This window comes from Lathyrus oleraceus, chromosome 4, assembly GCF_024323335.1.
Source record: "Lathyrus oleraceus cultivar Zhongwan6 chromosome 4, CAAS_Psat_ZW6_1.0, whole genome shotgun sequence".
Taxonomy (NCBI): domain Eukaryota; kingdom Viridiplantae; phylum Streptophyta; class Magnoliopsida; order Fabales; family Fabaceae; genus Lathyrus; species Lathyrus oleraceus.
In genome coordinates, this window is record NC_066582.1 from 448774575 (window position 1) to 448846663 (window position 72089).

The 72089-nt window shown below is 38.3% G+C and overlaps 2 protein-coding genes across 3 annotated transcripts; both read right to left on the bottom strand.

The window, feature by feature from the left end:
* Window positions 1–1755: 1755 nt before the first annotated feature.
* LOC127076024 (F-box/LRR-repeat protein 12) lies at window positions 1756–3218 on the bottom strand. Its single transcript, XM_051017576.1, has one exon. The coding sequence runs from the start codon at window positions 3201–3203 to the stop codon at window positions 2037–2039; it is 1167 nt and encodes a 388-aa protein (XP_050873533.1). The 5' UTR covers window positions 3204–3218; the 3' UTR covers window positions 1756–2036.
* A 19631-nt stretch (window positions 3219–22849) lies between these two features.
* LOC127076025 (common plant regulatory factor 1) lies at window positions 22850–28884 on the bottom strand. Of its 2 annotated transcripts, none has more exons than XM_051017578.1 (13): window positions 28727–28884; window positions 27393–27505; window positions 27235–27297; window positions 26280–26375; window positions 26068–26148; window positions 25712–25753; window positions 25444–25604; window positions 25279–25327; window positions 25112–25160; window positions 24437–24657; window positions 24225–24302; window positions 23707–23832; window positions 22850–23450 (listed from the first exon to the last, which is right to left on the bottom strand). In XM_051017578.1, exons 2-13 carry the CDS (start codon window positions 27453–27455, stop codon window positions 23214–23216), a joined length of 1266 nt encoding a protein of 421 aa, XP_050873535.1. In that variant the 5' UTR covers window positions 27456–27505; window positions 28727–28884; the 3' UTR covers window positions 22850–23213. The 2 variants fall into 2 exon arrangements, with proteins under 2 accessions (XP_050873535.1, XP_050873534.1); XM_051017577.1 differs by having other exon boundaries at window positions 25444–25616.
* Window positions 28885–72089: the final 43205 nt, after the last annotated feature.

Consider the following 72089-nt stretch of genomic DNA (forward strand, 5'->3'; position numbering starts at 1 on the left):
TCAAGTCAGATAAGGACAAAGTAGCCTGAAACCATTCCTCATTCGATTGGGGCAAACTAGTAATCTCCCGCCCGTGGTTAATAAACTTCAGAGGATCACGGTCCTGAAAAAAAATCAATGTCACAAACTTGTCCATTAAAATAAACGTAAATTAAAAAGAATGAATCTAACTAATGCTACCTCCCATTCCCAGATATGGCTGACAATATGGTCTAGGTAGAAAGGCAGTAGTGACAAATCTACAGAGCATCATCCAAATGCCTTTAACTCCGCATCCGCAAGATGGCATATGCTCAGCAACATCAATAGTAGGAGGTAGCAGTGGTGCCTCCAGTATCACTGGTGACTCGGGTGCCTCAAACGCTTGAATATGTGAAATCTGGCACCTACGAGAGGATGAAGGGAGTGATGTGTCGGTAGGTGAACCCCGTCTCCTACGGGAAGAAGAAGATGGAGAAGCATGAGGAGAAATATGAGCCCCAGAAGTAGATGATTCTGCATGGCCCGAGGGACCAGGAGCATCTGAAACTTGTTGACTCTTCTCCCACCGCACTGATGTGTGTTGTGCAACCCTCTCGTACCTCAGTCTATCGTGTATAGCAACCATAATGCATATAAGTTAAAGTAAAGCAGACAATTAGTGCAAACACACAACTCCACAAGCAAGAAAAAAATCACAGAAAATTCTAGAGATGTATCTCCGGTTGCTGGGAAAATAAAACGTTGAAAAATTTCGGAGATGCATCTTAAGAATTTTCTGCAACTCAGCAGTTGCGTCAATGGCGGCAATGCAAACATGGTAACCAAAAAAATATTACATTGATAATCATTTTCAGCTAACTATCACGTTTTACACTATGTCTAAACTATCAATCATTCAATTTCTACTCATTTTCTAACTTATTCATCAATTTCTACTCATTTATACAAAACCTCAAAAATTATTCAAAACATCCAAAAAAAACTTACAATTTTTCACTTTGCTTTAGTGTTTGATGATGTTTCTGATGTTGATTGAAGTTACTTTGACCTTGGTTGCTTGATTTTGGATTTGGTGATAAAAAAATTGAGAGTTTAAAGAGGTTTTGAGAAATATAAAAAAAATGAAGAAAAAGAAGGATTTTGGGACAATTTAAACTCCAAATCATTTCGGAGATTCATCTCCGACATTATTCCGTAGATACATCTCCGGAATATTTAACGTTAAGACTTGAGTACATTCGAAGATATATCTCCGAAATCCAGAGACATTTAAGTATTTTCACGTGGAGACTAAAAATCATATAGGATGATTAAGAAATCCCCTATTATAATGATGATATCATAGGTAAGGGTGACGAAGTGGATATGTCCGTTCCGTTTAGACCCGTTCCGCTAAAACTTGTCAACAGAGCCTTTTGCTACCCTACATATATCCAAGTTACTTTATTTAATATCATTTTATAGATGTTGGATTTTAGCTTTTCCACATTTTCCAAAACTTGCCTTACATATATAATGAATTGTACATGGTCCCTATTTGACAAGTTTAGCTCTAATGATTGCAACAAAATAAAACGTGAACTTTTTTATGCTTTAATATTTATAGAAAATTTTAGCACAAGCTAGTGCGAAGCATGTTTAGTGTCCAGACACAACACTTCAGCTAGCTATTAGATTAAACCAATCAAGAACTACATAGTTAACAATCTTTTTTGTAATATTTGTTCCAATATTAGCTTGACAATGATTTGAATATCTTTGGAAAATGCATACTTGTCCTCAAAGGGACATTATGTATTGAGATCATCAGGGATACAAACCACAAATCACAATACTAATGTACCTCCATCCAATTCAATACCAGAATTATATGTGTAAATATTCATGACATGTGAAAATCTATACCAGGTAGCATCTAAGTAATGTATAACTAGAAGCAAAAAACAAGTTTTAAAATATATTTATACAAATAAAGACCTTTTGAAACAACTGGTAAATACTCAGCTGAATGCAGACCTTCCTCTACAGATGTGACAATTCTGTATCAGTCAGTATCATCTGAATGGGGAGTAAGGATTGATGCACATTATCTCTTCTTCCTTTATACAAACATTTGCTCTGTGAGACTTGAATAACTCTAATGCAAAAGGAGTCACTTGAACACAACCATTCAAGTACAAAACCGAGAGACTTCTGCAACCGTCTCGTAACGCCTGCAAGCCATTATCATTGAGATTGCGGCATCGATTAACATGCAGTCTCTTCAAATTCTGGCAATATAACCCCACTGCTTGCCATCCAGATATCCTCACCTCATGACATAATGCTAGGTTCCATTCTTCAAGTAGTGTACATCCCATGGCTATTGCAACGATAGAAGTATCGGAAACAGATCTGCACATTCGAAAGTTAAGGACTTTGAGGTTTGAGGAAAATCTTATTCCAAGCAAGGGATCTCCTAAAGGAGACCAACTTAAACAAGATACGTCTAGATACTCTATACCACCGCCGCTAATTATTCCCATCACTCCTTCTGGGTTGAGCTTACAAGACCAAGCCTCTACATGTGCGAGAGATTTTGAACACCCTTTGAAGCCGACACCTCTTATACTCTCACAGTGTGATATGTTAACTGCCTGAAGCTGACGACACCTCTGAGTAAGAGCTTTCAACCCTTTGTCGGATATTTGTGAGCAGTACGAGAGGTTTATGCATTTCAAAGATAAGCAAGCAGTGGCTAGAGTCTCTAATCCGTCATCAGTAACGTTGAGACACCGATAGAGACTAATTGACGTCAATGAGGGACAACCAGAAGCAACCAGGGATAGCCCGTAGTCAGTAACTTTCAAACAACAATCTAGATTAAGTTTTTGTAAATTCGAACCATAGCTTAGCAAACGGGTTAATCCTGAATCATTGAGCTCCGTGCACCCACATAAGGATAAAGACTCTAAATGTTGAAAGCGCCTCAGCAACCTATGGAGATGGACAGTGTGAACATCAAGACCCTTTCTCGACAAAGAGGAGGGATTTAATATACTGAATGAACACTCAAATTGCAGTGATCGACGGTTGAAGTTCTGAATATGGAGCCATCGTCGGCAAGTCAAGCCAAACGATTCACGATCAGCACGACAATCTAAAGCATGGAAAATAATAGTAAGGCAGTCATCCGGTAGATGAACGATGGAGGTAGCACCAATTTTGGAAAGATCTTCCATGTCAACCTTTTCAAGACTCATCTGAAGAAGGCTGTAATGATCGAATCTTTACGGAGAATTTCGTCAGAGAGCTCGACGAAATAGAAGGCTCGCATCCACAAAGAGCAGGTGACTGTCCACTATAACCATAACCAATATGAACTCCACACTTACGGCAAAGCAGTTTAGTCTTTGAAGGACACAACCATGAGACTGGAAGACAATTTATTTCATCAACCTGTGTAAAGCGGCTGAGATCAACTGATGAAAAGGAGATTGATCCTTTCTTAACAGACTTTTTGTATTCAGATGCAATGTTAGATGTGATTCGATTTGATGATGTCAAATTCAGAGGGTATCCACATGAGCCACAGCTGCAGTGGATGCCAAAATCTCAAAACACAATTAGTGAAAAGATATAGAATAAAACCTAAAAATATGCCATGGATTTTTCAATAATAAGATTGAAAGATAAGAACAACATCCCATGTCATGTCAGAAAAATTCAGCATGCTGAGGGATGCTCTACACAAAATAGATTGACAACTGAGTTTTCTGACTGACGCTCTACGCAAAAGCGTCTTTCATTAGATACTATAACTACTTTGAGTTGTGTCAGTTCTTAAGAAAATGAATAACTGAATTGATTTCAACAGAAAAATTACCATCATTTACTAAAACGCCTTTAAAAAGTGAAAAGAGTACATTTTTTATGAGAGAGAGAGAGGGAGTAATTTCTTCATGCCTCCCCTAATAAGTTTATAACATCCATAAAAGAACTAGAGTCTCCATTTCTACAATTCTGACCATCCTTTCTTACCCTTCTTAAGTAAAAAAATTTAAACCACAAATCAACTCTTGAATTGAACCCATAAATTGCAAGATTTTGATTTCCAAATCTATGAAAAAGGGACTAAAAAAGACATACACAAGGGTCAAAAACAAAAAAGTAAAAGATAACCAAATAATCTTCTAACATGAGCAAAGCACCAACCAATTAAGTGTATGTTTGGTTTAGTTTTGCAAGAACCAAAAGCAATTCTAGAGGTGCAGAATTTATTTTGGAATGATTTTGAGGTGTTCGATTCTTCTAAAATAGAATTGATTCTACTTGAAACTAGAATTTGCAGTTTTGAGTTTAAACTAATTTTTGTTCAACTCAATTTTGTAGATTTCACTCAAAATCAATTTTTTTGGCCGAAGAACCAAACATACACTAAAACCAACCATAGAAACCACAAGTCAATAGAATCTAACATTAGAACTAAACTGATATCCACATGAAAATTTCTAAACTCTATTGTCACAACAGCAAAAGCATACAAAATCACATAATCAAACAAGAAACAAGTAGAAAATATACATAATAATCAGCAAGGAACAACAAAATCGATAAAAGAAAACCTAACAATCACTGAAACCACCGCACCGAAAGATGAAGAAAGAATTACCAGTAAGAAACGTCAGCTTGTGACATCCTCAGTTTGATGATGAGTAATTGAAATTGCAATCGCCATGTTCGTCCATAATCGATTATTACTCTGATTTTGATGAAGAGAATGAGATTGGGAAAATCGCTTTTCAATTCAATTTTGGTATCTCTTTGTCGATTGTTTCTTTTCTTCTTTCCTAACTCTACCTAAATTCCATAAATGTCAATCGGTTTTAACATTACGAGACACGTATGCAAAAATTAAAATTTAATAAAATAACAGTTGGTGGTGTTTAGAGGGTGTTAGACTTTTCTTTTATGGAGATATAAAATTATCGAGGAGAATTGGGAAATTGAATTTTAATTAATTGTTATTATATATGGGATCAAATATGTTTTTTTTTAATTTAATTTTTATATAGGAGTGTTAAATCTTTTGAGGGAGAGTTTTGTCACCTATTATGTTTAATGTTAAATCTTTTGTTTTTATGTTTATGGAATAGATCATTGAGATCATATACACATAAGTGTGATATATTATTGTAATTTAATGACGAGATAATTCGTGTTTGAATATCTAATTTGAATTGGTTTATTAATGTCTCTACTAAAGACACATCAGCACATCCATGACCTTTATTTGTTTATGTGGTTATATCCTGAGATGACGGAGTTATTCCCGTCCCTTATGCTGAGGTGGAAAATTAGATTGTCTTCTTGTTGAGCTTGATGATTAGATATGTATGTTCCTTTCAACGTGGACTTCTTCCGTGCTTGATCCAAATCATATTTGGATCGAGACTCTTAGATCAATATCATTACACAAATCTCGTAAACTCTTAGCTATATTATTTGTTAATGGGTCTAAGAATCCTAAAATCTATAAGAAAAATATCTATATGAATTTTTGTTTGTAGATGGCGTACCAATATGACACCTTTTTCTCTAGACTTGTAGCCATGAATGAGTTGAAAGTCTATGAGTTTTTGTGAGTTGCTTAATCATTGTTGTGATCCATGATATGATATGTGCCTCTATCGCTTAATGTTCATGACGTAATGATTTGGCAACTCCATTTTTGAATTTCACCAAGATCGTTGATTAACTTATTATATGTTATATCGTTGAATTTTAATAATGTTAGTCTACACGTCATCAACCATTGATCTTTCATTTTCTTTTCTTTCAAAATGATAGTTATTTTCGTTCTTTTCATTTTTTGCATTTGCCTTTTATACTCACGTTGATATTCAAGTCATTATTGCTTCTCATGGTATATGTTTTTCCTCCACATTATTCACCATTTTGAAAGTTATTCTTTTCTTCTAAAATGTCTTATCATAAGAGCGCTAAAATGTCTTATCATAAGAGCGCATGTGTGTGTATGATGATTAAGTATGCATGAGTATGTTAAGTAATGTGCATGACCATGCTAGGCTAGTTAGTTACATGAATAACTAACTTTTGAGTTATTTACAACCACTTTAAGTGTTCATGGTGTATATAAAAATTATGACTACTAATATCCATAGGCCATGCAAAATTCACAAGTTTCAATGAAACAACTCACATTTTCAAGTACCACGAACATCTTTGCACCAAAATTGTCCATTAAGCTTCAAGAAAACAATATATTGCTTTGGAATCAAAAAGTTTAGGGAGTAATTTTCTCACACAAGCTCCATAAAGTGGTTTTTAATTTATAAATTCCACCTATTTTTAAAATTGAACATGATCAAGATGCCAATATCATTTCTGAAAGCTATGAAGTATGGATTGTGCAAGATCAAGCCTTATTCACCTGGTTGCTCTCAATAATATCTGAAATTGTTCTATTATGTCTCTTATCTTGTAAACATGCATATAAGATCTGGTATAAGGTGCATAAACACATTCTCATATGAAAGCTCGAGTTCATCAACTTCACTTAGAACTGAAAACTAGCAAGAAAGGTAATAAGACCATTTCTGAATATGTTATGCGTATTCGTGTTATTGTAGACTCTCTCTTTGCCATTGGTGATCCAATCTTAGAAAGGGATCAAATTGATGCAATATCACAAGGTTTACCATAGGAGTACAATCCCTTCATTATGATGATCTATAGAAAAGGGGAGCCAACATATATCTATGATGTGGAAGCACTCTTATATGTCCACTAAGATCAGTTGGATAAGTATAATGTCATTGCAAAAGTAGAACAAGGCCCACTTAACTCATAAGCTACCAAAAATGTTGCATCCAATGCTAATGGTCATCATTATTTTCATGGAAGAGGAAGAAACACACATGGCAGAGGTCAGGGCAGGCAAACTTATACCACAGGAATAAGCCCATATGTCAGTTGTGCAACAAGTATGACCATTATGTACTCGATTCTTGGCATATGTTTGATGAGAACTTTGAATCTGCTCATCACAAGGCTTAGTCCCAAGGATTTGCTGGCAATAACTCAACTGGTGCTTAAAGCTCCAAGGCTCAAGAATCTTTTGTTCCACAAGCAATTATTACTTAGCACATCATAACACAACGGTAATTCCTCAGGATATAGAGTCACATGCCTGGTTTGCAGACTCAGATTCTTTTTATCATATTAGATCTACAATTAAGAATTTATAACATGTACATTCTTGTGCAAGACCTAACAATGTTGTAATTGGTAATGGACATGGTCTAGAGGTCAAGACAATTGGTCCCTTTCATGTTTCCTATAATCTTGTGTCAAATTATGTGTTGAACTTAACTAATATACTACATGTGTCATCCATCACTAGAAATTTAATATTTGTTTCTAAGATTTCTAGGGATAACCATGTGTATTTTGAGTTTCATTCTAACAAGTGTTTCATTAAATCTCAAGCATCTAATGCGATGATACTTGAAGGATTCATAGATGAAAGTGGTGTATATTGCTTCACCATCCTTGCTTTAAAACCTTCAAGTAATTACTTGAGTTACAAGTTACAAAGTCTATGCCCAACTATTAATTATACTTTAGCTTCTTATGTTCATAATAAAATTCAATATGTAAATACAGTTGTAAGAGCATTTCTCAATTGTGTAATATCCCTATAAGGAATAAAAATGTCACTGATTTTTGCAATTCCCGTGTGTTGGAAAATCTCACAAGTTAGTTTATCTTCTTTTTAATACCAATTACACACATTTGTTTATGCTTGTACACACTTATCTATGGGGATCCTTGCAATCACCCTCAAGTGGTGGTTACAAATACTACATTGCATTTGTGGATGCATTTTCCAGCTACACTTGGATATACATGCTCAAGCAGAAAAGTGATGCAATCACCGCCTTCAAGTTATTTCAAAGTTATGTTTAGACATAATTTCAAGCCAAGATCAAGGCTATTCAGTTTGATTTTGGAGGTGAATTCAAATCATTCACTAAAATACTTTAGGAATAAGGCATCACGCACGGGTTAGCATGACCTGGTATCCATCAAAATGGACCAATTGAGAGGAAGCATAGACATATAGTTGAAATGATACTCAATTTATATGATCATGCTTCCTTGCCTCTCACCTTTTGGGATCATAGTTTCACCATTGCAATTTACTTGCTCGACAAGCTACCTACAAGTGGCATCCCTGATTATGTATCTCTCTTCTTAGTAGTCCACCACAAGCAACCAGACTATTAATCACTAAGAATCTTTGAGTGTGAATGTTTTCCGCACTTGAGGCATTATAACATACATAAACTATAATTCATTGGCACTACATGTGTTTATTTGGGAGCCTCTCCTACATACAAGGGCCACAAATGTATAAATATGGAGGGAATAATATTCATTTCTAAACATGTAGTGTTCGATGAAAATTAATTTCCATTCAAGAATGACTTCCAAATTAGGGATCATTTGGGTTCCACCTCAAATGTTCATCAAGCTCAATTTCCCAATATTCTTCTCCAAACCACATATGCACTTAACACGAGTGCACATACTTCTCTTAATATCCCTATATCATATACATATGACATATAACTAAACACTATAACTTATACACCTAGCATAGAACCAAATACTTTAACATCACCACCTCACTCAACAAGTGGCACTTCCTATGTACCAGAAACTGACGTACCATCATTCAATTTCCCTTTACCACATGAAAATGAAGTTGAAGTTCACCATCTGCCATATTTCCCATTGACTTAGATAACAAATTACCAACACTTAAGTCCACTGAGCCAAACTTACCCTCTTTCATCATGTCAGGTTCAACAAGCTTTGTGTCCCCTTCATAGTCAAGCCACCCAAGCACCTCTTATGCGAAATGATCATCTAATGCTCACTCATTCAAAAATAGGAAAATCTAAACTTAAGATTTTCTTAGCTCACACTAAACTAAGCATAATTAAGCAAATGTTGTCTTAATCTCATTAGTTTGAGGTCGCGAAGGTTGAATATGATTCACTTATGAACAATGACACATGGGAGCTCACCAATTTACCTCCACATCAAAAAACAATTGGGTGCACATGGGTTTTCATGGTCAAAGAAAATCCCGATGGTAGTGTAAATAAGTATAAGGTAGGATTGGTTGCCAAAGGATTTCATCAACATCATGGGTTTGACTTTCATGAGACGTTTTCACCAGTTGTTAAGTCCACAACAATTCAGGTTATTTTAACTTTAGCTTTTACTCACAAGTGGGAAACCCGACGAGTTGACATTAATAATGCATTCCTCGATGCAGATTTGCAAAAGGAGGCATACATGCAACAACCTTTTGGTTTTGTTGAATCAAATCCATACCTAGTTTGCAAGCTCAGGAAAGCAATTTATGGACTCAAGCAAGCTCCACGTGCATTGTACGAAAAATTACATAAGGCATTAATTCACTTTGGATTTGTGTCTAGCAAGTGAAATCACCCTCCTTTTGTCTATAATCATCATAATGTTACTTTATAGTCACTAGTATATGTGGACGACATTCTCATAATTGGATCATACTCAAAAATAATTCATAAGCTCATTAACAAACTCCACTCCAAGCTTGCCCTAAAAAAGCTAGGAGTTCCTCAACATTTTCTAGGTATTGAAGTTCATCATTAGGCCAATGGTACATTACTTCTTACACTGACCAAATACATAAAATACTTACTCTCTAAGGTAAATATGACTGAAAAAAGGGCGTGGCTACTCTTATGTTCAGTCAATGTGAATTGAGTAAACATGGCACTGGTGTCATTCCAGATCCTCTTGTGTATCGTTCTACAGTTGGTGCCTTACAATATTTGACACTCACACGACCTGACATAGCATCTCAGTTAACAAAGCCTGTCAGTTCATATCCATGTCGCTTGAATCACCCTGGGATGCAGTTAAACATATTCTCTATTACTTGAGTGACACGGTAACTCATGGCTTGCGACGTGCTTGATCGGGAAAATAGCAAGTGTACTATTTTTACCGATGTAGTAATGAAACGGAATTATCCTGAGTATCGATCTCGAGGACTGCGTAGGAACTATCGGTGTTGATAACAATTCAATTAAACAAAAGAACCTTTGGTTGGTTGAGTTAAGAATAGATTGCTCTGTAAAATATAAAGGAAAAGTAGAGAATTTGTAACACAGTACAGGTAAGCATGCTAGGTCCGGGGTGTATGAATTGCTTTGAAATAAACTTAATCCTTATTTTATAACATCTATGTTAGAATGATTCAATACAATTCTCACGAGTAGTTTCCCCTAATTCCTTAGCCAGAAACCATTAACATTCAATTTTAAATCCTAATTCCTTAGCCATTCAAAAGAATATTAATCACATGTATGTGTAACACCTCAAAATTTGCCCTCCTCTCTTGGGACTAGCTTAACATATTGCATATCATTTGTAGGTCTTTAGGCATTGCATATTGCATATCATGTGGTTACATTGTGCAAGTCATCCTCCCAAGTCTTGATCAGAAGATGAAGAGGTTATGTGTAAGCTAGGGTTTCATTGGACTGGATCACTGACTGTCTGATGGTGGTTCAAATTAGGGTTTTTGATTCTCAAAGGGATTGATCTTCATCTTGGTTGAAAGGATACATCACCATCATCATGGTCTTGATATCATCCAGGAGATTCAGAAGATTGATCAGATTCTTTGAGATTAGGGTTTTGACCACTGGTCAACCCTAATCAATTGCATTGGGCCAATCAGGGCATGGCTAGGAGATGGGGTCTATGATGGAGATAGGGATCATTTCATGGTTATATGGAGCTTATGGAGGCTAGGGTTTCATCATTGAGCCATTTCATCAGAAGATTGGGGCTCAGATTGATCAATGCATTGCCAAATTCATCTATCAGTTGAAAAAGTCGACTGTGGTCAACTGTGCTTGATTTTATGGATTTGGAGGTGGGATTGAGTTGGATACACTTCATTCATGTTGGAACAAGTGTTATTTGACATGTCAAAGCTTAAGAATGGAGAAAATAAAGTCAGAACAAAAATTGCCAAAAATAGAAAGTGACTTGTAATGGAAGTTTCCAAAAATGGAAAGTTTTTGACCTCAAAATTACATGTCCAAGGAAGCTTAAAATGAAAATTTGTTCAACATGAAAGTTGTAGACCTTGGTCTCACCTTTCCAAAAAGTCCAAGAACTTGAAATTCCCATGTATGGTTGGCAAGTTATGGTCCATTCAATTTCAAAAATGACCCATAATCAAAGTGGCATAACTTCCACATGGAGTGTCCAAATTGAGTGGTCTTTTTATGTGCAAACTCCATTTGACATGTACTTTCATGGTGCATAATTGGAATTCATCAAAAATGGTCAATGCAAAAGGTCAATTTTCAAGTGTACAGTTAAAAAGTCAAGGGCAAAATGGTCCAAGTTGAGAAATAATTGGAATTTTGGCATGGGAGTTTTTGCAACACCTCACATTTGCCAATTAGAGATGGTTTGAACTGTCATAAGCTTGCAAAGTCCAATATTTGGTTAAGTCATTTTGGAATTGCACTTGAAATTGCATATTTTGGCATAGCATGTTGAAAATGAAAATTACAAAGCCAATTGCCATGAGACAAGTGCCAACACATCACAACTGGTATTTGGAAGATGTCTGAGCTGTCATACAGCTGTCATGAGCCCTTATGTGAAATGCCAATTTTGCCCTTGCATTGAAAAATGACATTATGCTAATTATTTCATTTTTGGTTAATTGGTGATTAGAAGGTGATTAAGCTGAAGTATTTAATCCTAATTGTAACTGAATTGCACACAATCACAATTCTCAAGGTGTAACCACTTTTCCCTCCATTTTTCTCCAAATTCATCAAGAACCTTCATCAACCAAATTCATCAAAACTCCACGAATTCTTCATCATTTGGCTTGGTTTTTGTTGCTTCATCTTCCATAGATCATAATCTCCATCTGTTTTGGTGAATTGAAGCGAGAACCATCAAGATTCGCAACTGTTCACACCATGCTCAACAATGGAGTTTGAAGATTTCTCACATCTGGATCGTGCTTGAGCTGAAATACAAGTTCCAATCAACTTCCTAAAGCTTCATCTTCATCTGTTTCTGGTAATCGCGCGCAAGAACTCCAAGAACAACCACTGCCATCACTTTAAGGTGCAAATTCGAATCTCATGATTTCTTGAATTGTTATATGCGTTAGGAAGTGTGTTCAACGTAGATCAACGTGATGCCTTTAGTTTTCGATTTAGTTGACTGATGAGTGAGATATTTAGATTTTAAGTTTTGATGTCATTTCTATTTTCACTCGATCCGTGAGATGCAGTAGGAATTAGGCAAAATCATTAGCATATTTTGAATGTACATTGAGAGACGGAGAGATCGGTGTATCATTTGCTTGATTTGGTGAAGAAAAGTTCATGACCATGAGGAACAGTGGAGGCGCGAAGAACAGCGAGGAAGAACTTCAAAATTCTGGAAAATATGTTGTTTTGATCCGTGCCATGCGTTTCTGTTTTGAATTTTTTGTTTCCCTCCAAGCACAGCCAATAAGGACGTGACACCGCATTAATGAGTTTGGACTGGCCTGGGATTATTACGAGAATGCCATTGAGACTTATTTATTTCATAATACATTTAAATAATTATTCCATAATATTTAACAAACTTAAAAAATCATAAAAAATTCATTATTAATCCAAAAATAGTGAGACTTTTTTTGATAGATCCCAAATTTTGTCTAGAATTTTATAGGCATGGTACCATAAGTTGTGCATGGAGAAATTTTGACCTTGCCTATTGATCTTTGACTTGTGTGCATATTTTGTATGTTTTGCCATATCTATCATGAAATGCTCATACTTGTAAAGAAATGGATGAAATTTTTTGTGCTCATTCTGGACATGTTGATGGTGATTTTCATGTAGAGTTTGCAATTTTTGGATACTTGGTTGATTAGATATAATTTTTTGAAGTAAGGTGTGACAATTTGTGTCACACCAAGCTAGGTCAACTTTCTGATTTTATTTGCATGACCTAGGATTGTTTGATTGAGCCAATTTTTTGCATGAATGATCAGTGATGTGTCAAGATAACGTGTGATTTTTGCTGGAATTTTTGATGGAGTTTTCAATTTGATTGATAATTTTCTTCACTGTATGCTCATTTGGTGACATTGTGTGATACATGTTGGCATATCTTCTGTGAAATTCTCATATGGTTTTGGATGAATGTGAAATTTGGTATGCTGGTTATAGACACATTGTAGGACATCATGCTTTTGGTCCCATTCATTTCTTAATTGTTTTCACTGTTTTATGAATTTTTGAAGTGAATGCTTGTGTTGATGCTATGAATTGGCTTGAATAATTGTGTCTGGATTTCTTGATTTTCATTGACCTACTTTCTTTTGTCCAATTGAGCTGAAAATTGACATGCTACTTGTTGATTGTGTCCTGTTTAGGTGTGAATTATTTGAGGATTTTTGGAATTGTTTTGGTATGCTTTTGAGTGAAATAGTTCTGTTTGGTCTTTTGATGTTGCAAATTGCATGTTTGATGTTAAATTGTGCATGAAATGAATATGGTGAAGGACATGAGCATGGGACCAATTGCATTTACTTTTGAATTGTTTTAATTTGATTTTGGATTGGTTTTGCTTGCTGTTTAGATTTTTTTCTCCCTTTTGGACCCTAGGCTTGGCCTAGTGGTCTAGTTTCTCACATTTGGTTTGACTTTTCAGGTTAAAAGTGCAAAAGGCTTAAGAAGGAAATTGAAAAGTGAAAATTGAATTTGTTTGATGTTGTCCACTAATTTGACTTTGTTTTGTAGGTTGTGAAGCTTGAGCTTGGGCTTATAGCTTGCACTTACGTGCATTAACTTGTGTTGCTTTGTACAGATTAACTGATTAACATTTGTTGTTTACTGTTTGTTTGTCTGAGTACTGATGATACTTGATTGATTTCAGGTACATTTAGTCGCTTACAGTTCTTTAAGAACTTGCTTGCTGCTGCTTGGTTTTTAAACCACTTGAGGTAGGACTTCTATTCTTCATGTAGTCTGGAAGACCTGGCCTGTTACTTGGCCAGGCAACTGTCTGAAGTCCTCCTTAGGAGGCGATGATTGTGATTGTTTACATTTGTGCCCAAGCAGGTAAAGACCTCTATGAGGCAATTGGTGGATCAAAGGGATATGCAATCTATCCCCCACTATTCTGTGAGTCGTCCCTCTGCTCACACGGCTGTGTGTTGATGCATTGGGACACAAACCCAAGATCCTGTGCTGTTGCACAATCGAGTCAGAGTCCTTGAGCGTAGAAGGGTCCCTCCATTCTGGACCCACGCTCCTTTGTCTGAAGCTCTCCCTGGTCAGGGATAAGAGCTGTGAAGTCTAATCTTCACTTACCTTTCATCTGCTTCACCTTAGCCTCGCAATGGCAAGGTTAAGAGCGAATACTACCCATGTACAGATGACTTGCTTCGGCAGTCAAACCCATTGTTTGAGCCCACTTGACTGAATATAGTGTGTGCTTTGTGAATATTTGTTTGCTCTGTTTGCTTGTATGCTTGTATGCTTGCTTTCTTCCTGGATAGGATTAGCTTGCAGTTGTGCAAGTAGGTAGAAACCTCAACGTAGGGCAATGATGCATGACAACACTAGGCTCGAGTACAGCTCCCTGGTAGTGTGTCTTCCCTTGGTTTCTGGCTAAAATTTCTTTCCCTTTCAGGGGAACTACATCGCCCTGATCCTCGTTCCAGACGAGGTATGTAGGCAGGAGACCGCGCGAGGTCTCTCCGGGCACCCTTTTCTTTTTTGCGTGTGTTTTGTTTGGCAGCTATCAGGCTCGAGTTCCCGACTCCCTGTTAGTCTGTGTGTGCCGTTTCTTCTGACGTCTCAGCGTCTCTTCTGGCTTGCTTGATGACTTGTAGGCTCGAGTTCCCGACTCCCTACTAGTTTGCATGTTCTTCCTTTCCCTTTCAGGGGAACTACATCGCCCTGATCCTCGTTCCAGACGAGGTATGTAGGCAGGAGACCGTGCGAGGTCTCTCCGGGCACCTTTTTTTCTTTTTTGCGTGTGTTTGCTTGTTATCTTCTTGCGTGTGTTTTGGTTCGGATGCCGACGTAAGTCCAGTGATTGGCGGTCGGGCTCCCCATTTGCCTTCTGGTGTGTGTTTTGGTCCGGATGCTGATGTAAGTCCAGTGATTGGCATTCAGGCTCCATGTTTGCCTGTGTTTATGTTTGTTTGTTTGGCGTGCGTGAGCCGAACTACGGCAGCTCTGATTCTCGTTCCAGACGAGATACGTAGGCATAGGATGCGACGTCCTATCGAGCTCCCTTCCTCTTAACCCCACCTGTGTTGTCTTCGGTGTGTGTGTGTGATGTTTTAGCAACCTTTTCTTTTCTTAGAGCGTGGATCCCGTCGAGTACGACGGACGTGAGGGGTGCTAATACCTTCCCCTTGCGTAACCGACTCCCTTACCCTTTCTCTTTGGTCGCGAGACCATTTCCTTTCCAGGTTTCTCTGAGCGTTTCCTTTCCCTATCTTGGGATAAATAACGCGCAGTGGCGGCTCTGTGTTGTGTTTTTGTTTTAGCCCGCCGGTTGTTTTTCGCGGATGCGACAGTATGAATATCAAGAATTTCACATCATCACTATTAGATCCTCATTCCTAAAAGAAATTAGCGATGTTATTATACACATAGTGATAAAGGGATTTGTCCGACCTCCTTTACCTCCATATCAATACCTAATTTTCCAATACGACAAGCATTACACTCGTGTATAACAAATTGAATTCATAAAAACATAAATTTTCATAAAATTGTAGAAAGAAGGTTCATTACAAATGCAATTCAGGGACACCCCCCTAGCATTGGGGGGTTTAGCTCGTCATACTATTCAAAGAAGGTACAAATTTAAGATTTAACATTACAAGAGATTGGATAGCTTCGATCTTCAATTGCTTCCGCGCTTAATGATCTCCGTTCTCCAAAAGTCTTGATTCTCTTCTTCCCTTCGTAGCCTCCTTCTTTTCTTCTTTTCCTTAGGTCTAAATAGTGCAATACACATTACAGTCAAGCCAAAAAGTCAAAAATGCCATCCGGGATCACTTACATGAGTAAAAACAAGAAAACAGAAAATTCAGCGCACCTGCCAACACGGGTCGTGCCAAGCAACACGGCCAGCCGTGTTGGCTCTCTGGTTTTTGTATGGGATGAAGTTGAACTTGCAGCACGGGCCGTGTCAGGAGACACGGGCCGTGTTTGGCTCCAGAATTTTATTTTTTTCTTTAACTCGTCCATTGTTGCCTTGGCACTTCCGACTCTTCAACTACTTCTGAAACATGCACAATACCACGGAAACGACATCAAACGCATCTAAAAACTTAAATTAACACCAAAAGCAAAATAAGCATAAAAATACTCAAATATTAAATACTTAAAACTCATACACTAAAACTCAAAATAAAGTGTTACCACATTGATGAATTTGGACCGAACACATGATGAAAATCAAGTAAAATGGTGACCGATTAGTGCTCCAGCCATACATCTCCCAAAGTTCTCCATTATTTCATTTATTTTAACTATAATCAATCATTCTCATTTTATAGTATATTATAATTATATATTAGATCAAATATATTATTTATTATCATTTTTATAACCTTAATAAAATATATAATTTGTAATTTGGATATCCAAAAATCGGTCCAAGTTAAATCACATGAAATTGGATCAGATATTTTTAACTAATCATCCAAAACTGAACCGAACCGCGAGTAAACTTATGTTTGGGTCGGGTGAGTTTTTACCTCGAAGCTTATCCAAGCAACATTGCGAACATCCTAAGTAACACGGTTGAATTAGGATCTTGCATATTACATTGTTTTTAAAATTTTAATCTCGTGTGCATAAATATTTAAAAATACAACATGTTCTTATTAACATGAATCCTTCAATATAAATTCAAAGTTTCAAAACAAACAAAAAAATCTTAAAGATCTTAAAAATAGTAATCCCAATAGAAAAAACTAGAAAATATGATAACGATCCATGTGTTGAAGTATAATCCAAATTCAACATTTAAGCTAACATTTTATTTGAGTTTCATTTAGTGGTTCTGGTGGTATAAATATTGAACTCAAGTTTTAGTTTGTAACAAAATTCATTTTTAACAATTTTCAGTTGAGAGTAAAAGTTAATTAGAATTCTCTCTCTTCCATCGTCTTCTTATTCATTCTTGTGCACCTATAATTGGTATCTTGAGCTCTAGTTCAGATTCAGGAATGGGAAATACGAGTGTATGTGAGGCGTGTGTGATTGATTATGTTCATTCAATTCACAGTGAATTGAAGATTTGAATCGAAATAAAACCACATTTCTTGATTCTAAGGGTTTGAGAAACACGAGTGTTAGTGAGATCTTAGTGAATTTGCACAAGAACAAAGATGAATGGCGTAAACGGTAGCTTGAACATAAAGCTTCCAGTATTTGATTGAAATGATTGGAATTGGTAGATGATCATATGTGTGTGTTATTTGTCGCTCAAGATGTTCTTGATCTCGTCAATGATAGTTACGCGGCGGTTGCAATAGATGCAATAGACGCGCAGAGAAACACACATAGAGAAACGAGGAAGAAGGATAAGAAGATGTTGTTATATATCCATCAGAGTGTGGATATGAAAGTTTTTGAAAAGATCGTTGGTTCAACGACATTGAAGGTTGTGTGAGACACACCGGTACGGTTCTACGATGATGATGCATTAATGAAGAAGGTGAAACTTCAGTCTCTACGTAAGCAGTATGAGAATTTTAACAAGATGAACAATGATAAGGTGCCTGATTACATCTCCAGAGTGATTTTGATCACAAATGAGATAAAATCTTGTGGAGAAACTCTCTCTGAACAAGTAATCATTGAAAAGGTATTGAAATCACTTACTCCTCAATTTGATTACATTGTTGTAGCAATTGAACACTCTAAGGACCTCAACACCATGAGAATTAAAGAGTTGTAGAGTAGTCCAAAGGCACAAGAGTTACGTCTGACTGAGAGAAACTCTGAAAGAGAGGTAGAGCAGACTCTAGAAGCATCTTCCGGTAAGAAGAATCAGAAGCAATCTTCGTCAGAGGCTAAGAAGAGACATGGTGATGGTTATCAGAAGTCAGAAGCCTCCAACTCTGATAAGAAGAAATATCATAAGGGAAAAGAGAAGTTTAATAATAAGAAGGTTCAATTCTATTGTTATAAGAAGTTTGGCCACTTTGCAGCTAACTGTTGGTCAAACAAGGAAAGGAAATCAGAAGAAGCAAACATAGCCAGAGGAGATTCTGATGATGAACATGTGTTATTGATTGCTTCTAAATCTGATGGTGGATATTTGGTAGACTGGTGGTTTATGGATATTGGTTTCTCAAATCACCTAACTGAAAACAAATAATGACTGGTTGTTTTTTACTCTAGAAAGAGGATAAAGATCATATGTGTTGATGATAAGTACCTTAATGCTAAAGGAATGAGAAATGTTAAAGTCAAAGTGAAAATGGAAAAATTGTTCTGATCAAGGATGTTTGGTATGTTCCTGACATGAAGAGCAATCTGATGAGTGTAGGTAAGCTAATTGAGAAAGATTTCTCAATTAATATGAAGGACAATCTCTTGAAGTTGTATGATTCTGATCAGAAGCTAATTATGCAATTTGAACAGGTAAGCAATAAAACATTCAAAGTGAATGTGGAAACAACTAAAACTAAATTCCTTAGTGCAGAGGGTGTTGAAGGTGACAGTTAGTTATTGGGGCATCTGAACCTCGGAAGCTTAGGGCATATGAGTTCTAAGAATTTAGTACATGGCATTTCTAAGATCGTGAAGCCTGAGAAGTCAAGTGAGATATGCATGAAAGGCAGGCAACCTAGATTGCCATTTGCATTAAAAGTGGCTCCAAAAGGAAAAAAATGCTTTAGGAGTAGTGAATTATGGTGTATGTGGACCATTTGAAGTACCTTCATTTGGAGGAAACAAGTATTTTGTGTCATTTGTGGATGAGTTCACAAGAATGACATGGGTGTCACTCATCAAGTTAAAGCATGAGGTGTTTACTGAGTTTCAGAAGTTCAAGGTAAAGGCTGAAAAACATAGTGGTCAGAAGTTGAAATTTCTCGGAATTGATGGTGGAGGTGAGTACAACTCATTAGAGTTCAGAAGGTTCTATGAAAAGAATGGATTTGAACATGAGATGACTACTACATATACTCCACAATATAATGGTCTTATTGAAAGAAGAAACATGAATTTTCTTAATATGACAAGGAACATGCTGAAGGAGAGGAAGTTCCCTCACACCTTGTAGGGGGAAGCTGTTGCCACTGCAACATATGTGCTCAACAGGTGTCCAACCAAAAAGCTGAAGGAAACTGTTCCTTTTGAGAAGTGGACTAGAGATAAGCAAAGTGTGAGTCATTTTAGAGTATTTGATTTTGTTTGTTACAAACACATTCTAAGTGCTACTATAAATAAGTTGGATGATATAAGCAAAGTAATGTTACTGATTGGGTACCATATTACATGTGCTTATAAGATTTATTGACCGGTCACTAACAAGTTGGAAGTCAATAAAGATGTCATTGTGAAGGAAACATAAGCATGAAATTGAAGCAAGTCTCAATCCAACTTTGGTGTAGTGTTAACACCTGAGTTAACTTCTGAAGATATTTCAGAGTCTAAAGGAGATTCAGAAATTGAAGCATTTCTGAATGGTCATTTATAAGAGGAAGTTTATGTGTCAGAACCTCCTGGATTTGTGAAAAATAATCAGGAAAGGATGGTGTACAAGTTGCATAAAGCCTTGTATGGACTGAAACAAGCTCCTAGAGCTTGGAATCTGAAAATTGACTCATTTTTCAAGCTTCAAGGATTTAGAAAATGTGAGATGGAGTATGGTGTTTATGTTCAATGTACATCTGATAACAATATGATTTTGGCGTGTCTCTATGTTGATGGCATATTGTTAGCAGGGAGTTGTTCATATGAGATAGTCAAGTTTAAAAAGGTGTTGATGAATGAGTTTGAGATGACTGATCTAGGAAATATGGTATATTTTATAGGGATGGAGATTTTGTACTCTAATAAGGGTATAATTTTGCATTAGTTGAAGTATGAACTTGAACTTTTTAATAGATTTAAGCTAATGAATTACAAGTCTGCAATCACACATGCTGAAACAAATCACAAATTTGATTATGATGTTGAAGGTGGTGATGTAGATGCTACAACTTTTAAACAGTTGGTGGGCTTATTGAGATATCTCTATAACACCAGACCTGAGATTTGCTATACAGTTTGAATGGTGAGTAAGTTTATGAACAAACCAAAGTGGTCACATTACAGAGCTACTGTCAAGATACTGAGGTATATTAAAGGGACTCTGAGGTATGTAGTTTTGTTTCCTTATGGTGCTAAATTTGATTCAAAGTTGATATGTTATTCAAACTTTGATTGGTGTGGAGACAAAGTTGACAGAAGAAGTACTTCTGGATATTTCTTCAAGTATTTGGGAGATTCCATTTCTTGGTGCTTCAAGAAGCAACCAGTAGTTTGCTTTGTTAACCTGTGAAGTTGAGCACGTTGCATATGCTTTGTCTGTATGTCAAGCTATTTGGATTATGAACTTATTGCAAGATCTGAAGAATAAGGTGAGCAAGCTTGTGAGATTGATGATTGACAACAAATCGGCAATAAGTTTTGCCAAGAACCCAGTGTTGCATGGAAGGAGCAAGCACATTGACACGAAGTTTTATTTTCTGCGCAATCAGATTCAAAATGGAGTGCTTGAAGTTGTTCATTGTAGCACTCAGAAGCAACTTGCAAATATGATAACTAAAGACATCAAGACCGAACACTTTATCCATTTGAGGGATGGAATTTGTAATATTGATTTTAGTATTGAGAGTGAATTATGAGATGGTGTTGAAGTGTAATCCTAATTCGACATTTAAGCTAGCATTTCATTAGAGTTTCATTTAGTGATTATGGTGGTATAAATAATGAACTCAAGTTTTAATTTGTAATAGAATTCATTTTGTAACCGTTTTCAGTTGAGAGTAGAAGTTAGTTAGAATTCTCTCTCTTCCATCATCTTCTTCTTCTTCATTCTTGTGCACCAACAATTGGTATCTAGAGTTCCGGTTCAGATTCAAGAATGGGAAACACGAGTGTACGTGAGGCATGTGTGATTGATTTTGTTCATTCAATTCACAATGAATTGAAGATCTGAATCGAAACAGAATCATATTTTTTGATTTTGAGGGATTGGAAAACACGAGTGTTTGTGAGATCTGAGTGAATTTGCACAAGAACGAAGATGAACGGCGGAAATGGTAGCTTGAACATAAAGCTTCCAGTATTTGATGGAAAGAATTGGAATTGATGGATGATTTATATGTGTGTGTTGTTTGACGCTCAAGATGTTCTTGATCTCGTCAATGACAGTTACACAGTGGTTGCAGTAGATGCAACAAAAGCGCAGAGAAACACACATAAAGAAACGAGGAAGAAGGATCAAAAGACGTTGTTCTATATTCGTCAGTTTGTCGATACGAATGTGTTTGAGAAGATCGGTGATTCAACGACGATGAAGGTTGCGTGGAACAATACCTGATTACATCTTCATAGTGATTTTGATCACAAATGAGATGAATCTTGTGGAGAAACTCTCTCTGAACAGGTTATCATTGAAAAGATACTGAGAGTATTTACTCCTCAATTTAATTACATTGTTGTAACAATTGAACACTCTAAAGACCACAACACCATGAGAATTGAAGAGCTGCAGAGTAGTCTAGAAGCACAAGAGTTGTGTCTGACTGAGAAAAGAAAGAGAGGTAGGACAGACTCTGAAAGCATCTTAAGAAGAATCAAAAGTAGTCATGGTCAGAGATCAAGAAGAGACATAGTGGTGGTTATTAGAAGTCAGAAGCCTCCAACTATGATGAAAAAAAACATCAAAGGGGAAATGAGAAGTTTGACAAGAAGGTTCACTGACCGTTGGTCAAACAAGAAAAGAAAGCCAAAAGAAACAAACATATCCATAAGAGATTCTGATGATGAACTTGTGTTATTAATAACTTCTGAATTTAATGGTAGATATTTGATAAACCGATGGTATATGGACACTGATTGCTTAAATCACTTGATCGAAGACAAACAATAGTTAATTGATTTTGACTCTAGAAAGAGGACAAAGATCATATGTATTGATAATAAATATCTTAATGCCAAAGGAAAGAAAAATGTTAAAGTTAGAGTAAAAAATGAAAAAATTATTTTGATCAAAGATTATCTCTCTTCCATCATCTTCTTCACTAGACTCTTATAAAAATGGTCTGCCTATCTCGTGTAAAAGGAAATAGTAATGATGTAAAGAGATAGAGAAAAGTGAACGATTTATTAGACTTAGACGAACTCAATGTTCACAAAAAAATAATAATTACAATTATAATATATTCCTATATTTTTCACTTAAAATCATAAGACAACACAATATAAAAACTTTTGAAATATACTCCTTTTAATTATAATAAAGAGAAGATGAAAGCTAAATACAGAAAATACATTTCCAAAAACATTAAAAACAATGTATAAATTTTTTCAAAAGTATTCAATCTATTTTTAAAATCATTTTCAAATACTATGTGATCGAGCCTTATGTTCAAGTTTTGCCATCTGATAATAAAGATACGTATGTCATGAGCTACAAACATAAGGACTTACTTGCAAGAACATACAAATCAAAGTAACAAAAAGTGATAATATCATTACTCGGATACTATAAGGTTCACACCAATAGATAATGCACAACCAATCATATATAGATTCCAACCACAACCCTTTTCTAAAGTCTATCTATAAACTAAATACTCCTAATTCTCTTCAATTTACAAACTTTCAAAGCTGTTATCCATTCCTATCAAAAAAATCTAAACAGAAGACATAGTTTTGTCCTAAGAAACTGAAAAGTAATAAATTAGTTCTGGCATTGATGGATTTAGATCTTAAAATTCAACTGATCCATCCATTAGAAAACTGTTAGCAGTAATTTTGGACTTGTAATAATATGCCAAAACTACATAATCAACAAACCAGTGGAAATACTGGTTTTCAACTAGCTGCCACAGCATTAGCTCTAGGGTTTGCATCAAGTAGTTGATGCAGTTTTACACCAGAATTAGGTTTGTTCTCACAGAAACCATTCTCTTCCTCTGCAGTTCTATCACCAGAGTTTGAATTATTAACTCTTGATAGCAAGTTTTCTGTACTTACAGGTGTAGCTCTCTTGTCAATGCTATTCAAAATTGTCTCTTCTGTCTGTTCCAGTTGAGTGTTTTTCAGCTTTTCCTGAGTCAAAGTCGTCATTAGTCAGTATCACAAAGTACCTATGCACTATGGAGAACCTCGCTTCATACATACCATAGGTGTGTATTGTGTCTGACACCGACACAAAATTGATATATGTGGTACATTTATTTATTTCATTCTCTCAAATTATTACCAGTGTCAAATATCAATGTTGTACCTGGTGTGTTCGTGCATGTGTCAATGCTTGGTAGCCTATGACATGCCAAGGCATAAAGGAATTTTATGTGTGCATTACCTTTAATGTAGCATTTTCTATCTTCAGCTTCTCAGAGTTTTCAGTAAATTCATTTATTTCCGATTTCAGCGCCAAATTCTCAGCAGTCAATGCATCAACTCTTCGTGCCAATTCTTCAGCCTCAGCCTGAATAGAGAAAATAAGAACATTAGTCATGAACTTGGTTTTATAAAAACTTTTTCTGAGTACTACATGTATATGCATCAACAACTTAATCAAGTGTTTGTAGCATAAACTATAAATGTTTATGTATAAGCCATTTCTATATTTCTATAACATGTAAAATAAAGTCAAATTGTTTTTATATGCTATAAGTTGTTTTCATAAACTATCCCGAAAAGCTTATGGAATTCGGCTGAAAACAACCTATAGATATATCATAAGTTGTTTCTACAAGCTCTCCCGAACAGTCTCACATGTGTTTATACATCTATATAAGTTAAAATATGTCAATATAAACAAGCACCAATTAAGAAAACATGTGACAATAAAAATGTGAAACAAAAATTGCAACAGACCTGCTTCCTCAGCCTGGACCTTCTAGCAGATTCACGGTTTGATTGTTTCCTCCTCTCTCGTTTCAGCTCACGCTCATTCTAAGGAATCCAGATCAAAAATTAATTGTGTCAACAAAAGATGAGGATACTGCATTATTGTTATGTTCCAAAAGAATTTCTTATGTGCTAGATGTGAGAACTGAACCATTAGGAGGACTAAATTTTGACGGTACCTGCATCCAAGGTTCGGGAGGCAAAACTCCACAAGGTTGTGGAGCACCAGTGGGAACAGTTGAAGGGTTCCTCAGCTCCAGTGCTGTGGTCATACATGAAGAAAGTACAGGTCCAACAAACTTTTCTGCAACACTGGTTTGGGTAACTGGCACCATCATTTTGGAAGCTGCAATCTCTTTAGAAACTGGACTATTTTGCATCAAAGTTTTCCCTTTTCCATCTGCTCAGATGATTAATACCTTAAGATACTTGTGGATAACATCACAATTTGAATATATGTAGCATATCTTATCTATAAATGCATCCATAGGACAACAAACATTTTATTGTAATTGACTCTAAAACAGTGTTATCAAATAGCGGCGCCATGGCCATTATGGCTGATAATACATGGCAGTTTTTGGGCTCGCCGCAATGGTAAATACCGGCCGATATGGCGGGATTTTGGCTCTCCACCATGGACCGTCATCCACCATCAACAACACTGCTCTAAAAAAAAGTGCCAATCGTGGTCGCAAGTGATTCAAATTAATTAGAAAGTTAAAAGCATGGTAGTTTTACATTAACATGCTTTAACAGTTAGATAGTAATCTACTTATCAAGATCATACTCAAAGAACTGTTGAATTCAGAAGTATACTTGTGATCCAGAATAACTATTATTGTTTATCATACCAGTGGTTGTTGGTGTTTCGTCCCGGGTTCTTTTCCTTGTTCCGTTGATCTGCATAAAATTGGCAAATATTTTCATGCTTCGGTATTTTAAAATCATTTTAAATAGGAGACTATTACTATTAGTGTACACAATTAAGAAATAATTATAATAGTAAGAAATTTCTCACCCTTGTAGTGTTGCCATCACTTCCATCACTGGAACCCTCAGTATCCACACTGTTGATATCATAATAATGTAATTAGTTTACACGAACCTAATAGAATATCATACTCATAACCCAAGGAAAGATTGGAAGTGCAGTTAATTCTGGTAATCATTATATAGAACAAACCTCCGAGATAGCCGATTTTCCGCTCCATGCTCAGCACTCTCAACATTGCCATTGCCTATTGACATGGCAAGCCCGTCAAATCCTTTCAATTTTTTTATTAAACCCCGATCACTGTTTCCAGGTGATTTGGTTGGTGTCTCTATGCTTGCAGGAGTCCCAGCCTGCATAGTTCCCTAAGTCAAATCCAACATAATTTACAATACACGGGGAGTCGATTAATCGACAGATTAGGAACTTAAGAGCCACCTCAGAAAAAATCAAAACTTACAGCGGGTGAAGACGGAATTCCTTGGCCATGTGAACTTGTACCCTATATTTTACCAACAAAATTCATAAGTACATAGGGAAAACATTCAACAACAAAGGTTTGCTACATTAAGTACATCAAAGAATGAAGAAGTTAACTATTAGTAACAGTAAAAAGAAGCCAGTATAAAAATACCTAGATCCAAATAGGATCAAAAGAATCACATCTCAATCTATCACTAACCTTTTAAAGTTCTTTTAATTAAAAAAAAACTTTTATGGTCCATATTCATACATTAAAGTACAATTAAAATCAACTAACTCATGGTCCAAGCAATAGTACACAAAGATTTCAATATTGTGAGAATTTAGACTTACGATGGCAACCCCGGGGTGAGTATAAACCCCTCCATGTGAATAAAATGGTGCATACGGCGGCCCATATGGATGCATCATAGGCTGAAAGAAACAATAAGTTGGCAAATTATTCATCCCTGCCATCAAGGATATACACAAGGACAGCCGCACAAAAAAAAAGTAGACACGGAAATTCATGGTAAAACAAAGTAAATGAACCAATGTAGCACTACCTGTGGTGGTCCCCACATGTATGGGTGAGGAGGATGACCAGAAGCAACGGCTGAGTTGAAGTATGGTGGAATGTTGACTCTTTGCCCATAATATGCCTGAAGATATAACACACTTTAAATCACCAAAAGAAGTTTTTAATGGGCAATTCTTTTCAAAAGTGAAAGCAATCGGGGACCGATGTAAATCCCATCATAGATATCGTAGTTCGTTCTCCTACGGATTATCAAACCAGATGCAACACAATGCAGAATTTCAATATGATGATATCAATTATGGCAACTCAGAAAAATACTGGATGTGTAACATAAAAAAAAAAACACCACAGAAATGGTACTATCTGTGTTTACTCGATACTCTACAGTAAAAATAGTTGAAATTTGCGAAAGGGAACAGAATAAACAGCTTTCATCATATCTTTGGTTTGAGAGCAAATCAAAATAGGAAAAAATGGACATTAGTCTATATGAAAATATGTAGGTGCAGATTAATGACATTGAAGCATGGTATAAACGAAGCCGCTTATGAAGACAGCTCTGCAGTGATTGATAAATATCCATATGTAGATCATAAAACTCTTCAAAAGAGTAAAGTAGCTAGTAGGGAAATCAATAAAGTTGGTCACATCTTTGAACTAGAGATTAATTTTGATGGTCAAGACTTTTTACACTATCAATTAATAACAAACCATCAATTTTACAACTTTTAAGACAGATATAATTAAAGTCAAATATTTTTAACAATCCAATAGTTATGTTTGATTGACAGTACAAAAAATTCTTTGCATATCAATGAAATCTTACTTTTTATGGATTTATTTTACAACATACATACATCAATTACTAAAGTTTCAAAGCAAGTTATTACACTGAATGAAGATAGCTGAACAGATAACAATAATGATATTTCCAGTCATCGAGGTATATAAAAAGGAAATGAAAGAAAAAGGTTGGTAACCTGCATGGCAGCCCAATCAGGATAGACATGAATGTTAGGCTGGTTGATTTGATTGGTCTCATCCTGTTATTAACAATGAAACAACAATAATATTTAGTCACATGCATTATAAAATGTTTCCACACACATACATTATGTACACACTGTTCTCAACTTACAGTTGTTACTGGTGAAGAAGGCCTTTCAGTCTTAACGGATTTTCCATCCTCACTGTTTCCCATGAGGTAAGCAAGCACCAAGAGGAAAGCACTGAGACTGAGTCAAATACTTCCTGAAAAATTATTCAATTGCACTTCAGAAAAAGCTATATCAACTGTTATCAGCTATCAAAAGAGAAAGATAGCCAGAGTAAATAGTAAAAAAGAAGCATAAAGGAAGAGCAGTGGCACAAACATGGAGACAGAATATTGACACATAAACACTGATAAGAATTTAATAAAATAGTAATGATGGTACGTAATTACAAGTGTCTGTGTCGGACACCGACACATGTCAAACACACACCTTGAATCTCAAGTGTCAATGCTACATAGTTTAAAAACATTGGTTCAATAAGAAAACAATAAATCAGATAGAAACAACATACATAGGTGTGAAAATGGTTCTAGCCTTCTAGCTAGCATTCTTACTAATCAACAGACAACATATATTAGACAATTAACCTCTGCTAATTGACACTGACCCAGTAAGCTACTATAGAGAAAGATGCCATCATGTCATCCTACAAACATCATATTTTCTTTCTTAGGACCACAGATAAAATGAAAATCAAAGATAGTCAATCAATAACCGAATGGTAGAGAGAGTCAAAGATGTTTTTTTGTACCCCACGAGTCATATACAATTAGAAAACAATCACAAATTGACACAGCTTATCATAATTAACATTCCAAAAAACCCTTAATTTCAGCCAAGGCACGAGTTTGAACACGCGATATCTCAAAAGTGGAATTTCGGTCACTAGGCAACTAAACCAAAAAAAGAATTCCAAAAAACCCTTAAATTTTTTTGTACAAAAAAACTTGTTCACTTCAACACGGTGAGAGAGAACTATTTAAACTCCTGAATTTTTCTACCTAATTCTCCATAGTCTATAATTTATATATATACTTCAATCCCGATCCAACATATCTTTTTTTTCAGCTATTTCACATGGCAAAACTAAATTTACAAAAATTACAAAATTAACATAAAAAAAAATTGAATAAAAACAAATTTACCATACAAGTTCAAAGATTTTAAAACATACACAAAACAAGATCCATGGCAGAGAAAATTCACTCTAAGCTTCAATTTTCAGTGTTTCAACGGACAAAAACAAAATTCAAACTAAACCAGACAATTTCCCTCTTCGTTGCATATATTTCTTCCATAATTTCCCCTTAATAAACAAAACTTCAAATCTCATAAACTCAAAACAAAAATCAAAATTCCCTTATATTACCAAAATTGAAATTAAAACAACAAAACATTGATATTGAATTCAACGTACCTGAAGAAAAACGAAGAAACAAAATAAAAAAGCGAATCCTGAGAGGTAGAAAATAATCCTGAAATTAAGGTCGAAATTCGGAAGGAAAAAAACGAGGGAAAGGGATTTGGTATGAGAGAGAGAGAGAGAGAGAGAGAAGAAGATGAAAGGGTGGCGAGAGAAAAAGGAGGTGGAAGAAAAGAGAGAGAATGCGAATTCCACGTCATCTCGTACACGTGTCGTATGAGGAGCTGGCGTATTTGTAAACCGTATATACGGTTGGGTGGACATTGTTAGGATGAGCTGGCTGTTTGTTTATTTGAATTATTATTAACCGTACACGTGGTGGGTGATTAGAATGTCCAACCTAGCTATGGAAACCCACCACGGATCTCTCCGTCATGTGCGCTTACGTGTCTACTATCACATTTTACTTTTTTAATTTAAAGACAAGACTTATATTATTGTTTTTCATAATTAAAATATGAATTGTGTACTTTCATCTATTTTTGAGATGTGTACTTTCATAGATAAGCTATATATATATATATATATATATATATATATATATATATATATATATATATATATATATATATATATATATATATATTAAGAATTATGGTGAGTAAGACGGTTTGTGACTAGTTTCTTTTTTCTTGAGTGCACGATATATTAGTAGATCATGTGTGTCACACAATTAATTAGCTTTTCTCCTATAGTTGTTTTTCCCCACTTTTTAAGAAGTACTAGCTCTTTCCTATAGGTGTGCTATAGATTTATTGAAATGTATTTTAAAGGTAAAAATACTTAATGGATGGAAGTTCATGATGACAATGTGTTGGACTTTTTATATCCTTTTTTTCAAAATGTGTTGGACCTTGGTTAGTAGACAATGTGTTGGACTTTTTACTAAAAAAAATTCATAAAAGCTAGCGTGTTTTCACTTTGATAGATAAAAAAAAACATAACATACTTAGGCTAGTTTCTTTAAGATTTAAAAAGATATTCTTATACATTTCGGACCAGAATGATATATTCTTTTAACATTTTGTTCTTGTTTATGAAAAAATATTCATATTTGTGAATATTTAAGGATAAAATCTATCATGTATTCGAAATCGATAGTTTATTGAATATTCATTGATAAAATTGATAGATATTCATTATCTATTAGTTCACAGATAAGGATACATAATTGGTGATACTTGTACCTATCAATATTTGTATTTGTTAATGATTATCAAAATTACTCAAATATTAATTTGTTAAATCTAAAACTATTATTATTATTATTATTATTATTATTATTATTATTATTATTAGTTTTTGTACTTGTTAAAAAGTACATGTTTGTTCCTATTGCAATGGTAAGTATATTACGTTGTATGGTGGATAGAGCCTGCTCACGACGGTGAGAAACCTTGTATGATGATGTTTTACGGTGGTTTAGAGGACCTGTTCACGTGATGTGAGAGGTTTTGCATGTGAATGGTGTGCTTAGGTATAAGCGTACGTAGAGTATGATGTGTAGGGCTTAAAATCTGTCTCCTCTCCCTATGGAGAGAGGTATTTATAAAGGTCTTTTGGGCATAGGGTTTGGGTAACCCTCGGGGGCGGTAACCACTCCCTCGTGATCAAGGGAAGTTATTGACCGTTTAATCTTCAAGGAATAGTGGCGAACTTCTTCTCCTTTGACTAACGGTATTACATTTCACCAATTCTAAGGCAATTCTTAGGGATATCGCATAAATGGCATCGCTCTTGGGTGAGGGTGCCCTTATTTAGGACACTCATGAATATAACACTACATAGTCCCTTGGCATGAGGGCTTTGTTAAAGGCGAAGTGTTTTCAAAGCATGTTTTCACTTGTGGGGATCCATCAATTTTGATCGCCTATATGGCCGGCAAAGATCTCACTTAAGGATCCAATGGTTTTGATCGCCTCTATGGACGACAAGGATCCAACGATTTTGACCGCCTCTATGGGCGGCAAAGGCCCCACTTAAGGATCCAATTGTTTTAACCGTCTCTATGGGCGGCAAAGACCTCACTTAAGGATCCTGCAATTTTAATTGTCTCTATGGGCAGAAAGGACCCCACTTAAGGATCCAATAGTTTTGATCGCCTTTATGGGTGGGGTGGCAAGGACCCCATTAAGGATCCAACAATTTGATCGCCTATATGAAGGTAATGGAAACACAATAAAGGGAGGTGAATTGAGTTTCCATAACAAAAACTTTTTGCAATCCAAAGAAACAAACAGAAAGCTAAGAAAAAAAATAATGAACACAATCATTTTTATCCTGGTTCGTTGTTAACAAATCTACCTCCAGTCCACCCGCCAAGGTGATTTTGCATTATCACAAGAACTTAATCCATTATAACTAAACTTTATTATAACATAAAAACCAATTGTCAATGTCTTCTTGAGTAATTATGACTAAACCCTAGTCACTCAAGGAAATATAATCACAAAGATTGAGATATAAAGCGTGTTTATAAAATGTTTCTAAGAAAGCATAATACACAAATGAATTACAAAGTGTTTCACACAAAATATATTCTATGAAGAGTATGAACAAAAGTTCCCTGTGTGTATGTTTCTTTTCTCTCAATAATATTTACAGTATGCAATATTCACTTAATGATATTCTTATCACTTGGTTACTGTTCCATTCTTCCAAGACTCCTTTATATAGGCAATGAAAGATTCATTGGATGGTAGAAGTAGAATACACAATTGTAGTTGTATCCTTGCATAACGGTCTGTGAAAAATGGGAGATACGATGGTACAATAGTATAGTTTTTATCCCACAAAATCAGTATAGTGGAAGGAATATTTGATCTTGTATTGTGTATTATTTTCTCACGTAAAACCTTTTTGATCTTATCTTTCATATTTAGGGGCTTCTGATAAATATGTGATTAAGCATGCACAGAAGAATAATAAGAGTCTGGTTGAGAGAGTCTTCAGAAACTTGGTCTTCATAGTCTTAATCCAGTTCATCAGAACCTAGTCTTCAGAGTCTAGTGACACAATTCATCAGAGTTGTTTAAGCATAAAATTTTAGAGCTTGATAGTGACAAAAGCTTCAGAGTTATAAAGTTTTTGATAGACAATGTTCAAAAGCGTTGAGTAGAGTTATCCAGAGCTTGATTATCTTAAAGAACACACATCTCAGAGTCAGAGTGCACTAGGTTCAGAATCTGATAACATCACACGTCACTTCTTCCTAGTCAGAACTTGTATCTAGTATCTACATACTAAATAAAATTATTAGAGTACAAAATTGGTCTTTAAGAGTCTATGTATTGTTATCTTCCACTATATGGGCAATCTTCATTTTAGCTTGGAATTTTTATGCAAATAAAGGAATAATCAGCAAATACGGATTGTCTAAAATAATAAAAAAATGAGGTGCCTCATTAAAAACCTCTGCTTTATACAAAAGCACAGAGGGAAAATAGTGCACCCCATAAAATAATTTGTCTTTATAATCGACAGAGATGTAATACTCGCCTATGAAAGTTGTAATACTCGAGAGATGCAATACTCACCCTATAATCATATTGTAGGATAATGAGGTATCAATAACCAAATACTTAATCTTTATTTCTTTGGTATGACCCTACTATCCAAAAGTGATCTTCAAGGTGATGTATCCTTTTACTTGTACCTGTTCACCCGAGAATCCAACCAACAATCCTTTTAAAGGCTTAAAGTCTTATGGGTCAAGGCGAATTCTTTCAAATGCCTCTCAGTACAAGATGTATGCAGAACTCCCTTAGTCAATGAGAACTCTTTTAATCTCTAATTTGTCACATTTGATGGTAATGACCATGGATTCGTCATTATGAGGACGGATGGTAACTGCATCTTTCTTTAAAAAGGCGGTCATGCCTTTTGGCTCTTGGGATTTTCCTTTAATATTGACTTCAGAGAGGTCTTTAATACTCAAGATCTGGCAAGAAGAGCTGGTTTCCCTGCCCTTGGAGAATCCTCATGTTATGGTGTTAAGCGTTTGACACGCAACTTTAATAACCTCTTTGTAGGAAGCCTCTTTCACTTTATTGGGTATAGGGCTTCCCACGTTATCTCACCCTCGCGAGTTAGACTTGTCTGATGCATGGTGTCACACCCCAATTTTGACCCTGAATCGCTGACTCAATACATTCATCATTGCTATTGCATATCTACATAGCATACCATGCATTCCATACTGCATAGTGCCTAGAATATCAGTCGAAATAATTTTTTCGGATCTACAGGAAAACCGGTTGAATTGATCGACGGATGTCCGTCAAATCAGTGGACAAAAATTTTTAAAATCAAGTTTCCAGACATGAGCTTTATTAATTTACGTTTCGCGTAATTTAATATGGTATGCTCTATTTATTTTTCAGCTAATTTTTTGGCCATTTTTTTATCAGCTCGAGCCCGTTTAACCGGTCAAAATTTATTTCAAAATTAAAAGAAACGCTATATTTTTTCAATAAGTTTATTTCACACTGATCATTTTAGTGCATTCATTTAAATTTTTTTGAGCATTTTTGTGTCTGATTTTTATTCATTTTAAATTATTTTATTATTATTTTTTTGTCAAAATATTCATAAAAAATAAATAGAATTAACTGTATCATTATTTTGATTATTTTTAAGTGTTTGGCTTTATGTAAATTAATTAGTTTTAATTTAATTTATCTCTAAAATAACATTGGAGGGTATTGTTGGAATTGTAAAAAGCTTCTAAACCCTAGTTATCATCCTATATAATGGGTCAATACATGAACAAGAGGGAGGAGACCAATTACCGCCGCCACTTGTACAATACCTATTCTCTCTCATATCAATAAAATAAATCAAAAAGTGTAGAAAGAGAGGTGGGGATTGTCTAAAAAGATAGCTTTGCAAAAGAGAGAAATGAAGTTTCTCTTAGTAACACACAAACACGTTAAGTTTTTCTCTCTCTTTTCTTCACCTTCATGAATCCATTTCTATTAACTAACAAAGAAAATCCACCATTTATGCCTTGTCTCTCTCAGTATGAAAAACACCACCATATTGCATCCACCAAACACTACACCTTTATTCATGCAACAAACCACCATTTGAAACTCATAAACACACATACTTTATAAAAATACTTCAAATTTATCCTCATTTTTCTAACAAACAAAATTATTTTCTCCATACTAAACATCACATTTCAACCTCACACAATCATCTTCCTTTTCCTCTCCATATACACTTCATTTCATATCAATCAAACACAATCTTAACTTCATCTCATTGAAACATACTCACTACATAAACATCATAAACGACATTCAAGTCTATCACCTCCTCAACACTCTACACAATAGCATGAAACACCTACCTCCTTCTATCAACACAAACACATCAACAAACACCACCGAAAAACGCTGCTCAACACCCATCGCATCGCGACATCTACTACGTAGTTTCCGTCATCACTCTCCGATTACGGTACTCGAGCTTTCTCTTGTTTTGTGCATCTAATATATATATATATATATATATATATATATATATATATATATATATATATATATATATATATATATATATATATATATATATATATATATATATATATATATATTCTTTGAATTAGGGAGAGGTGAGGTTTATTTATTTTGTAATAAAAGAAGAAGCACTGGTGTGGGAGAGAGACGTACGAAAGAAAGTTTGAGCACTTTTTTTTGTGCTTTTGGTTTTCTCTTTTCAGCAACAAAACCGTGTGAGAGGGTTAATAGAGATAGTAAAGTTGTTGTTTATTTTATTTTATTTCTACCACATGTCAGGATTTGGATGGAGACTTTTTGAAATTTGAAATAAGAAGATTTTAATATCTCATCTCCCAAAAAGGGGCGTTGTTGCTTTCTTTTAGAGGAATTTATTATTTATTGATTTTCTTCCTTTATGTGATTTTTTCTTTTTTATTTATTATTTTATTTTTATTTTTATTTAGGGTTTAAGTTGTGTATGGGTTGAGTCAATCTTTCGATGATGCACCCCTTCTCTTATTTTTTTTACTTTTTTTTTCTTTATTAATTTAATTAAAATTCAGTTAGTTGATTAATTTCTATTTAGTTAGTTAATTAGATCTTAATAAATTCCTCTAGTTTTAATTGCTATTTGATTTGTATGATTATGTTTAGTCCTTTAATTAGGAAATTTCTATCCATGTTCATACCATTTCACATGTAAATAAGTCATACTGCCATCCTTCACACAAATCTCACTAACATTTCATTATCAACCATCAATTCAAAATCTTTTCGCAATCAAATTGAGACACTTGATCAACATCAAGTTAATTTTCAAAATCTCACCTTTCTCAAATCATCTATGCAAATCAAATATTGATCAAACATCAAGTGATTTTCTCAAATCAAACGTAATATTAAAACTTCTTTTCAATAAAATCTGAAGAAAAAGATTATCCTGGATGGAATATCCAGTCGTAATCCCGAATATTAGGCTCAAGTTGTAAGAGCTTGTAAGCCCTATGTATTCGTCTTCTCTTCAAATATTTGTAAATATTCAAAAGTATTTTTCAATAAAATCTGAAGAAAAAGATTATCCTGGATGGAATATCCAGTCGTAATCCCGAATATTAGGCTCAAGTTGTAAGAGCTTGCAAGCCATAAATATTCGTCTTCTCTTCAAAATACTCCAATATTCAAATCATTTTCATAAGTAAGTTGGAAGGAAAAGATTACCTGGATGAAATATCCAGTCGTAGTCCCGAATGTTAGGCCTAAGTTGTAAGAGCTTGTAAGCCATAAGTGTTCGTCTTCCCTCCAAAACACTTGTAAATATTCAAACCATTTTCTTAATAAAATTGGAAGAAAAAGATTACCTGGGTGAAATATCCAGACGTAATCCCGAGTATTAGACCCAAGTTGTAAGAGCTTGCAAGTCATAAATACTCGTCTTTCAAACCCAAAAATACATCAAACCAATCAAACTTTTTTTCGCCGTCGTGCAAATGATCAGAAAAACCTTTTCATAAATGAAAGACATCTTGTCTTAAGATGATGTAAAGCAATGCTTCGTCCACAATTGTTGAGTTGAGATAAATGACGTTTTTCCGAATGTTGATTTGTAAATCCATTTGATGTGTGGTTTACGTCTTCTCCTCATCTGTTTTGGGTAAAACAATGTTTTTTGTCGATTAATACAATATAGCTTTCGCTAAAATCGACCAACAAACAAACATTTTTCTGCCCAGAACTACGTAAGCCTTGATTTCTCTGTTGAGATACGTAGGAACAGGATTTATAAATCTTGTCAGGCCCATTGTCACACCTCAATTTTAACCCTAAATCACTGATTCAATACATTCATCATAGATATTGCATCTCTACATAGCATACCATGCATTTCATACCGCATAATGCATAGAATATCAGTCAAAATAATTTTTTCGGATCTATAGGCAAACCGGTTGAATTAATCGACAGATGTGCGTCAAATCAGTGGACGAAAATGTTAAAATCAGGCTTCCAAACATCAACTATATTAATCTACGTTTCGCGTAGTTTAATCTGGTATGCTCGATTTATTTTTCAGCTAATTTTTTAGCCATTTTTTGATCAGCTCGAGCCCGTTTAACCGGTCAAAATTTATTTCAAAATTAAAAGAAACGTTGTATTTTTCCAATAAGTTTATTTCGCACTGATCATGATGGTGCATTCAGTTCAATTTTTCGAGCATTTTTGCGTTCGCCTTTTATTCATTTTGGGTTAGTTCTTTTTCTATTTTTGGCCAATAGGTTTTAAATAATTAAATAGGATTGTTTGTGTTTTTGTTTTGATTTTATTTTGATAATTTAAAGTAGTTTGATTTATATTTAAATTATTAGTTTTATTCTATTTTTACATATAAAAGAGTCAAAGGGACATTGTTGGTATAAAAAAAACAATTTTTGATGTGTTGTGGGATATCAACAGACATGGGGTGCAGTTGGTGTTATCACTTTTCATTAAATTACACATTTTTCTTTTTGATGATAAAAGAGAGAACGAATATTTTCTAAAATGAGAGGGATGGACCAATCGAAAAAAACACGGCGCCCCATTCTTCAATAACATCTCTCTTTTTCTCTCAGTAGACACATATCTTCTTTGGCTCTCATAAACAATAACTATCATCACTCATCTCATTCACCAAAAAACCATTATCTTCCCACTTCTCATAACCATAATTTCAAACTTCTTCTTTCCAACATACACACCATGCAATGAAACCCACTACCTTAAATCCACCTCCTGCTTATTTTAATAGAAACAATTTTTTTTCATAAACTCATCACCTATTTTCCACTTTATCATGAACTTACATAACCATACATGAACATCATGCTACAAACCATCTCTTTTTCATTTCAACTTCACCATCTTCATAAAAACTCACTTCTATTACACACACCTAATCACTTTCATATACTTCCCAACACCATATACATACCAACTTCACCATGTAAAAAAAACAACCACCATCAAAAACCATGTTGCTACTAACTAACAACATACATCACTTCATAAAACTCCACCTTTCACAACAACAAATCTCACACCAAACACAAAAAACCATAAAAATCACTCAAGCATAGCCACAAATCTCTTCAACATAAACTTCGCTTTCATTATAGGTAGAACATATTTTCCCCACTTTTTTTTATATTCAATACTTATTTATGAAATTTGATTTATGAAAGTTGAGTGAGAGGAGATGAGTGTGTAGTGTTCTGTTTGTTGCTTTTTATTTATTTACTTTTAAAAACCTGAACAAAAATGAGAAAGGAAGATAAGAGAGGGAGAGTAACTTTTGGTTTCTATTTTTTTTACTGAGAATCAATGTTGTTTATATACATAAGGTGAGAAACAAGAAGAGAGGAAAAGAAGCGTTTATTTTGTTCTTTTTAATTTATTTATATTTATTTTTAAATAAAAAAATGTTATTTATTTTTTTATTACATTTTCATGTGTTAGATCATTATGAACTGATTATGATTTTTTCAACAAAAGGAGAGAAGAGTATATATAGTTACCATTTTGAAAAAATATTTTGCTTCAATATGTTGTTTCCATGTTGTTGCTTTTATCACTTTTTTTGTATTTATGCTATGACAAATGTCATCATTTGATTGGTCTATTTTAAAATTAAAAAAAATTAATAAAAAAAAGAGATTAATGAAGTGGGGTGTAACCCCACTTATCATGCAATATTGTTTTGTTTTGTTTTCTTTGATTAATCTTATTATTATTTCTTTACTTATTTTTTTACTCTAATTTTTCTTTATGGTGATTAAGATTAGTGATGGGCCTTAGGCCCATCTTTACTACTTAGTGGTACCCCTCTTTTAGCAAGCACCCTTTTTTATTTTAATATTTCTTTTATTTAGTATTTTATTTTATTTTATTTAGCTAAATTAGAAATTAATTATTTGTTAAATTATCAATCATTTGTGGTTAAGTTAATTATTTGTTTTTTTTATTTATTGGTCATTAGACAATTCGATTATTTGTTGCATTGATGTATTTGTGTTACGATTTCGGAAGTAAATCCAATTTAACTTTCAAAAATTGTTTGGACGCATAGATTCAGTTGGCTCAACTTATTATAGAGTGGTTCTTACATGAATCCACTCTAAGTTAGCTTAGAGCTAAATTCAGTTTGCTCTCGATTTCGGTTGACTTTCAGTCCCGTGGCTTACTCTTGGGTCTTCTTACAATGAGCTCTTTTCTTTTTGCATGCTCGCATTTACTTGTCTGTATTTCAATTACCCTCAAATCATTTCAAGATATTTTCATAATTAAAATCTGAAGAAAAAGATTACCCTGGATGGAATATCCAGTCGTAATCCCGAATATTAGGCTCAAGCTATAAGAGCTTGCAAGCCATAAGTATTCGTCTTCTCTTTAAAACACTCCAATTTTCAAATCATTTTCATAAGTGAATCCGAAGAAAAAGATTATCTGGATGAAATATCCAGTCGTAATCCCGAATATTAGGCCCAAGTTGTAAGAGCTTGTAAGCCATACGTATTCGTCTTCTCTTCCAAATATTTGTAAATATTCAAACGTATTTTTCTCAATAAAATCTGAAGAAAAAGATTACTCTGGATGGAATATCCAGTCGTAATCCCGAATATTAGGCCCAAGTTGTAAGAGCTTGTAAGTCATACGTATTCGTCTTCTCTTCAAAATATTTGTAAATATTCAAACCATTTTCTTAATAAAATTGGAAGAAAAAGATTACCTGGGTGAAATATCCATATGTAGTCCCGAGTATTAGACCCAAGTTGTAAGAGTTTGCAAGTCATAAGTACTCGTCTTTCAAGCCCAAAAATACATCTAACCAATCAAACTCTTTTTCGCCGCCGTGCGATTAATCAAAAAACCCTTTTCATAAAACGAAAGACATCTTGTTTAAAGGTGATGTAAAGCAATGCTTCGGCCATAATTGTTGAGTTGAGATAAGTGACGTTTTTCGGAATGTTGATTTGTAAATCCATTCGATGTGTGGTATACGTCCGCTCCTCATCTGTTTTGGGTAAAACAATGTTTTCGTCGATTAATACAATATAGCTTTCGCTAAAATCGACCAACAAACAAACATTTTCTGCCCAAAACTACGTAAGCCTTAACTTCTCTATTGAGATACGTAGGAGCAAGATTTGTAAATCTTGTCAGGCCCACTAATAAAAAACTTAGGTTTAGTCCTCCGTCAAAAATCCAAAAACATTCTTCTCTCTTCTATTCTTTATTTCCCACCTAATAACTCGAGAAGCCCAACATTTCAAGCTAACACTAACGCGCACAATTAACCTAATGGTTCCCTTTGAGTACAACGGACGTGAGGGGTGCTAATACCTTCCCCTTGCGTAATCGACTCCCGAATCCTGATATCGGTTGCGACGACCATAATCATTGTCGTTCTTTCTTGGGTTTTATCGATATTTCCCCTTTCCTTTTTAGGAATAAATAAAGTTCGGTGGCGACTCTGTTCAGTCCATCACGCGAGCGTGCGATTGCGCTTCGCTTAAGTCGTATTCTCATTTTTCGAGGTGTGACACTCATTAATAAAAAACTTAGGTTTAGTCCCCTTTGTTGTAAAAAGTCCAAAAACATTTTCTCTTTTCCTAGTACTCTTTCCCTCATAACAATTTTAGAAGCCTAACATTTCTAAGTTAACACTAACGCGCACAACTAACCTAATGGTTCCCGTTGAGTACAACGGACGTAAGGGGTGCTAATACCTTCCCCTTGCCTAATCGACTACCGAACCCTGATATTGGTTGCGACAACCATAATCATTGTCGTTTTTCTTGGGTTTTATCGATATTTCCCCTTTCCTTTTTAGGAATAAATAAAGTTTGGTGGCGACTCTGTTCAGTCCATCATGCGAGCGTGCGATTGCGCTTCGCTAAGTCGTGTTCTCATTTTTCGAGGTGCGACACATGGGAGGAGTTATCCTTCATATATTTTTTTAGGTGACACTTCTGGATTAGTCTTTTTATTTCCTTTTTGAGCTAGTGGAAATCTTCAGTGTAGTGTCTCTTGACTTTATGGAACTCATACCACCTTCCTAGTTCAGGACCCATTACATCCTTCTTTGGAGTGGGCGATGGAGGGATGTTGTGCAGGTGAAGAACCTAGCGCCATTCTTCTCATGGCGGGTGTTCATGGGCATGAAGTTATCCATCACCTTGCTTACTCTTTTGAATGCAGTCATGTCCTTTATGGGAGAGTTATAATGACTCTTCATCTGGGAACCCTCAAAGTTGGGAACACGCTATTTGACATCATGTGCCTTATTTTTTGTGTTTCTTTCCTCACCCTTTATGTAGTACTCTTCTTTGATGACCACTTATGCCAATGAAAATGATGGCTTCTAGGAAAAAATGCTTGATTATGAAATACACAAGTCTCTTTGCTTTGTCTATTTCTTGGACGAAGACTGAGCTTATCGCCCGCTCGATGACCGAGAGGTAGAGGAATAAATGAGACTCCCCATTTGGGCAAGTGAGGATCAGGGGTGATGTGAGGAATTCTTTAACCTTGGTGAAATCCTTCTCACACTCGGTGTCCACTCAAACTTCTCCTTTTTCCTCAAGGCGACGAAGAAAATAAAGATTTGTTTCCCGTGCAAGATAGGAAGTGAGACAAGGAGGCAAGGCGTCCAGTAAGTTGTTGCATTTCCTTCATGTTAGTGGGGCTCCTCATATCAATGATCGCTTGGGACTTGTCTGAATTGGCTTTAATCCCTCTCTTATTAGCATAAAACCCATAAATTTCCCTTCCTGGAATCTGAAAGACTAATTGGCGGGGTTTATGCGTATATTATACCTCCTTACTGATTACAGGATGTCATCCAGGTCGTCGACGTGACTATGTCCAACCACTATTTTGATAAGCATGTCGTCGACATATATCTTTAGATTTCTACCAATCTGATGGGCGAAAACCGCACCTATGAGTCGCTTGTAGGTGGCGCAACCATTATTGAGGCCAAAGGGCACATTGTAGTAGTAGTTTCCATAGTTCGACTGAAGGCTGTTTTAGGGGCGTCTAGGGGATTCATTCAGATTTGGTTGTATTCTAGTAGGCATCCATGAAACTTAACATATGATAGCCTGACAACTTATCGATTATACAATCAATGTATGGCAACATATATGGATCCTTGGGATATGCAATGTTTAGATTCATGAAGTCTACACACATGCGTCATTTGTCATTGACCTTTCGTACTAGGGCTATGTTGGCCATCCAGGTGGGGTACTTTATTTTAGTGATGAATCTGACATTTGATAGATTTTCCATCTCTTCGTTAATGGCGACCCTCGTTTCCATACATACATTTTGTTTCCTCCACGCCAATGGTATGATAGATAGATGGATGGCTAGGCGATGGCTTACGACTTTGGTATCTATACTTGGCATGTTCGAGGGGGCCCAAACGAACTAGTCGATATTCCTTATGAGTCGATCGACTAGCTCCCGTTCCTCCCCTGTAAACAAGGAAGTGCCTATCTTCATGACTTGATGAATGAGGAGACCTATTTGGATTTCCTTCAAGTCTTAAATAGGTGTTGTAACACCTCAAAATTTGCCCTCCTCTCTTGGGACTGGCTTAACATATTTGCATATCATTTTAGGTCATTAGGCATTGCATATTGCATATCATGTGGTTACATTGTGCAAGTTATCCTCCTAAGTCTTGGTCAGCAGATAAGAGGTGGAGATGCAAGCCTAGGGTTTTATTGACTGATCATTAGCCATCTGAGGATTGGGCTATAAATTAGGGTTTTTGATTTCTCAAGGGGATTGGTCTTGATCTTGGTTGAAATGATACATCATCATCATCATAGTCTTGATATCATCCAAGAAGATTCAAGTGATTGATCATATACCTTGAGATTAGGGTTTTGACCACTGGTCAACCCTAATCAGTTGCATTGGGCCAATCAGGGTTTGTGCAGGAGACAAGATCTACAATGGATATGGGGATCATCATGTGATTGTATTGAGCTTATGGAGGCTAGGGTTTCATCCTTGAGCCATTTCATCAGAAGATTGGGGCTCAGATTGATCAGTGCATTGCCAAATTCATCTATCAGTTGAAAAGTCAACTGTGGTCAACTGTGCTTGATTTTATGGATTTGGAGGTGGAAGAGAGTTGGATACACTTCATTCATGTTGAAACAAGTTTCATTTGACATTTCAAAGCTCAAGAATGAAGAAAATAAAGTCAGGACAAAAATTGCCAAAAATAGAAAGTGACTTGTAATGGAAGTTTCCAAAAATGGAAAGTTTTTCATCACAAAATTACATGTCCAAAAAAGCTTCAAATGAAAATTTGTTCAACATAAAAGTTGTAGATATTGGTCTCACCTTTCCAAAAAGTCCAAGAACTTGAAATTCCCATGTATGGTTGACAAGTTATGGTCCATTCATTTTCCAAAAATGCCTATAATCAAAGTGGCATAACTTCCACATGGAATGTCCAAAATGGTTGATCTTTTTATGAGCAAACTCCATTTGACATGTACTTTCATGGTGCATAATCAAAATTCATCAAAAATGGTCAATGCAAAAGGTCAATTTTCAAGTGCAACAATTAAAATCCAAGGGCAAAATGGTCCAAGTTGAGAAATACATGGAATTTTGGAATGAGGATTTTTGCAACACATCACAAATGATATTTAGAAGTTGTTTGAGCTGTCATGAGCTGGCATATGGCAATATTTGGCAAGGGCATTTTGGAACTCTCACTTAAAACATCACATTATGCTAATTTCACTCATTTGTGCTAATTTGAGATTAACAAAGTGATTAAGTTGGAGTATAAGAGGATAATCATAACAGAATGCTGATGATAATCACAATTCACAAGAAATCTAACTAACTTTCCCTCCATTTTCTCCAAATTCATCAAGAACTTCATCAAACTTTTTTCACCAAATCTCCATCAAATCTCAACCAAACTGCAAAGTTCTTGTTGATTTGTGTTCCTTGAGCCTTCTTCTCCAACTGTTTCATTAAGATTCATGCTAAAAGCTTCAAGAACACCAGCTGCCATCTCCAAGGTACCAAAAATCGAATCTCACTATTCTTTGAATTGAGATATGCTTTTTGAAGTTCATTCATCGTAGATCATCGTGCTAGGCTTGGTTTTTGATTTGGTTAACTGTAGGTTGAGTTATCATGCTTTGAATGTTTGAATGTGAAACTTTAAATGCTCGATCCCGTGGCTGTGTTAGGAGTTAGGTTAAAATAGTTACATAACTTTGATCTATGTGAAGAGACGAACACGTGGATATATAGTTTGTGCGTTTTCGTGAGAAAAAGTTCATGTCCAAAATTCTGGAAATCGCTTGCTGTTCATAGTCAAGAACGCTTCCAATTGCATGTTTGATCCACAATTTCGCTGGCCTGGTTTGAATATGTGTTTACCGCCAGTACTGTCCACTCATAGCGCGCCACCTAATCTATTCGATACTACGTCGTTTTGGCCAGTGGCATTAGTATTACAAAAATGCCACTGGCGCATTAAATTAATAATTATCTTAATTTCTTTTTTTCATTTTTATTTTCATTTGTTACATGAACTTCAAAATTTCATAGAGGCTTCAAAACTTATCCAAATTTTGTGAAATTTTTTGCATTGTTCTCATGATGATGTGTAGAATTTGATTATGATTTTTGTGGATTTTTTGCACGTGTGGAAAAATAATTGGCCTAGGGTTTGTTTCAATGTATGCATTTTGTACATGTCTTACCAAAACCTTCATGAAATGCTCATACTTACAAAGAAATGGATGAAAATTTTTGTGCTTGTTCCGGACATGTTGATGGTGATTTCCATGTATAGTTTGTGAATTTTGGATCTCTGGTTGATTAGATATGATTTTTTGAATAGAGGTGTGACAATTTGTGTCACACCAAGCTAGGTCAACTTTCTGATTTTATTTGCCTGGCTTAGGAATGTTTAATGGTTCCAACTTTTTGTGTGGATGATCATTGATATGTCAAGATAACATGAGAATTTTTCTGGATTTATTGGTTGCATTTTCTAATTGATTGATAATTTTCTTCTCTGTGTGCTCATTTGGTAACCTTGTGTGATACATGTTGGCATTTTGTTTGTGAAATTCTCATATGGTATTGGATGAAGATGAAATTTGATATGTGGATTCTAGACACATTATAGGACATCATGGTTTTGATCCCATTCATTTCTAATATGTTGTCACTGTTTTATGAATTATTGAAGTGGATGCTTGTTTGGATGCCTTGAATTGGCTTGTATAATTGTGTCTGGACTTCTTGATTTTCATTGACCTACTTTCTTTTGTCCAATTGAGCTGAAAATTGACATGCTATACATTGAATGTGTCCTGTTTAGGTGTGAATTTTTGTGGAATTAATTGAATTGTTTTGATATGCTTTTGAGTGAGATGGTTCTGTTTGGTCATTTGAAGTTGCAAATTGCATGTTTGATACTATTTTGTGCATAAAATGATAATGGTAATTGATATGAGCATGGGACCAATTGCATTTGCTTTTAATTTGTTTGAATGTGATTTTGGTTGGTTTGCACTTTCTATTTAGGATTTTTTATCACCTTTGGACCCTAGGCTTGGCCTAGTGGTCTAGTTTCTCACATTTGGTTTGGATTTTCAGGTTGAAGTGCAAAAGGCTTAAGGGAAAAAGTGCAAGTTGATTAAATTGAGTTTTGTGTGATGTTGTAAACTAACATTGATTTTGTGTTGTAGGTTTGATGCTTGAGCTTGAGCTCATGGCTTGCACTTATGTGCATTAACTTGTGTTGTCTGTATAGATTGACTTTTGCTGTTTACTGTTGGTTTGTCTGAGCACTGATGATACTTGATTGATTTCAGGTACATTTAGTCGCTTACAGTTCTTTAAGAACTTGCTTGCTGCTGCTTGGTTTTTTAAACCAGTTGAGGTAGACTTTCTTACTTCATGTAGTCTGGAAGACCTGGCCTGTTACCTGGCCAGGCAACTGTCTGAAGTCCTCCTTAAGAGGCGATGATTGTGTTTGTTTACTTTTGTGCCAAGCAGGTAAAGACCTCTATGAGGCAATTGGCGGAACCCAAGGGATATGCAATCTATCCCCTGCTATTCTGTTGAGTCGTCCCTCTGCTCACACCACTGCGTTGATGCATTGGGACACAAACCCAAGATCTTGTACTTTGTACAGTTGTGTCAGAGTCTTGAGCGTAGAAGGGTCCCTCCATTCTGGACCCACGCTCCTTTGTCTAAAGCTCTCCCTGGACAGGGATAAGAGCTGTGAAGTCTAATCTTCACTCACCTTTCATCAGCTTCACCTTACCCCCTCAATGGCAAGGTTAAGAGCTAATACTACCTCTGTACAGATGACTTGCTTCGGCAGTCGAACCCTTTGTTTGAGCCTCACTTCTGACTGGATATAGTGTGTGCTTTGTGAATATTTGTTTGAAATGTTTGTTTTATTTTTGATTGATGCTTGCATGCTTGCTTTCTTCCTGGATAGGATTAGCTTGCAGTTGTGCAAGTAGGTAGAAACCACAACATAGGGCAATGATGCATGATAACACTAGGCTCGAGTACAGCTCCCTGGTAGTGTGTCTCCCCTTGGTTTCTGGCTAGAATTTCTTTCCCTTTCAGGGGAACTACATCGCCCTGATCCTCGGTCCAAACGAGGTATGTAGGCAGGAGACCGTGCGAGGTCTCTCCGGGCACCTTTTTTTTCTTTTGTGTGTTTGCTTGTTATCTTCTTGTGTGTGTTTTGGTTCGGATGCTGATGTAAGTCCAGTGATTGGCATTCAGGCTCCACGTTTGCCGGCGTGTTTGTTTGCTTGTTTGGCGTGCGTGAGCCGAACTACGGCAGCTCTGATTCTCGTTCCAGACGAGATACGTAGGCATAGGATGCGATGTCCTATCGAGCTCTTTTCCTCTTAACCCCACCTGTGTTCCTTGCGTGTGTGTGTGATGTTTTAGCAACCTATTCTTTCTTTTAGAACGTGGATCCCGTCGAGTACGACGGACGTGAGGGGTGCTAATACCTTCCCCTTGCGTAACCGACTCCCTTACCCTTTCTCTTTGGTCGCGAGACCATGCTTTGTCCAGGTTTCTCTGAGTGTTTCCTTTCCCTATTTTGGGATAAATAACACGCAGTGGCGGCTCTGTGTTGTTTTTTGTTTTAGCCCGCTGGTTGTTTTTCGCGGATGCGCCAGCTGGCGGCTCTGCTGGGGACCCATAAGATGTTGACTTGTGCTGGTCCATCTTCCCTAAGCGAGCCTCTCCTAGCGTTCTAGGATAGTTTAGGTTGCTTGTTTTGCTGTATTTATTGCACTTATTATTCTAACTGTGTATATATTTGCATAAATATTTGCATGCATCATACTATCATGTTGTTGCCGTCCTCTGTGCAGGTGGTTCCTCTGTTTTGGGGTGGGTGTTCTGAGTGGGGCTAAAACCCAGGCCCGAGTATACACCTAGGATTAGTGTGGTCTCACGTTCCTCATTTGCTTTATCAGCATATTGTTGCAACGTGACATGCCACAAGTCGGGCGAGGTTCATTTGATAGTGCTTTCCTCTGTGGGGTACCCCACTTTGGTTGAGTTACTTCATCTGAACTATTGACTCTGGTGATCGATCGTTTCCCGGATCTTTGGTTTAGACGATCTCAGGAGAGCTACAATGGCACACCCGAAAGGGCAAACCCATTGAGTATCTTTGCCCGATTGTCGAGACTATTATCCGCCTTAGGGTGACCTGATTAGAATTTACCTGTGAGGGGAGGGTGATTCTTTCAGATGCATGTTCAGATGGTGACTTTTGGCTCCGTTGATCAGGGTCCTATTTATAAGTCGGATTTATGGTCGTTTATTTCCGAGACGCCGAAGTGTTGTCCGCAGTATTTATCAGTGGGGATCCGTTTATTTCAGGATTCCCCGGGCCGATTCAGATGATTATGGGTATCTGTTCAGAGTTGGTTTGATGGTGATGATGATGTACCTGTCTTCCGTTTATTTCGGAACCCTTGAGTCGGATTTGTGGTTACATTTTCGCCTTCAGATGGTTGTGATCAGTTCAGAGATCAGGGCTATGGTTCAGAGCAACAGATGATCAGATGGCTTGGAGGATGGCAATGCATTGCATTCATTCATCAGCATCATTACATTTTGCATTTACCTGCATCTAACACATGTTTACCCATATGCAGGGACATTTTTGATCGAGATCCTGGTTGAGAGACTTTCTGCTCAGATATGAGAAGACCCGGCTTGAAGGACGATGTCGCCTACAGTTTCTTCAACCCTGAGATTGATGAGTTGAGAGATATGATTGCATTGATTACACCTGACCATGTGGGGATGTTCAGAGAGTCATACGGTAGTATCCTGAAGATGGTTTTCAAACTCACAGACAGCGACAAGAGCGCTATTCATACTCTTCTCCAGTTTTATGACCCGGGGCTGAGATGCTTTGTATTTCCGGACTATTTGTTAGGGCCTCTGATGGAGGATTATGCTAGCATCCTGGGTGTTCAGATCCGCGATCAGATTCCTTTCTGTGCTATTAGGAGAGAGCCTGACGTCCTTGGGATTTCCCGTGCTCTTTATTTGAGTCCAGAAGTGACTAAGGAGGGGTTGAAGGAGAAAGGAAAATTGCCTGGTTTTCATTTGAGTTTCTTGGAGGCTAATGCCAAGGAACATGCTGTTGCGGGTAACTGGAAGACGGTTTGTGCGGTGATTGCTGTAAGCATTTATGGGATTATTCTGTTTCCTAATCAGAAGAGCTTTGTGGACCATAATGCTATCAGATTGTTCATGCAGAGAAACCCTATTCCTACTCTGATCGGAGATGTCTATTACTCGGTTCATAACAGAAACGAGAAGCGGCGTGGTGGTTTGATCCGGTGCTTTGCTCAGTTACTCTTCAGGTGGTTCATGGGGTATTTGCCTTCTAGAGGTGCTTTTGCTCATCTTGATCCTTCGGTCAAGTGGTCCTTCAGGTTGATGAGGTTGCGGGCTGATGACATAGCATGGACTCATAATGGTTTGGCTGGACGGAATTTTATATATAGTTGCGGGGATTTTCCCAATGTTCCTCTCATAGGAGTTCAGGGTTGCATTAATTACAACCCAACGCTTCTTAGGAGACAAATGGGATTTGCTATGGAGGTTCCTCCCCTTGAGTGTGAGACTCAGGAGTCCTTTTACTTCCCGATTGAGGGCAATCAGGCCAAGTTGATGCAGGTGTCTGGGTCATGGCGTAACATTCAGAGGAAAGGAAAGGTTCCATTTGGCAAAGTCAACTGTCGGTATTTTCCATTATTTGAGGATTGGTTGCGGAAGAGGATAGAGCTCACACTTCTACCATTTCCAGGAGGTGATCTCCGGTGTCCTATGATTGAGGGTCCGAGTTCTTCTGTCAGTATGGAAGAATTTCTCGAGATGAAGAGAGCCAAGGATCAGCTGCTTGCAGAGAAAGCGGAATTGGAGATGACTGTTGCTCGGGTTCAGATAGCCAATCAGGAGATCAGAGTGAAGATGGAAGATCAAGACAAGCGACATGCCTTGGAAGCAAAGCGCTTTGAGATGGATACTGCCTACTATGGGAAGGTCAGTCAAGCCTTAGCATCATCTACCAGAGAGCATGACATCACTAAGGAGAAGCTAGCCAGAGCTGCAAAGGTCATTGAGGATCAGAAGAGGAGGCAGATTCTCGTGAGGGATCAGAGGGACGACAGAGTCCGAGTTCTCATCGCTGAGTGGGAAGCCAAGCTGAAGGTTAAGGAGACAGAGAGCATGAAGATCATCGCCGAGAGAGATCATTACATTGCTGAGAGAGATTATTACTTCAGGAAGATGAAGATTCACCAGAAGGAGGTGGGGAGATTACAGCAGGAGAATACCGAGCTCAGGTTCGCCGCAGAGTTCGCAAGGATGGAAGATGAGATAGGGCCATCTGTGGGACTCTCATCAGGCTAGATCTTTCATTTGTGTTGGATTACCGTCAGGCTTGTTAACGAAATTCATTTTGTTTGTATGTCTTTCCCGATTCTGGAGATTTGTATCTGATTTGATGTATGACTACGGCACTTATTGTGCATTTTGCTATGTGATGTTGATTTTCATTCAGTGATTGATCTTCAAGCTTTATTTGCTTTACCATATGCACTCACACAAGCACACACATGGTTGGGGGTATTTTTGCTGAGTCATATATCTCTGATCTGTATGATGAATCAAACGATGAATGTCAAAATATTGCTGCCGAATTGTTATTTGTCTCAATGAAGCCAGGATCAAGAGACAAAGTGTTCCTCATGGGGATAAACACTGCATTCATGCATTGATCATAATAACTTGTGTTTTATTTTGCAGGTATTCGTTGCTAACGTGCTTGATTGTTTCAGGAATCATTGCTCGTGCTCGCAGAACTGTACCTTTGCACTCAACTCGTCCTCACAGATATTTCACAAGGCGCAATACTCCCAGGCTAATGGATCTCCCGAGTACTGATCTCCTCGAGCTGAAAGACAAGATGAATGAGCTGATCAACATTATGCAAGGCTTTGCAGTTGGTCAGAAAGCTCTGGCAGATAAAGTCGAGAAGCTCGAGCGGGCTTCAGCAGCAAACAGTGGTATAAACCTGGATGGTGTCTCCAACCAGGGGCTGGGGTCTAGAGATGGCGGAAAGAGGACAACGGTCGGTATAGTGAATAATGCCGCTGGTTTTGGTACTGCTGATGGTCAACCTGGGCCCGGTCTGGGGCAGAATATGAAGGACGGTTTGTTGCCTCCATTCTATGGGCTTGATGAGGACAGAGAGGAAGACAGGGAAGCAGACCAGTTTTCAATGCATAATGAGCCCTTGGGGCAATATGGGGTCCAGCCTCAAAGCAAGGAGATTCGGCTGTTGGCTGAAAAGATCAGAGCTCTGGAGAGCTATGCCACTCCCGGGGTGGTCAATATGTCAAATATGGGACTGGTGGAGGGGATTGTGATCCCGCAGAAGTTTAAGGCGCCCACGTTTGACCGTTACAATGGAAGTTCTTGTCTTGAGACGCATTTGCAGGCTTTTGTCCGCAAGATCTCGGCATATACCATGGATCAGAAGCTGTGGATGTACTTCTTCCAGGACAGCCTGTCCGGAGGCTCCTTGGAATGGTACACCAAGCTAAAATCCTCAGATATTAAAAACTGGCAGGATCTTGGGGACGCGTTCTTCAAGCAATATCAGTTTAACGCTGACATGGCTCCGAGTCGTACCCAGCTGCAGGGTATGTCTCAAAAGAATAATGAAGGGTTTAAGGAATATGCCCAACGGTGGAGAGAGTTGGCTGCCAGAGTGCAACCTCCTCTTGTTGACAAAGAGATGTCGAATCTTTTCATGGGGACCCTGCAGGGGGCATTTGCTGAAAGAATGGTTGGTTGTCCGGTTGTAGCACCTCAAATTTGCACCTATCATTGTACATACATTTTCATATTAGGACATAGCATATCATGGTCCATTGCATAGCATTGCATTATCCCCAGTTGCCTCAAGAGCAAGCAAGCAAGAAATTAGGTCAAACTGATCAGGAGATCAGTCAGTCAACCAAGCAAGCAAGTGTGTTTTTCATTGAGCCAAGGCCTTAGGGTTTGTCCAACAAGTTCACATGACTTGGAGGTCTATTTGAAGTGTTCAAGTCAAGGGTTGAAGGCTTGGAGATCATCAGTTCATACACAGACAGTCAAAAACCCCAGAAAGTCAACAGTCAGTCAAAGCAGTGGATGGTGGCCATTCTTGTGGAATTTGGGCACCATGATCAATAATCAAGAGTTCATATGTCTTGGGACATCATTTGAAGTCAAGTTCTCAAGGAATTAGGGTTTGGAATTCATCAGAAGAGGTTCAGTCAGGCAGAAACCCTAAAAGTCAACTGTTGGTCAACTGTCCATTTAATCAGTGATTTGATGAATAGAAATGGTTTGAGAGAGCTTATTCATGTCCCAATAGGCCTCATGTATCATGTCAAACACCATCATGGAAGAATTTGAAGCCAGATCAGAAATTTCTAAAAATGGAAACTGGACCTGTAACTGAAACTTACCAAAAATGGAAAGTCTTGATCCTCAAAATTACATCATGATACAAGCTTCAAATGAACTTTTGCCCAACATGAAAGTTGAAGATCTTGTTCTCCCATTTCCAAAAAGTCCAAGAACTCTCAATTCCCATGTGTGGTTGGCAAGTTATGATCGAATCGATTTCAGAAAATCTTGAACTTCAAAAGGCCATATCTCTCAAACCATTTGGCCAATTTTGGTGGGGTTTTTTCCTACAAGTCACATTTGATCCCCTCTTTCCAAAAATATAAATTTCATGAGCCAAAACTTCACCAATCAAAATGGCGTTTTTTTGACCTATCTCATTTAAATGCAAGTTTGACCAATGTTTGACTTTTTGATTTATCATTCTTTAAACCACTTGGCCAATTGAAATAGCTCAGAAATGTCATTTAAAATGTGTTTGCAAGCTCAAATTATGCAGTACATGTGAGTCCATACTTAGTTGCTTGAATTGGAAGAAAGGTACACTTTCACCATGTCCATGGACCATACCATGCTTTGTACTCTAAAAACAGAAAATTAAAGAGACCATTTGCTGTCATTATGAACACAATTTGCAGCCCATAACCAACAGAAAGAAGAAGCCATGCCAACTTGCTTGAATTTTGGAAGGAAGTACATGTTCTCACCAAATTCATCTCACAAACCATGCTTTGTACCATGACAGCAGAATCATCATCATTTTCTGTCATGACCAGCCCCTAATAGCAGACCAAAACCACATTTGACAGCAAGAAGGAAGGGTTCACTCATCCTAAAAAAAACTTGATTCACCTTGCTTTGGCACTTTGGCAAGAAAGCTGTCAAAACTCCACACTTTCATGCACCATGCCTTGTACCACATCACATAGCAGATTTTATTGATCATATTTCCTGTCATTTGAGGACTATTGGCTGCATAACACAACCAACTTCATTCTCTAGAAAATCATCCTTGGCCATTTTTTCCAAAAAGCTGTCAAAACTTCAAAGGAACTTGAACCTTGCCATGCTTGGTACTGCTCATAGCAGACATAGACCATGATTTTCTGTCACTTAACATTACTAGCTGCAGCCATATTGGACAGCAGACACAGACCAAAATTCACTCATGCTCAAAAACCACACCTTGGCATTTGCAAATTCTGTCCAAAAAACTTCCAAACCAAAAGCAACTTCTAACAGCAGCCTTGTTCATCAATTTTTCATCATTGCCAAACCTTGCTAACAGCCACAAGACAGCATACCAACCTTTGTGCTTTCACCCTCTCAAGTTTCATCTTTTAGCACTTTCAAAAAACAGTCAAGAACTCAAAAAAGAACAAAACCCTGGCCATTGCATTTTCACCATCCTTTCATCATTTGAGTACACTAATTGCAGCCACAAACCATTTGGCCTAGGCAGCAAAAACACACTGCACACAAAAATCATTCACTTCCTAAAGAATCCACTTTTGGCCATTTCTCAAACAACAGTCAAAAAAACTTCCAAGAGAAACAAAGCCTGGCCTTGCTTGAGACAATATCAAACACCATTTTCTGTCATACATTGAAACCTCAATAGCAGCCATACACAACAGAAATCACTCATTTCTCTCAAAGTTCATTTTTGCATTTTTCAACTTCCTGTCCAAAACTCCCAAAGAACAAACTTTGCCTGGCTTAAAACAATGTCCAAGCAACATTGTGGACCTGTTGCAACCATGTTTCTCCACCTGTAAAAGCTTCTTGCAGCACTGTTATTGCAGCCACCATTCCATGACAGTCCAAGTTTGAAACCTCACCAAGCCATTCCTGAGCCAAACTCCTCCATTCATTCATCATTGGAAGGCTTCTACAGCATCTGTTTCAGGCTAAGAGGACCAAAACCACACTGTTTCTCATTCTGCTTCAAAAATTGGTAAAAATTCGACTTTCACCATTCTAAAATCCATGCTATGCTTATTGTAGTTCCTTGTATGCTGATTCTGTTGATATTTGAATCGTGTGAAATGGCCTTGTATTGAGTGAGAATTTTGATTCTTAAGCTTCATGTTTGAATATGTTCTTGATCATTTCTTGTTGTTTAGATCGATTTAGTGAAAACTATGAATGGATTTGGACTGTGTGTTGTGTGATGATCATGATGGTATATTTGATTCCCATTTCTGGGATTTTTGTTCATCATTGATGATGAACATTACTGTTTCAAACCCTAGCTTCATGCTGTGCCCAGAAAAATCCCATGTTGCATGCTGTTACTGTGCTATCACCCACGAGCCAATGAAAACATTTCATTGTTATGGCCAAAACGACTGTGTTTAGATAAGTGACCCAGGGAATTACAAAAATGCCATTCTTGCTTCATTTATTCCATTTTAATTTCACATTTTATAACCAATCTTCCAAAAATCATTGTGCATCCATTTTTGATCCAAAAATCATGGGGTTTTTTGCATTGTCTTCATCATGACCTCTAGTATTTTATCATTATTTTTCCAGAATTTTTGGATGAGTGGTTTTTAAATGTTGCTAGGGTTTGTGACATGTGACCAAATTTTGTACACTTTGCCAAAACATTTGTGAAATGGTGATACTTTATCCAATGGCTCCCAAATTTTTTGTGCTTACACTAGACACACTCATGGTGATTTTGGTGTAAAGTTTGTGAATTTATCATTTGTGGTTTGTGAGTTATGATTTTTTGAATTAGGGTGTGACAATTTGTGTCACACCATTGATGACCAACTTCATGATTTTCATTACCATGCTTCTTGACCTCAAAATGGATTGAAATTTTGCATGAACCTACTCTTGTATGTCTAGTTGACTTGTGAATTTTCTTGGAATTATTTGTGGCATTTCCTAATTGTTTGAGATTTTCTCCCCTGTTGACCAAAATGTTGACTTTGTGTGACACATGTTCCCATTTCATTTGTGAAATTCTCATACTTTATTAGATGGACATGAAATTTTACATGAGATAACTAGACATCCTCATCTTTGCCATGGTTTTGATCCCATTCATTTATCATACACCATCTCTGATTTATGATTTTTCTAAGTTGATGCATGTTTGGTTGACTTCATTGAGCATGTTCAAAATTGTTTTGACTTTCTGATTTTCATTGACTGCCTTCCACTTGTCCAAATGAGATGAAATTTGACATGCTTACCATGCTATGTGTTAGGATTGATCATGATTTATTTGGTGATTTTTGGAAATGTTTGGGATTGCTTTTGAGTTAAGTCTTGCTGTTGACTTCTATGAGCTTCTGTTTGCTATACCTTGACCTAAATTGTTCATGAAATGATGGTGATGATTGATATGGATGTGAACCCAATTGGTTTTGTTTCTTGATTGTTTGAACATGATCTTGGATGCTTGCCCCTTGCTGTTTTAACTTTCTCATTCACTTTTGACCCTAGGCTTGCCCTAGTGGTCCTGTTACTCACCGTTGAGCTTGTGTTTTCAGGTTGATCAGCAAATGACCATTGAGACCAATTCTTTTGATTGAGCTTGCTTAAATATCATTGTCTAACTTGTTTGTTTTGTAGGTGGCTTGGCTCACATGCCTTAAGCCTTGTGCCTTGCACATCCATGTGCCTCTAATTGACTGTTGGTGTCTGTTTCTGTTTGTTTTGTTTGAAGTTGCATACTAACATCTGCTTGACTGTTTAAGGTGCTTTTAGTTGCTTAGTTCCTTGTGAACTTTTTACTTTGCTTTGTTTGTATAAGCAATTTGCATTGAGGTATGTCTATTTTACTTCATGTAGTCTGGAAGACCTGGCCTGTTACTTGGCCAGGCAACTGTCTGAAGTCCTCCTTAAGAGGCAATGTTTGTGACTGTTTAATTTTGTCCTTGCATAGAGTCAAAGTCCTCCTAAGTGAAGAGGCAATTGGTGGAAGGTAGGGATATGCAATCTATCCCCCACTATTCAGTGTGTCATCTGCTTTGCTCACACCACTGTGTTGATGCATTGCAGATACAAACCCAAGATCTTGTACAATTGTACAATTGAGTCAGTTTTAAATGTGTAGAAGGGTTCCCACTTTCTGAACCCACACATTCTTGTCTTAAGCTCTCCCAGGCCAGGGATAAGAGCTGTGAAGTCTCATCTTCACTCACCTTTCATCTGCTTCACCTTAGTCTCTCAATGGCAAGGTTAAGAGCACATTCACCCAGTTCCAGAGGTTTGTTTGTTGAGGTTGATATGACCCCTCGACTAAAACCTAACCCTTGTTTGAGCCACTTGCTTGTGTATAGTGTGTGCTATCTGTGCTTGTAGGATTGTTTGACTTGCTTCCTGTGCAAGTTAGGATTGTTTGACTTGCTTCCTGTGCAAGTTAGGGATAGTTTAGACTTGCTTCCTGTGCAAGTTAGGTTTTGCTTGGCTTGCTTCCTGTGCAAGTTAAGTGTGTGTGTGGCTTGCTTCCTGTGCAAGTCATGACTAGGATAGGCTGGCTCCCTGTGCCAGTTAGCTAGAAACCTTAACTTAGGGTTGATTTGCATGATAACATCTAGGCTCGAGTCGTAGTCTCCCTAGTTGTGTCTCCCTCTGTTATCTGGTTAGGCTAAGTCCTTTATCCCTCTGTATGGGAACTACATCGCCCTGATCTTCACACCAGATGAAGTATGTAGGCAGGAGATTGAGCTGATCTCTCCGGGCGCCTTTTTCTTTTTGTGTGTGTTGTTTGACAGTTGCTAGGCTCGAGTGCCTGACTCCTTAGCAACCTGTTGTCTGTTTGTTTGAGTGTGTGCTTGACAGTTATAGGCTGAGTCCCCGACTCCCTATCAACCTGTTGTGTTGTTGTGTGCTTGGAAGCCGATGTAAGTCCATCGATTGGCATTTGGGTTCCAGTGTGCGTGTGTTTAGGTTCGGATGCTGACATAAGTCCAGTGATTGGCAGTCGGGCTCCATGTCTGCTTTTGCTTTATTTTGTTTGTGTGCGTGTCAGCCGAGCTACGAACGCTCTAATTCTTCTCTCGTCCGAGAAGATACGTATGCATAGGATGCGATATCCTAGCGAGCATGTGTCGTTTCCCCAGTCCGAACTACTTCGACTCTGATGTCTATGCCTGATAGACTAAGTAGGCCCAGGATACGATGTCCTGCCGAGTCAGTTTCAATCAGTTTTCTTTTGTCTCTTTTCAGCCAGTGTGTGTGTATTTGAGCAGTGTTTTAGCAACCAATTATCCTTCCTTTTGTGCGTGGATCCCGTAGAGTACTACGGATGCGTAGGGGTGCTAATACCTTCCCTTCGCATAACCGACTCCCGAACCCATTCTCTTTGGTCGCGAGACCATGTTCTTTCCAGGTTTACTCTGAGCGTTTCCTTTCCCTCTTTTGGGATAAATAACGCATGGTGGCGGCTCTGTTGTTCTTGTTTTCCCGCCGGTTTTTCGCGTGATGCGACACCGGTGACCAACTTTTTTGATATTGTTGTGGCTGGAGAGAGGATCGAGAGCTGGCTGAAGCTCGGAAAGATACAGGGTAGCGCCTCTTCTTCAGGATCGAAAAAGCCGTTTGGTAATGGTGGCCAGAGGAAGAAAGAGGGCGATACCAGCGCTGTGTATGCTCAACGAGGACCCAGTAGGGACCGTTACTTTCAGCACACTGCTGCAGTAACTATTCCTGCTGAACAACCGCAACAGCAACAGCAACAGCAGCAACCGCAACAACAAAGACAACCATTTCAACAGAGGCCTCAAAGGGCTGGTTATCAGATGAAGGGAAGGGCTATGGACAGGCAGTTTGATAGGCCTCCGGTAACCTATTCTTTTCTGTTCAAGAAATTGCAAGACTTGGGGCTGGTACAGACGAGGACTCTGGCACCTTTGAGACCCGATCAAAGGCCAGCCAGCTATGATGAAAATGCAAAATGTGAATTCCACTCGGGTGCTCCCGGACACAATATAGAGAACTGTAAAGCTTTTAAGCACACAGTTCAAGACCTGGTGGATTCGAAGGCGATCAACTTTGCACCATCTCCCAACGTTAATGTTAATCCCATGCCCGCGCATGGTCAGAGGGGGGTGAATGCTATTTCTGAAGAGAATAGAGTTGGGTTGTCTGATGTTGATCAACTAAGGACTCCGTTGGCTGAGGTCAAGGGGCTGTTGTTGAAGAATGGGGTCAACTCGGGCTGCGATATGGATTGTGCTGAGTGCCTTGTTGTTCAGAACGGGTGTGATTTATTGAGAAAGACTGTCCAGGGTCTGATGGACGAGGGGAGTATTGTGGTTGAAAAGAAAGTTGATAAGGAAAAAGAGGAAGTCTCCACCATAACGATATATTTTGATCCGGTGGATTTGTCAAATCTTGCTGAAGCGGCTCCAGTTACCATCACGGTACCTGGACTGATTCCCTATGACAAAGATGATGTCGTGCCATGGCATTATGGGGGAGAGTTCTATTGTAATGGGGAAAAGTTGGAAGACCAGGTTGCTAGTGAAACCATCGTTTCAAAGGTGGATAATGCTGGTACTAGTGGTTTCACTCGCAATGGCAAATTATTTGCTCCGGAGGCCCTGAGGGGAGGAGAGGGAGAAAAAGAGAAAAAAGAAAAGGCCGAGGCTTTAGCCAGGGCAAAAGGAAAAGCTGTGGTGAATGAGGGTACTCCAGTGGTGACACCGGCGCCTGCGGGGTCGGATGAAAAACTTGATGATGATGCAGAGGAATTTTTAAGGATCATCAAGAAGTCAGAGTACAAGTTGGTTGATCATCTGCAGCAGACTCCTTCCAAAATATCGATTCTGTCATTGCTGTTAAGCTCTGAGGGGCACCGGGAGGCTTTGTTGAAAATCTTGAAGAAAGCCTATGTTCCTCAAGAGATCACAATCAACCAGTTGGAGACGGTGGTGTCTAACGTGCATGCCAGCCATGGGCTGGGTTTCACCGACATGGACCTAACTGTGGATGGGAGGAATCACAATAGGGCTCTACACATTGCAATGGAATGTAAAGGAGCTGTGCTTTCGCATGTGCTGGTTGATACCGGCTCCTCTTTGAATGTGTTGCCAAAGAAGGTTCTGGCAAAGCTTAATTGTGACGGACTGATTTTGACTCCGACTGATTTGATAGTAAGGGCGTTTGATGGGTCAAAGCGGGCCGTGTTTGGAGAAGTCGAGTTGCCAGTAAAGATTGGACCAGAGGTGTTCAAGTCGACTTTCTATGTCATGGATATTCAGCCGGCATACAATTGCTTGTTGGGTAGGCCGTGGATTCATGCTGCTGGGGCAGTGACTTCGACTTTGCACCAGAAGCTGAAATATATCTGGGAGGGCCAAGTCGTTACCGTTTGTGGGGAAGAGGATATCTTTGTCAACCACCTGTCCTCATTCAAATATGTGGAGATGGACGGCGAAATCTGGGAGACGCCCAGTCAAGCTTTCGAAACCGTTAAGGTGGAGAATGCTCTGTTTGCCAAAGAGGAAGAGAAACCGTCCATTTCTTCTTACAAGCAGGCCGCTGAGGTGGTGAAGAATGGAGAGGCTCCTGGTTGGGGCAGAATGATGGATGTCTCCGCAAAGAAAGACCACTTTGGAGTGGGGTATCAGTCGGGCCGAGGCTCAGGACAAGGCAGAGGACGCCGTACGTCGGTTACGTTCACAAGTGCCGGAATGCTGGATCCGGATCACATCTGCATGATGAGTGACGATGCTGACAGCGACTATGACATGGACCGGTGGATAAAGCCGTGCGCACCAGGGATGGGAATCCAGAACTGGAAGGCTGAAGAGATCATCCGGGTCACTCTGCTGGAAAAGTAATATTTTTCTTGTTTTCAGTTTTATATGCATGAAAGCCATATGTGTTGCCCGACACGTAATGGTTCATTGTAAGGGCCACCTCATGTTCATATTTGCAAATTCGCATCATCAAATAAAGGATGTTTTTCAGTTAAAAGCGGTGTTCCCTGTTTTTCATTTATTTTTGCAATTTAAAAATAAAAACAAATAAAAATGGCAATGTTTTCGTTTTTCTTTTTTATTTGTCATACCGGTTCTAAGCAATGCATGAATCAACATTCATGCAGATGCGATTCCTCTCCGGATCTCATTGATAACAATCCTGTTACACCCTTGTATGACTTCGACAATCCAATCTATCTTGCTGAAGAAGAAGACGAAGAAGATTGTGAACTGCCAGGTGAATTAGCCAGGTTGTTGAAACAAGAGGAGAAGGTGATTCAGCCGCACGAAGAGCCGATTGGGGTTGTGAACTTGGGTACCGACGAGGTTAAGAAAGAGGAGAAAATTGGGGCTGCTTTGGAGGAAAGTGTCAAGAGCAGATTGGTAGTGTTGTTGAAAGAGTATGTCGACATCTTTGCCTGGTCTTATCAAGATATGCCAGGGTTGGATACCGATATCGTTGTGCACAAGCTACCGTTGAGAACAGATTGTCCTCCAGTAAAGCAGAAGTTGTGCAAAACTCGACCTGACATGGCTATGAAAATCAAAGAAGAAGTGCAGAAGCAGTGGGATGCTGGTTTCCTTGCTGTCACTAATTATCCGCCATGGGTTGCGAACATTGTGCCAGTCCCGAAGAAAGATGGGAAAGTGAGAATGTGTGTGGACTACCGAGATCTGAATAGAGCTAGTCCAAAGGATGATTTTCCGTTACCTCACATTGATGTGTTGGTAGACAATACAGCTCAATTCTCGGTGTTTTCCTTCATGGATGGCTTTTCTGGCTATAATCAAATCAAAATGTTGCCAGATGATATGGAGAAAACAACATTCATTACACCATGGGGTACCTTTTGTTACAAGGTGATGCCATTCGGTCTCAAGAACACCGGTGCTACTTATCAGAGGGCCATGGTGACTTTGTTTCATGATATGATTCATCATGAAATCGAATGCTATGTTGATGACATGATAGCAAAGTCCCAGACAGAAGAGGGGCATTTGGTAGATCTGGCCAAGTTGTTCGACCGGTTGAGACAGTTCAGACTGAGGTTGAATCCGAACAAGTGCACGTTCGGAGTGCGGTCCGGTAAATTGTTGGGGTTCATTGTGAGTGAGAAAGGAATCGAGGTTGATTCTGCAAAAGTAAAAGCAATAAGAGAAATGCCTGAACCGAGAACAGAGAAGGAGGTTCGTGGTTTCTTAGGTAGATTGAACTACATTTCACGGTTCATATCTCATCTAACAGCCACGTGCGAACCGATATTCAAGTTGTTGAGAAAAAATCAAACGGTCAGGTGGAACAATGATTGCCAAGCGGCATTTGAAAAAATAAAAGAGTATTTGCAGGAGCCTCCTATTCTGATGCCTCCTGTGGAGGGGAGACCGTTAATTCTGTACCTGACAGTCCTCGAGGGGTCTATGGGGTGCGTATTGGGGCAGCATGACGAGTCTGGTCGAAAAGAGCATGTCATATACTACCTTAGCAAAAAGTTTACCGACTGTGAAACAAGATATTCACTGCTCGAGAAAACTTGTTGTGCTTTGGTCTGGGTTGCTCGCCGACTAAGGCAGTATATGCTGGTTCATACCACTTTATTGATTTCCAAGATGGATCTAATCAAGTACATTTTCGAGAAGCCAGCATTGACCGGACGGGTTGCGAGGTGGCAAATGATTTTGACAAAATATGATATACAATATACCTCTCAGAAGGCTATTAAGGGGAGTGTATTGTCTGATTACCTCGCTCAGCAACCTATTGATGATTATCAACCGATGAAGTTTGAATTCCCTGATGAGGACATCATGTTTCTCAAATCGAAAGATTGCGAGGAACCAATCCCGGAGGAGGGGCCTGACCCTGAATCCGAATGGATTCTGATGTTTGATGGGGCCGTTAATGTGAATGGAAGCGGTGTTGGTGCTGTTTTGGTTACGCCGAAAGGATCCCATATTCCTTTTGCTGCCCGGCTAACATTTGAGTGTACCAACAATGTGGCTGAATACGAAGCTTGTATATTGGGGATTGAGGAGGCGATTGATTTGAGGATCAAGAACCTTGTCATATATGGAGATTCAGCTCTGGTGATAAATCAGGTTAACGGAAAATGGTATACGCATCAATCTCATTTGGTTCCGTATCGAGATTATACGAGGAGATTGTTGACGTTTTTCACCAAGATAAAGATGCATCATGTGCCTAGAGAGGAGAATCCTTTGGCAGATGCTTTGGCTACTCTGGCCGCCTTGATTAAGGTACAAAGGTGGAATCAGTTCCCCAGTGTCGAAGTAGGTCGTCTGGATAGACCGGCTTATGTGTTTGCTGTTGATGCAGCGCCTGATGATGAGAAGCCGTGGTATTACGATATCAAGCGCTATCTGGAGACTCAAGAGTATCCTGAGGGAGCATCGAAAAGGGACCGAAAGACTCTGCGGAGGTTGGCCATGGTGTTTTACCTGAATAAGGATGGGGTTTTGTATAAGCGGAATTTTGATTGGGTCTTGCTCAAATGTGTTGATGACAAAGAAGCAAGCCAATTGATGAAAGAAGTTCACGAAGGATCGTTCGGTACCCATGCCAGTGGGAATGCGATGGTAAAGAAGTTGCTGAGAGCAGGTTATTATTGGATGACAATGGAGGCTCAATGTTTTAATTACGTGCGGAAGTGTCATAAATGCCAGATTTATGCAGACAAGGTGCACGTGCCTCCAAACCCATTGAGCTTAATGTCGTCTCCATGGCCGTTTGCTATGTGGGGCATTGATATGATCAGGAAGATTGAGCCTACGGCTTCGAATGGGCATCGGTTCACATTAGTGGCTATTGATTACTTCACCAAGTGGGTGGAAGCAGCCTCTTATACGAACGTGACAAAGCAGGTCGTTGCCAGGTTTCTCAAGAGAGACATCATTTGCAGATATGGGGTTCCCGAGAGAATCATTACTGATAATGGTTCTAATTTGAACAATAAGATGATGGCAGAATTGTGTCGGGAATTCAAGATTGAGCATCACAATTCTTCTCCCTATCGTCCGAAGATGAATGGGGCGGTTGAGGCGGCCAACAAGAATATAAAGAAGATTGTGCAGAAAATGGTGGTAACCTACAAAGACTGGCATGAGATGTTGTCGTTTGCATTGCATGGGTATCGAACGTCGGTGCGCACATCTACTGGGGCAACTCCTTTCTCATTGGTATATGGAATGGAGACTGTATTACCTGTTGAAGTTCAGATTCCCTCTTTGAGAGTCCTGATGGACGTGAAATTGCAAGAGGCTGAATGGGTAAGGACCCGATATGAAGAGTTAAGCCTGATTGAAGAAAAGAGGCTAGCAGCCATCTGTCATGGGCAGTTATACCAGCAGAGGATGAAGCGTGCTTTTGACAAGAAGGTGCGACCTCGGGTATATCACGTAGGTGATATGGTGCTGAAAAGGATCCTTCCTCCTCAAAACGATCGAAGGGGCAAATGGACGCCGAATTATGAAGGTCCATTCGTGGTCAAGAAGGTTTTCTCTGGTGGAGCCTTGTTGTTAACGACCATGGATGATGAAGATTTTCCATCCCCTGTGAATACGGACGCAGTTAAAAAATACTTCGTATAAAGAGACCCGCTGGACGAAAAGAATAAAATAGTCCAGGCAAAAATGGGCATCCCGGCGAACCAAAAACAAAAAAAAGGTTTGGGCAAAAATTAGGGATATAAATGGAAAAATGTACACCTGGCAAGTCGAAAACCTGAAAAGGCAACTTGGGCAAAAAAGGGTATCCCGGTGGACTGAAAACCCGAGAGGGCGGTCCAGGCAAAAGAGGGATTGAAACGAACAACTGCGTCTAGCATGATCGTTTGCACTTTGGTTAAAGCATCATGGATAATACCCGGTAGGGATCAGTTAGAATCGTCTTGTTCAGAAGGCAGAAAACACGGAGAGTCTGAGGACATATGGGGTGTAACCGAGTTGGAACTCGATGAGATTACGGGTTTCACATTGCCATTAGGATAGATTTTTCCTTTTGTGCGCAATTACCTCTTTTCAGGAATTGCTTCCTTTGTATTGCTCAATTTGAGCCACACTTTTCCAATCAATAAAATGCATATTCAGTCAAATAATTTTGGTTTTTGTTTTTTCATTACCGCTTTGATTGCAAAAACATCCAGATATTTTTGATAAAGAATCTTGCATTTTAAGACATACAGGTCCCTTCCAATGCATGTTTATAAGATTGAAAGCTTGAAATCTTATTTGGAAGGATGAGTGACCCAAGTGTTGAAATCTTGACACGCCTGGGGCACGGTTCTATCTAACGATCTGTTTCGCAGGAACTGTTAGGTATTTTCACTCACTTGCAGGTTGTGATGTGGAAGCTGTTGACAAAACAAATCTCCATGGAGTCCTGTAACACCCCGAATTAAATAAGAGGATTATTTAATTAAGTTAATAACATATTTAATAATTTAATTAAATAAATTGAATTATTGGATTTTTATTATTATTATTATTTGGAATAATAATTAGTGGAAAATATATAAGTTGGAATATGGAAAAAGGGTTTCATTGTTGGTAAAGAATTTTCACGTGAAACAGAGAAGCGGCTGAAAAGTGAAAAGTGGAGAAAGAGCAAAGGTTGAAGAACGGAAAAGCTTGAAGCTTAGAGATTGCCGGATTAACTCAGGTAAGGGGGGTTTATCGTCGTTTAATGGGTATTATAGATTAACATGTCATGGGTAGTGATAGCCGTTGAATTGACCCTAATTGGGATTTAGAATGCTGAGAAAATTGTGATGAATAAGTTGTATGAAAACTGAATTGAATCGATAATTGTATGTGTCGTGATTTCCCGATAGTGTAGCTTTTTACGGAAGTTGAATCGGAGGTCCGGAAGTCCTCCAACGGCGGAAAATGCGGAAACTCTGCATTCTGCCTTGTGTTAGCGCAGGAACTGCTGTTTTGCCTGCGTTAACCGGTTAACCCAGGGTGTTAACCGGTTAATGTTAGATGCCCAAAAGTGCTTATTTGAGCTATCATATGTGGGCATCTTTCACTCTTTTGCCTTGCTAAAATTGTCAAAATCACATTTATTTTACATGGAATGCGTTACATTGATAAACAAGCTTGGTGCCTTTGATGTGTTTGTTATTGTGCAGGAAAGGCATGAATTAATTGATAATAAAGACACAAGAGAATTGACAAAGGAACCAAAGCAAAGGAGCATTTCATCTGCCTGCTCGCTAGGCGAGGCTGTGGCGAAGAATGGGTTCGCTAGGCGAGCTCCTGGCGAACAGCTCCAGTAAATTAGCAAATTAATTCGCTAGGCGAGCTCATGGCGAAGTCTGCAGCGAATTCATTCTGTTTTGGTGAAAAAGTGCAGCCAGCACTCACTCGCTAGGCGAGGCTCTAGCGAGTCCCCAGCGAGCATTCCAGTAGCAAAACCTCTCAACCTCGCTGGGGGCGAGCTTGAAGCGTTTCCTTCGCTAGGCGAAGGTATGTTCGCTAGGCGAACATGACAGTTTAGCAGGCCCTGTTTGCTCTGGGCGCAGGGGCTTTTTGTGCCCATTTTAGGACCTCGCTAGGCGAGCTATTATGCTCGCCTAGCGAACATGACAGTTCTGCACTTGTCTATAAGTAGCAGGTGCCACTTTTGGGCACCATACCTCATTTTTACCAACTTTTCCATTTTTTGTACTTTCTCCTAGATATTTTACAGCATTGCTTTGTGGGAGATTTTATGCCCTAATTTCATTTCTTTTCATCTAGCTACCATCTTCCACAAAAAGAAGGTGGATTCCCATCCAACTTCGATTATTCGACTTGGATGTTGATCAACCCTCTTTTCTTACTTGCCGACCAAACTACCATGAAAATGAGTAGCTAAGTCTTCCATTTGTCAAGGTTAGATGTAGGTGATTGCTAGCTTTGTGTGTAAATGTAAGGATCCTCATATGTAAACTCTTTAACGGTAAATATATGATGAAAACTTTGTTTCTATTTAAAAACTCTTTGTGTTGGTATTTGATCGAGAGATGTTTACCGATTCTTGACCTAGGTTTTCATCCAAACTTGTTTGTTAGCTAGAGATAGTAACGAATGATTTTGTTCACCATAAGGTTGAACCAAAACGTTGTCTTTTTGATAGATTGTGTTCGAGAGAAACAATGGATCAAAATGGCAAAACTCACAATGGGTGTTCGAGAGAAACGCATTGAGAGGACTTTGTGAAATTATTTATCATCTAAAGGAGTTTATAAGATGATTGACCGAGCAAATACATGCAAAGCAAATGTAATCATTGAAACCTAACTTTGACAATATTTCTCATATTAATCAAAACGTAACTTTTACCACAATTAATTACTTTGTATGCAAGATAACTTGATTAAAACCAAAACCCTAGTGTTACATTAAGTTAAGATTAATTCAACCATTGAACGGCAGTGATATCTTACAATCTCTGTGGATACGATAACAAAAACCCGACACTTAAAAACTGTCTCAACAAAATGGCGCCGTTGCCGGGGATTGTAAATTGATATTGCGAGCATCGCATTGGTTGTTTAAGTTTTAGCTTGTGAATTTTTGACTTGTGCTTGTAATTTGTTTGGTTTAGTGTGCAGCTTACGTTTTATGCGAGGGAAAATCCCTGTGGACGAACTTCTTTTTGATCCTGAGATCGAGAGAACCGCAAGGAGGCTCAATAGCAAAACAAGACGTAGGAGGCAACAGGCTAGGCAACGCCAAGAGCAAGGAGAAAGTTCTTCAACCACAAATCCACACCCATTCGTACCAAACATGGAGCCACAACCACCACCACCGATTTCTACTCCATGTATCAACAGTCCAAGGAACACCGCTCAGTTTGCCAACCAAACTGGAAGGCAAGCTGAGATGAAGACGGGAACTCTGAATTTATTGTATGGGAGTCCATTCACCGGAATGGACCATGAAGACCCATTTGCTTTTCTCACAAAATTCTATGAGATAGCATTGGCTGCCGGAGTGGATCAGGCTCAGGAGCTTCCGTTGTTCAGACGTTTATTTCCTCACGCTTTGCTCGGTAAAGCAAAGGATTGGTATCTCGATCAAACACCTGCCGTAATGACAGATTGGAATGTGTTAGAGGAGAAATTCATTGAAAGATTTTTCTCTCATAACCGATTCATGGAATCAAAGACGGCCATCTCGGTGTTTTCTCAAGGAACCAGTGAATCGTTGAATGAAGCGTGGGAGAGATTCAAGTCCATGCTAAGGAAATGCAAAGGGCATGGATTTGATGAATTAACTCAAATCCATATCTTCAGAAATGGACTTCAACCAAACTGTAAGACGTTGTTGGATGCCACCTCGGGTGGCTCGTTGATGTCAAAGAGTGCCGAAGAAGCCACAAACATTATCAACCGTATGGCTTTGAATGATCTTCAAAGTCAAAGTCGTGGAAATTCTTTGAAGAAGGCGGGAGTGCTTGAGTTAGGGACGAATGATGCCATACTTGCCCAAAACAAGCTCATCTCACAACAAGTGGAACTTTTAACGCAACAAATCAAAGAGTTAAGAGAACCGTCAAAAGCTAAACAAATAGCTTGTTGTGACATTTGTAAAGGTGAACATGACACTGGATTTTGTCCACCTCCCGGTTTTGACGAAGTAAATTACATGGCCAATCAACGGGACTATCAACCAAGACAACAACAACCTTATCAACCGCACCCTCAACAACAACAACAACAACAATTCCAAGGGAACCAAGGGTTCCAACCTAGAAGCAACTATTATCATAACCAAGGTTATGGAGGTGGTTCTTCTAGCCGTCAAAATCCTCCCCAAAATCCGTATCAATCTCAACAACCGCCGGTAGTCAATTCTAAATTGGAAGAGACATTGACGCAATTCATGCAAATGTCAATGGCCAATCAAAAGAGTAATGACGCGGCCATAAAAAATCTTGAAACTCAAGTTGGGCAACTTGCCAAGCAACTCGCTGAACAACAAACCGGTCCTTCTTTTTCGGCTAATACGCAAACAAATCCTAAGGAGCATTGTAAGGCGATTATGACGAGAAGTGGAAGGGAGTTGGGTAGTGAAAATGAAAAAAGAGTGGAGAGTGAAAAAAGAGAGAAAGAGAAGGAGATTGAGGAGGAAATAGTGGAAGAAAATGTTGACGGTGAAGTAGGAGTATGGAGTGATGAGGAAGTAGTTGAAAATAATAAAAATAATGGTGAAGTTGAACAAGAAAAAGGTGTGGAGATTGAGGAAAACAAAAATGATGAGGTGATAAGGGAGGTAGCGAAGAAGCCTAGATGGAAAAGTGCTAGAATTGCAAAGGGAAAGGAGGTAGTGAGCGCTACTCCGGTCCAAAATCTTCCTTACCCTCATGCCCCTTCCAAAAGGGAAAATGAACGGCATTACGCCCGGTTCATGGATATTTTTAAGCAATTACAAATAAACATTCCGTTTGCTGAAGCTTTGGAACAAATGCCAAAGTATGCCAAGTTCATGAAGGACATACTAACCAAAAAGCGGAGGTATACGGAACCGGAGACCATCGTCCTTGATGCGAGCTGTAGTGCCATCATTCAAAGGACGCTTCCTAAGAAAGAGGTTGATCCGGGAAGAGTTACATTGCCGGTTAAAATTGGTGATGTGTATGTCGGAAAGGGACTTATTGACTTGGGGTCGAGCATAAATCTTATACCTTTGTCAATTATCAAGAGGCTTGGCAACATCGAGATTAAGTCCATCCGAATGACATTACAATTGGCGGATAAGTCGACGACCCATCCTCATGGCGTAGCCCAAGATGTGTTGGTGAAGGTCGACAAATTCTTTTTCCCGGTGGATTTTATTGTAATTGATATGGAGGAAGATGATGATGCTCCGCTCATATTGGGCCGACCATTCATGAAGACCGCAAGAATGATGATTGATGTTGATGACGGTTTAATGAAGGTGCGTGTTCAAAATGAGGAGGTCACATTTGATCTATTCGAGGCGATGAAGCATTCCAAAGACAGAAATGATAGCTTTCGCATCGATGTGATCGAAGACGCTATTATGGAAGTTTCAAAGCATATTCACGAGATATCTCCTATGGAGTTAGCTCTCGACGACTCATTGGAGGTTTTCACTGTTGAAGAGGAGCTAGCTCTTGAGGAATGTTTGAAGGAACTTGATAGCTTGGAAGACCTACAACCGTGGGAAGTAGAGGAAGAAAATTTGAAGAAGGAGGTAATTGACGAGAAAGCGCCAATTGAATTAAAAGAGTTACCTTCGACTTTGAAATATGTGTTCCTAGATGAGACCGAGGCAAAGCCGGTCATCATAAGCAACCTTTTGACAAAAGAAGAAGAAGCCCGTCTAATCATTGTGCTAAAAACCAATCAAGAAGCTATGGGTTGGACTCTTTCCGATCTTAAAGGAATTAGTCCATCCTATTGTATGCACAAGATTTTGATGGAGGAGGATTTCAAGCCGGTGGCTCAACCACAACGCCGCTTAAATCCTACAATGAAAGAGGTTGTAAGAAAGGAAGTGGTGAAGCTTTTGGATGCGGGAATGATTTACCCGATCTCGGATAGTCCGTGGGTTAGTCCCGTGCACGTGGTTCCGAAGAAGGGTGGAATGACCGTAATCCGTAATGACAAAGACGAATTGATCCCGACTAAAGTTGCAACGGGGTGGAGAATGTGTATAGATTATAGACGGTTGAATACCGCGACTCGTAAGGACCATTTTCCACTCCCATTTATGGATCAAATGCTTGAAAGACTATCGGGCCAACAATACTACTGTTTTTTAGACGGCTACTCCGGGTACAACCAAATCGCGGTTGACCCGGTTGATCATGAGAAGACGGCTTTCACGTGTCCGTTTGGAGTGTTCGCATACAGAAAAATGCCTTTTGGACTTTGCAATGCGCCGGCGACATTCCAACGATGTGTCCAAGCTATTTTTGCCGATCTAATAGAGAAAACAATGGAAGTCTTCATGGATGACTTCTCGGTGTTTGGTGGGACGTTTAGTCTATGCTTGGCAAATTTGAAGACGGTGTTGGAAAGGTGTGTGAAGACTAATTTGGTGCTAAATTGGGAAAAGTGTCACTTTATGGTGACCGAGGGGATTGTGCTAGGCCACAAAGTCTCTAAAAGGGGGCTTGAAGTGGATAGAGCTAAGGTTGATGTAATTGAAAAATTACCCCCTCCGGTCAATGTGAAGGGCATCCGTAGTTTTTTGGGGCACGCGGGGTTCTACCGGCGCTTCATCAAGGACTTCTCAAAGGTGGCTAAACCTTTGAGCAATTTACTCGCCAAAGATCAGGTATTTCTCTTCACCGACGATTGTTTGCAAGCTTTCGAGGTTTTAAAAGAAAAATTGGTTACCGCTCCAATAATAGTCGCTCCCGATTGGAATGAAAATTTTGAACTAATGTGTGACGCGAGTGACTATGTCGTTGGAGCGGTACTTGGCCAAAGAAAGGACAAAACTTTTCATGCTATACATTATGCGAGTAAGGTTCTTAACGAGGCTCAAATAAATTATGCCACAACGGAAAAAGAACTACTCGCAATAGTGTATGCGCTAGAAAAGTTTAGGTCCTATCTTATAGGGTCTAAAGTCGTGGTGTACACCGACCACGCGGCGATTAAATATCTGCTGACCAAGCCGGATTCGAAGCAAAGGCTCATCCGTTGGATCCTCTTGTTACAAGAATTCGATGTCGAAATTAAAGACAAGAAGGGGTCGGAAAACTTGGTAGCGGATCATTTATCCCGCTTGGTGAATGTCGAGGTTACCGCATCTGAAAAGGAAATCCGGGAAGAATTTCCTGATGAAAAATTGTTTAAGGTTCAAGTTAGGCCGTGGTTTGCAGACTTTGCAAACCACAAGGCTAGTGGTTGTGTGCCGGCCGACCTAACTTCGAACCAAAAGAGGAAGTTCCTTTCGGATGCGAAGTATTATGTTTGGGATGACCCATACTTGTTTAAGTTGGGTAGCGATAACCTGTTAAGGAGATGTGTAACTGGTGATGAAGCCCAGAGCATCCTTTGGCATTATCACAACTCGCCTTATGGCGGACATTATAATGGGGTTAGAACTGCCACAAAAATTCTTCAATCGGGATTTTATTGGCCAACTATTTTCAAAGACGCACATACCCATGCGCAAAGTTGTGACAGTTGCCAAAGAAGTGGTGGGATAGGTAAGAGAGATGAGATGCCTCTCCAAAATATCCAAGAAGTGGAAGTGTTCGATTGTTGGGGCATAGATTTTGTTGGACCTTTCCCACCATCTTACGGGAATGAGTACATGCTTGTAGCTGTTGATTATGTCTCTAAGTGGGTTGAGGCGATTGCCTCACCTCGGGCGGATGCCAAAACGGTGATAAATTTTTTAAAGAAAAACATCTTTTCCCGTTTTGGAACCCCCCGAGTGTTGATAAGTGACGGAGGGTCACACTTTTGCAATGCACCTTTGGAAACAATTCTAAAACATTATGGTGTGTCGCATAGGGTGACAACTCCGTACCACCCTCAGGCTAACGGGCAAGCGGAGGTCTCTAATCGAGAGATTAAGAGAATCCTAGAAAAACCGTGTCTAATTCTAAAAAAGAGTGGTCCCAAAAATTGGACGAAGCATTATGGGCCTACCGTACGGCCTTTAAAGCTCCAATTGGCCTAACTCCGTTTCAATTGGTATTTGGTAAAACTTGCCATTTGCCGGTTGAATTGGAGCACAAGGCCTTGTGGGCCCTAAAATTTCTAAATTTTGAACATGAGTTGGCCGGTAACAAAAGGAAAGTACAACTACTTGAGTTGGAGGAGATGCGCAATGCCGCATACCACTCAAGTTGGTTGTACAAGGAAAAAGCAAAGAAGTATCATGACAAGAAGATCCGTACCAAAGAATTTGTGCCCGGACAATTGGTCCTATTGTTCAACTCCCGGTTGAAGTTGTTTCCCGGGAAGTTGAAATCGAAATGGTCCGGGCCATTTCGGGTGAAAGAAGTAAAGGAGTACGGGGCCATTATCATTGAAGACATGGACGAGAAAGACAGTTGGACCGTGAACGGCCAACGATTGAAAGTGTATCTCGGCGGTCATGTGGATCGCGAGAGTTGTGCTCAGCCGCTCGATGCTCCCCTGTGAGCATCGCACCGTCGAGCTTAGCCGACGTTAAACAAGCGCTAGTTGGGAGGCACCCCAACATTGTAAGTATTTATTGTTTTATGTGTCATGTTGAATTCTGTTACAGTGTGCGAAACAAGGCTGGATGACTTGCAAGTGCTGCATTTGCAAATGCATTTGCTGTCATGCTCGCTTGCAGCTCGCTAGGCGAGGCAGAAGCGAGCATGCTCGCAAGCTGCTCGCTAGGCGAGGCAGCAGCGAGCGTTGCAGTACTGTTTTCTATTTAAACACTTCAGCAGAGCCATTTTGCCCTACCTTCAAAAATTTGTCTGAACGGCTCTGCTGAGGATTTCGTGCGTGGTTTCTCAAGCTCCCTCTGTTGCATCTTTATCACCGACACGTGCTTCTTTCGCCAATTGCAAACTCTCCCCACTTCTCTTTTCCAAATCCGTTTACCAAAGGTTTGCCCCACTTCTTTTTCTTTTTGTTTACTCTTAAATTCCAAATATGCATAGCAAATAGGATAAATTTGGTATGGGAAACATGGAGGTTGCATGAGATATTGTGGAGTTTGCAATGTTAGGTCGTTTAGGTTTTCAAATTGGGGATTTCATCTATTTTAGGTTTTGCATGCAATTAGCCAATCCCCAATAGCATAGAACGACTCATTGTCATTAGAAATCATTAGGTTCTGTGTAGGAACCATAGAGTACGGGTA

Bases quoted from the DNA above. Each gene is read 5' to 3' on its own strand.
- LOC127076025 (XM_051017577.1), bottom strand. From the start codon at position 27,455: ATGGGAAACAGTGAGGATGGAAAATCCGTTAAGACTGAAAGGCCTTCT. The intron at 27,298-27,392 runs GTAAGTTGAGAA...TGTTAATAACAG, and splicing joins CTTCTTCACCAGTAACAACT to GATGAGACCAATCAAATCAA. The intron at 26,149-26,279 runs GTAGTGCTACAT...TGTTTCTTTCAG, and splicing joins ACATGTGGGGACCACCACAG to CCTATGATGCATCCATATGG.
- LOC127076024 (XM_051017576.1), bottom strand. From the start codon at position 3,203: ATGGAAGATCTTTCCAAAATTGGTGCTACCTCCATCGTTCATCTACCG.